The 72,089-nt window shown below is 41.4% G+C and overlaps 1 protein-coding gene across 1 annotated transcript; it reads left to right on the top strand.

The window, feature by feature from the left end:
* Positions 1-39,500: 39,500 nt before the first annotated feature.
* USP51 (ubiquitin specific peptidase 51) lies at positions 39,501-42,120 on the top strand. Its single transcript, XM_028093093.1, has one exon. It carries the CDS (start codon positions 39,501-39,503, stop codon positions 41,607-41,609), a length of 2,109 nt encoding a protein of 702 aa, XP_027948894.1. The 3' UTR covers positions 41,610-42,120.
* The last annotated feature ends 29,969 nt before the right edge of the window (positions 42,121-72,089 follow it).

Here is a 72,089-nt window from a genome sequence, read left to right as displayed (position 1 = left end):
ACTGGGTGTTATACGCAAACAATGAATCATGGAACACTACATCAAAAACTAATGATGTAATGTATGGTGATTAACATAACATAAGAAAATAAAATAAAATAAATTAATTAAAAAAAGAAAAAAAGGACTCAAACAAATGAAATCACAAATGAGAGAAGTAATAACCAACACAACAGAAATACAAACACCTGTAAGAGAATATTATGAAAAAATCATATGCCAACAAATTAGACAACCTAAATGAAATGGAGAAATTCCTAGAAACATGTAAACTACCAAAACTGAAAGAGGAAGAAATAGAAATTTTGAACAGACTGATAACCAGCAAACGAATTAAATCAGTAATTACAAAAAAAACCTCCCTGGGGTTCCTGGGTGGCTCAGTCAGTTAAACATCTGACTTCAGCTCAGGTCATGATCTCAGGGTCCTGGGATAGAGCCCCACGTCAGGCTCCATGCTCAGCAGGAGTCTGTTTCTCCCTCTCCCTCTGCCTCTCCCCCTGCTCATGCTCTCTCTCTCTCAAATAAATAAAATTTAAAAAAATAAAAACCTCCCTACAAACAAAACTCCAGGACCAGATAGCTTCACAGGTGAATTCTACCACACACTTAAAGAAGAGTTAATACTTATTGTTCTCAAACTATTCTAAAAATTACAAAACAATGAAAATATCCAAATTGGTTCTGTGAGACCAACATTGCCCTGATACCAAAACCAGATAAAGACACCACTAAAAAAGAACTTCAGGCCTATACTTATGATGGACATAGATGCAAAAATCCTCAACAAAATATTAATAAACAAAAACCAACTATACCTTGAAAAGAATATTCACCACGATCAAGTGGGATTTATTCCTGGGATTCAAGAATGGTTCAATATTCAAAAATCAATCAACGTGATATATCACATCAATAAGACAAAAGATAAGAACCATATGATCATTTAAATTGATGCATAAAATTTATTTGACAAAGTACAACATCCATTCATGATAAAAACTTTAAACAAAGTAAGTTTAGAGGGAATATACATACACATAAAAGGACATCTATGAAAAGCTCACAGCTAATATCATCCTAAGGTCAGAAACAAGACACAGGTTCCACTCTTACCACTTTTATTCAACATAGTACTAGAGTCTTAGCCACAGCAATCAGACAACAGAAAGAAATAAAAGGCATCCAAATCAGAAAGGAAGAAGTAAAACTTTCATTATTTGCAGATGACATGATACTATATACAGGAAACCTGAAAGACTCCACCAAAAAGTGCTAGAACTGATAAATTAATTCAGTACAGTTGCAGGATACAAAATCAATGTACAGAAACCTTTTGCATTTGTATAAACTTACAAAGAAGTGGCATAAAGAGAAATTAAAAAAAATTATCCCATTTACAATTGCACCCAAAATAATAAGAAACCTAAAAATAAACCTCACCAAAGAAGGGAAAGATATGTACTCTGGACACTATAAAACACTGATGGAAGAAACTGAAGATGACACAAAAAAATGGAAAGACATTCCATGCCCATGGATTGGAAGAACAAATATTGTTAAAATGTCTATATTACCCAAAGCAATCTACAAACTGAATGCAATCCCAATCAAAATATCAAAACCATTATTCAAAGAACTAGAACAAAAAAATCCTAAAATTTGTATGGAACCACAAAAGACCTCAAATAGACAAAGCAATCTGGAAAAAGAAAAGCAAAGCTGGAGGCATCACAATCCTGGACTTCAAGTTATATTAAAAACTATAGTAATCAAGAGTATGGTGCTGGCAAAAAATAGCCACATAGATCAAAGTAAGAGAATAGAAAACCCAGAAATAAACCCACAATTATATGGTCAATTAATCTTTGACAAAGCAGAAATGAACATCCAATGATAAAAGAACAGTCTCCTCAACAAATTGTTTTGGGAAAACTGGACAGCAACATGCAAAAGAAAGAAACTGGACCACTTTCTAACAATATATACAAAAATAAATTCAAAAGGTATTAAAGATGGGGCACCTGGCTGCCTCAGATGGTAGAGCATGTAACTCTTGATCTCAGGTTTGTAAGTTCAAGTCCCATATTGGATGTAGAGATAATGTAAAAATTCAATCTTAATAAAAGGATTAAAGACCTAAATGTGAGACCTGAAAATATAAATATGGTGGAAAAGAACACAGGCAGTAACCTTTTTGACATGGGACTTAGCAACTTTTTTCTATATATGTCTCATGAGGCAAGGAAATCAAAAGCAAAAATAAACTATTGGGACTACAATGAAGTAAAAAGATTGTGCATTGTGAAGGAAACAATCAACAAAACTAAAAGGTAACCTACTTAATGGAAGATGATATGTGCAAATGGCATATCCAATAAAGGGTTAGTATCCAAAATATATAAAGAAATTCTAAAACTCAACACCCAAAATCCAAATAATCCAATTAAAAATGGGCAGAGGAAATGAACACATATTTTCCCAAAGAAGACATCCACATAGCCAACATACACATGGAAATAGGTTCATTATCACTTACCATCAGGGAAATGCAAATCAAAACTACAATGAGAAATGACCTCACAGATGTCAGTATGGCTAAAAGCAGCAACACAAGAAACAACAGGTGTTAATAAGGATGTGGAAAAAAAGGAACCCTCCTGCATTGTTGGTAGGAATGCAAACTGGTACAACCACACTGGAAAACAGTATGGAGTTTTCTCAAAAAGTTAAAAATGAAATTACACTATGATCCAGCAATTGCACTACTGGGTATTTACCCAAAAAATACAAAAATGCTAATTCAAAGGGATATATGGGCCTCTAAGTTTATAGCTACATTATTTATAATATCTATAAAATGGAATATGGAAGTAATCCATCGACTGATGAATGGATGAAGAAGATGTGATATGTATATATAAGATGTGATATATAATTTTTTATTCAGCCATAAAAAAGAATAACATCTTTCCATTTGCAATGACATGGATGAAGCCAGAGAGAAGTATGCTGAATGAAATAAATCACTCAGAGAAAGTCAAATACCACGTAATTTGGCTTATATGTGAATTCAAGAAATAAAACAGATGAACATAGGGGAAGGGAAGTAAAAATAAGATAAAAAAAGAGAGGGAGGCAAGCCATTAGAGACTCCTAATTATAGGGAACAAACAGAGGGTTGCTGGAGGGGAGGTGGGTAGGGGGAAGGGGAAAATGGGTGATGGGCATTAGGGAGAACACTTATAATGAGCACAGGATGTTATATGCAACTAATGAATCACTAAACTCTACCCTTGAAACGAATGTTACACCATATCTTAACGAAATTGAATTCAAATAAAATCTGGAAAGAAAAAAAAAAGAAAGATTTTTCTTTAAATCAAGTTTGTAAGGCTAAAAATCTATAATCAGCATGTGAATTTTGATTAAATAATTTATGCCATTAAAAAAAGAAATAAAACAGATGAGCAAAGGGGGGGAAAAGAAGAGAAACAAATCAATAAACACTCCTAATTGTAGAGAACAAACCACTGGTCACCAGCAGGGTGGGGGAGGGGGATAAAGGATTGCAATTTGTCTTGGAGAGGATAAGGTGATATACGGAATTGTTGAACCATTATACTGTACACGTAAAATTAAAAAAAAACAACTGAATGTTAACAAATTAATATAAAACATCAAAAACTAAAGTAAACATTGCCAATGTAAATAAAGATATACAATTTAAAATTTTCATGAATTTACTTAGCCACTGCGCAATATAAGAAAAAAAATAAAAGCATAATGACAAGGACACCTTGTTCATTTATTGACCACCAATTATGTGTGAGGCATCAGTCTAGGTTCTGGGGATACTCCGTGGCACACAGCCCTCAGTTCTAAAGAATGTTCGAGATTACACAGGAGAGACAAATATGTAAACTGGCAGTGTGGTAAACGCTGTAATAGCGAGTGAGTATGGCGTGCCGTAAAAATGTAGAAACACTTATGTGACCTGTCTTGGGGGTGGGACGGGAAAGAAGGGACATCACAGGATTCTATGAGAACCCAAGAGATGCTTAAATAAGTTTGGGGGAATTTGAAAGGGGCAGCAAAGCATTCTGGGAAAATACTGTGTATTAGGTATTTTTGGATACCTAACCGAGCTTGGAGGGAGGGGGCATTGGCAAAGGGAAGGGGTTATCATGGGGTACTGTAGAAATAGAAAATACACTTAAATCGGCTTGAGAGGAGGGCCGGGGAGAGGGGTGGTTGCAGTAAAAAGAACGTTGTGGGGTACTACAGAAATTAAAAAGATGGGGACTGTCAGAAAATTCTTGGTGAGATGACAACCTGAGGTCTGAAAATAATATTGAAGATGGGGAAGGGAGTGATTATGGAGGCAGTAAAGGCAGCGTGGACATTAGGGAAACAACAAATTCTCCACTGAACGATTAAGGTTATGTCAAGGGGAAAGCGGAGAAATAAGGCAGAGAAGAGGTGAGCAGAAGCTAGAGCCTCAAAGGGTGGAAGCTATGGCTGATTTTAATGAGAACAAAGATGGTTAATAATAATGATAATCCTGGAATAATAATAATTTAAAAAAGCAAAAAAGCAGAGCCTCTTGGATGAGTCAGAGAGAAGACTTGACCTGTGGCATCTCTGGAAGGTAACCTGGCACTTCTCTCAGAAACTACAGTTTGTTAAGGTGTGCCAATTGTTTTAAAAGTGTGTGTGTGGGGGGGGAATGCATTTTGGGGTGGGAGGGGAGCAGAGCTAGCACTTTGACTCTCTCCTTCAGCCAGGGTAGGGAGTCCAGAGGGCTGCCTGGCATGGTGGCCCATGGTGCACAAGCATGTGGTATTATCAAGTTTCTGCCCACCTCCAGGAGCTTTCACACTTTCTCACCTCATTGTACCAAGGAGCTCAATGCCCTTCCAATCTACTCTATCACCAGGGAGTTCTGAATTCTCTATCTCACCCTACAGCAAATCTGGAGATGTAGGAGTCATCCTTCACATTCTTTTCAGCTATAGGCAAAGAACATGCATAAGATGTTCTGGCCACCCCCAAAGTCTACCACATCTACCCTTAAAACTAAACACTGTGTGAACTAAGTCCTCTAATAGGGAACCCCAAGGAGAGGTGCCTCACCTAGCTTTGTGCGGCTCAGAGGGAGCAGCTATCATACACAGGAGAGTGGCCAGGGTACCTTCTTTCTTTTGCCTCCGGTCAGTCTTATCCTGTCTCCAGCTGTGTGCAAGGTAAAGTCACTGGAGCCACGGTAGGCTAGCAAATGGCTTTCTGGCAAAGGCCCAGGGACCCATAGGCATCAGCCTGCAGACAAAGGAGGCTTCAAACAAAAGTGGGAAGTATGACACCTCAGCAGCTCCAAATTCATTCAGCAAACAAGAAAGGAGTGAGAACCTTCCATGATTCAGGCGGTGTGATAGAAACTGGGGCTGCAGAAAATGAAAAGGCATGTTTCTGGCCCCAGAGGAGCCCTATTTGTCAATGCCACTTCCAGAGGTAGATAAGGTATGAATCTGAGGTTCGGATTACTAAGTGACTTTCCTGTCTAGAGCCACAAGGGTGGCAAATGACAGATCCTAGGCAAGACCCCCACATCTGGTCCCTGCAAATCCAGAGTGGTTTTCCATAGGCCACCCTGCTGCCCATGTCTGCCTGCCGATGCACTCACAAGGTCTCTGTCTTCAAAAGAAACATGCAAAGTCCATGGGACAGGTCTCAGTAACCCCAAATGCATCCTCAAATCCTTTGCGGGACAAGGCTGACTTTAAATTCTCTCCCTTTTATAGAAAAGGGGCTCGTACAAATCAGTCAGCACCAAGTCAGTCAGCTAGTAAGTGGGAGAGCCTGCAGAGCAAAGATTTATTGAGCATCTCCTCTGTACCAGGGGCTTGCCACATATCTCTGCCAGGTCAGTAAGATTACCCCTGTTTTACAGGAAGCTCCAGCTAACTCAGGGGAAGAAATAATGTCCTTCCAAAACCTGTCTGAATCTATGTTTTCTTTGGCTCTGGTGAGGAATAATCATCCAATTGTCAAAAATGGTTATTTGCAAGTGTGGGCCAAGGAGCTTAATTCAGTCAGAGAACCAGTAGTACCCAGTATAAAGGGAGAAAGAGTGGGAGTATACTGCAAGCTGCACTGTAAAAGAGATGACTGCTGGAATCCTGAAGGCCTCAGGCAGGAGGCTCCACAGGGAGGCACAGAAGATTGGGTGACCTGCCTTAGTCCAGCAAGGAAGCAGTTAATGACCCAGACTCACTCATCCCTTGGCCTGGAGGTTTAGTGTATTTCCCACCCCTTTGCACGCCCCCCCCCCCACAACACACTACTTTGGTACTGCAAAGAGTTAATCCTCATTTGATTAGGTAAAAGCTGAGCAAGGGTGGGATTTCCGGTGGCTGTGAAATGAATGACAGGGCTGAGGGAGAGGCAGGGAAAGGAGCTTCTGGAAGGTGGTGAGAAAAAGAGAATATTCATTGTTTCATTTACATAAATTCTTTGAGCTTTGAGCAGTATCCAGAGGGGACACAAGCTGGGAACCTCTTGCTGTGTAAGTCAGCAACCTAAGCTGGCCCTGTCCCAGCAGAGTTTCCACACAGTGAGTGGAAAAGCTGCTGTTTTAGTTGCCAGAATGCCTCTGACGTGGATTGAGTTTCTGGGTCCTAGAATACTCCAGTTGTTTAGGGGGCTCAGGGATAGAGAGCTCAAAAGTCCCCAGTACATAGCAAGAGTGGCAGCTGCCATTTCCTGAGTGCCTAAATCGTGCCAGGCACTTTGACAGTTGTTTTCATACATTGTCTCTAATGTTTGCAGCAGACTAGCAAGGTAGACCAAGTTTACAGAGGAGGAAACTCAGGGTCAGCTATCAGAAGCAAGTTGCTAGGATCACCTGATTGGTCAGTGACAGCCTTGGACATGAACCCAGGGCCAGGGCCAAGCAAGTCTGAAGCCCACACTATTATAGTAAAACAACAGACTGCATCACCAGGGTACCTGGGGCTCCACCTGGCCTTGGGGAAGTCCTCTGCCTTCAAACTCCACCACAACCCAAGGGTAAAAGTGAGAAGGAGCATGCTGGGGTGGGGTGAGGAGGCATGGGAAAATAAGGTTAATAAGGCATTTGGGGATTAGCTGTGGGTGTACCCTCACTCTGAATTATTGTGGCCCCAATTGCTGGGCATCTTTCAGGGGCTGCTATGTATAGAATGAATATTTCCTTTCAAGACAAATGTATCTTCTCCATCACAGCACATTGCTCAGAAATGTCACCACCCTGAACATGCCATCAATCCTCAAATCCCAGGTCCTGGCTATCACACAGTGAACCAACCAAACAGCAACCTTTCTGGGCCTGCAACGTTGCTGGCTGATGCCGTTTCCAATCCGGAAGGTATGATGGGTCACCAGAACTCTACCTTGAGCAGAGTAGAGTATCTGAGATAAGACACAAGCAGCAAACAGTTGGCTATCTGCCCGTTCAAGAAGACAGGCTGAAGGGGGCGGGGTCTTCCTTGGGCCCAGTGTTGTGGCCATGGCCCCAGCAGTCAGGCGCAGAGCAGACCATGACCATGGTGAAAGAGAGATATGGATTCTGCCTGGGTTCACATTCACCCCGTGAGGTGGGTAGGGGCCGGGATCCCTCCGTCTCCTTCCTTTGGCAGAAGCAAAGAATTCCAGTGTTCTGAAGGAAATGATTTTGAAAGCAGTGGTGGTGGTGAAGAAGGGTGATTGCTATGAAGATGTACTGAGACCTATATACAGGTTACTCCAGGGCTTGTGAGCCATGAAACAGTTAAACATCAAGGAGTTAATGGAATTTCTTTGAAAATCTGTGTGAGGACGCTTGCACAGAGGAAGGTCTCAACTCAGTCAGAGTTATATTAGAAGAACAGCTCTGGAGCAATCCAGGGCTTGCAGAACAGATTTTGGGAGGGAAAGTGGACTCTAGGTTCATACTGCTCATCACTCAGCAGACATAAAGCTCACACAGGGTGGTTTGGAGGGGAAGGTAGAGCCCATAAACAGCTGGTGAAAATCAGGCCCACTTCTATCTCAGTTCCTTGTGACAAATGACACCCTTGCCAATGTTATCTCAAAGTGTGCAATGTATGAGAAGTGCCTGAAATCCCTCCTGTAACTATGACCAAGGAGGCCCTTGGATTCATTCTCGGCCTGTAAAGTTTCAAAAATAACCAGGCCTATGTTATTTTGGACGTTGTGATTATCTGACAATTCATCCATTCACTCGTTCGACACACATTTACAAAGGTCAGTTTGTGCTGGTCACTGTTCCAGTCACTTGGGGTACATGAACAAATCACAAGCTCCTTTGCAGGGAAAAAAAAAAAAAACCCAAACAAACAGAAAATAAAAGGTAAACCTTTTAAATAACAAATTAGGCAGTACCTTCGAAGGTGATACTTACTGTGGTCGGCAGGGGTGGAGGGGGCAGGGGTAAGCTCACACAGAACAGGGTAAAGGTGGATTGGAAATGCCAGGAAAGAAAGAGATCATTAAATTCTACTAAAGGGTAGGCTGGGTAGAAAGAAATGAAAAAGGTGAGGGTGTCCGCCTTGCTGATATATAAAGGAAGTATTGTTCCTGGCAGAAGGACCAGTTAGTGCAAAGGCTCCAAAGCCCAGGAGTGGCTAAGCACATTTGAGGAAGGGTGGACAGGCCAGTGTGGCTGCTGTGGAGTGAGCAAAAAGGACAAGAGTTGGAGACGAGGTCAGAGATTAACAGAAGCCCACATTACGTGGGGGCTAGTAGGCCATTTTAAGGAACTTGGCTCTTGTTTGCAGTAGAATGTGGGGGGGGGGGTGGAGAGGAAGGAGATAGTGAGGGACTGAGCAGAGGAGTGGCACCATCTGATTTATCTTTTGACTACTTACTATGTTAGGAATAGAGTGAAAACAGACAAGGATGGGAGCAGGAACACCTGGTAAGAAGTCAGGCTAGAGATGATGGTGGTTTGGATCATCTACAGGTAACAGTAGATATGGTGAGAACTGCTCAGTTTCTGGATACATTTTGAGGTTGATCTAACAGAATTCCCGATGGTTTGGATGTGGAGTGTCAGAGAGGAGTCAACACTGACTCCAGAGTTTGGGGGGGGGGTTGTTTGGTTTTGTTTTGTTTTGGGGAGGTTTTGTTTTGTTTTTGTTTGTTTGTTTCCCGAGCAAAGAGTAGGATGGAACGGCTGCCAACTGATATGGGAACTGGCTGTAGTTGGAACAGGTTTTATAGGTGGGGGAGGGGATCAGGAACTCAGTTCTGGAAGTATTGAAGGAAGGTGTCTCTTTGACACTCAATGTGAGTTGAGTAGGCAGTTGTATAGAATTCAGTTGTATAGAAGTCAGGAATTTGGCTGAAAAGTTGAGCCTAAGATGTATAGAAGGCATTTATTTTTTATTTTTCTAAGATTTTATTTATTTATTTGAAACAGAGAGAGAATGAGAGAGAGCACATGAGAGGGGGGAGGGTCAGAGGGAGAAGCAGACTCCCTGCCGAGCAGGGAGCCCGATGCGGGGCTCGATGCAGGGCTCGATCCCGGGACTCCAGGATCATGACCTGAGCCGGAGGCAGTCGCTTAACCAACTGAGCCACCCAGGCGCCCTTATAGAAGGCATTTAAAAGCCATGAGACTATATGGGATCTGTTAGGGAGTGAGTGCACATAAGGAAAAGCAGAAGATCATGGACAGAGACCTGTAGCATAAAGGGATCAGGGGGAAGAGGAGATGCCAACTGAGAAGACTGAGAAGTTTCACCAGTGCTGTAGACCAAGAATGTAGTGTCCCAGGAGCCATGTGAAGCAAAGTGTATGAAAGGAGACTCAGTGGTCAACTATGCTCAAAGTGCTGAGATAACCAGGTGAGATAAGAGGAGAAGTGAGAATTGGCCATTGGATTTAGCAATGCATAGGCTTCTGATGACCTTGATGAGAACAGCTTCATTGGAGGGTTGGGTGATAGGGCCTGCTTTGGACAAGTTTAAGAGAGAATGGGAGGTGAGGAGTCTGTTAGTATACACAAGCCTTAAAAGGAGTTATGCTGCAAGGGGGAGCAAAGAAATTGGCCAGCATCTGCTGGGGGAAGAGAGAATCAAGAAAAGATGTACTTCAGACGGAAGAAATAGCAATGTGCTGAAGGGAAGTATGCAGCAGGGAGGAATGGAATCAACAGCACAAGGGAAGCAGACAGAATTGCTGGAGCATTAACTTTGAGTAGGCAGGAGGGCACTTGGACCTTGCAAAAAGAGCAGGACTAGAGGATGCACAGGGAGTTGCAAATCATGTAGTTACCAGATTGGGTAGAGGTCAGCCAGGCTTTCTGTCCCCACTGAACTCCTCTAGCTGAGGTCAGGCACATGCTTATTTGTTGAGTCTCCATGTCTGCTGAGCATCTATTATGTACCACTTCAGAGCACCTTAGTAACATTTAATACTCCAAACAACTCAATAATGCGGGTTATATTGTGATCCCCATTTTATAAGTTAGAGATGTGCTGCACAAGCTGTTCAGATGGATTGGCCAAGGGTACTCAGCAAACAGTTGGAGGAGTAAAGTTTTGAACCCAAACAGTCTGACTCTCAAGGCAGTCTTATAACCATAGGCCCGAACCTGCTGGCAAGTCAGAGTGTGGAAGTACTTTTGCTTCCTCTTACATTGTTATGAAGCCTCCCCACTGAACGAACCACAGCTACTTGGAATGACCACATGAGAGCCACAGTCTGTAAGTGTGAGCACTTGCCCCAGTTTCCTATATGACACAGCTGGTGCTCTATTCAGTGCTGGCACTACATTCTAAGTCTGAGGCTGAGTAGCAGAGCCCCTGTGATCTTCACTTGCTTAAAACAGACCCCTCCTCTGAAGGCTGGCCCAGCTCCAAGTGGAACAGACATCCCAGAACCACAGAACTGACCTCTCCTTGACTTTTAGAACATCCTCACTACCTGAAGATCTGTTTTCCGACCAAGCCAGGAGAGTAGCTACCTGGGGACATTAACAACTCTGATCAAACTAAAAGGCCATTGTGCCATTCAGAACATTTGTGGGTATCCTTTAGGCTGTTGGTCACACACACACACACACACACACACACACACACACACACACACGTACCCACACACAATCTGTTTGTTCTTGGTTGGGCTTCCTTCAGTTGGCTTCATTCTGAAGTCTTCCTACACCCTGCTAAACTTGTCTAGTAAATAATCCCATCTGATATGACCCGAAGGAATGAGCTTCACAATGATGTGAAACCCTATCTGTAGAGTAAGCCTGAGACTAGAAAAAGCTTTCACAGGATTGGGTCTCAGGTCACAAGGTCTAAGCCTATCCCGGGAAAAGAATAATCATATGGCTAATCTAAGCCATTGAGAATGAATTCAGACTCCATGAGAAAAAAAGAACAGAGGAAGAAGAGAGGGCAATGGGACCATCAGAGACCCAGATTTGGAGAGCAGCTTATTTTATAGATGAGTTCCTTCAGGGCACACACACACACTCCAATAGCCCTGACCCAGAAATGGCAATCAAAGCCTTTAGGCACCCACCTCTCTGCAAATGAATATTTAGTATTGTTTTACTCTGTTTTCCCTTCAAACAGTGCTTCAGTTAACATGCTTGAAACTGTATCCTTCTTTTCCTCCAAGATGCTTCCCATCCCTGCTGCAGGGATTGCAATAAAAGCTGCCATTGAGTTGGTCCTCAGGCATCATTGGCCCATGTTGGTGGGTGGGGGGGTGGTGGAGAGCAGCCACCAGGGTTAGGTAATCAGCATTTCTGAAGTCCTAGTAAGATAAACAAGTGCTGGACACCAGTGGATCAACAGTTGAGGTAAACTATGCAAGGCGAGTGGAAACATGCTGGCCCCAAACCCAAGGCTTCTACTTGAGGACCTAGTTGAAGCTTTCTAACTTGAATCAGCCTCCATGTACACCACCAAAAACATGAACAATGCCTCTTGCTTTATAGACATGCTGTGGAAAATAAATCACCTGATCTTCACAAAGCCCCTAGACTGCTGCTTCTCAAATTGTCTGTGGTGAGGGATGAGTATTTTGTTTTACCCCGAGTCAGTCACTCACGGATCAATACATTTGTATAACACAAGGAAAATAAGTGAATAGAAAGAAGAAAAATAGCAAAGACACACAAAATACAAGACCTGATTTTTGTTAACATCATAGAAACTCTCGCCATCATAAAATACAATGATGCTATAAGAACTTTCTAAACATGTACTTTCAAATTATGTACTTACCGTAGATCGGTAACACACTTTTGCAAAGCAGCAAGCGTCCGCGGACTACACATTCATCCCTTCAGCTCTGGCACAGTGCCTGGCCCATCAGACACATTCAATCGGTGGTTGCTATTGCAAGGGAATTATTACAAAATATGGTCCTTATCATGAAGGAGATTAAATAAAAAGAAATCACAAGTAAAAAGAAGAAATGCCAAGTGATTCGATTGCTGACGGAGTGTCAAGAGAGTTGTGTGCCCAAGAAGGAGTACAGGAGTTCAAAAAGAAGATATCACAGTGGTCAAGACTTCCGCTGGGTCTTGACGGTCAGGGAAGGATGGAACTTACTTTGTAGCTTTTTGTATTTTATGATTGTAGGAAAGCTTCATGCTCGTTGCCCACATTTCTGCCAGTCCTGAAAGTATAAAGAGTTTGGGAAATATTTAGCCTTAACGCCACCATCCAGAAGTTAACTGTGCTAACATTTGTGGGTATACTTTCAGTGCATAGTCAGGAAGATGATACTGATGATAATAATAATAATAATGAATAGGATAAAAATTATAACTACAGATATAATATATATACATCTAATGCTATATACACATATTTATAAACATTTATACCAGTTTTCTGTATATCAGTACAAACAAGTACCATGACCCAGAGCCCTCTGTATTGTCACTGTTGACCCCATCATCCCTCTTGGCAAAGATTCCCACAGTTGTTGTGCCTGGGAGTCCCAGAAGGGTGACGTAAATTGCTATCAAGACCTGTCTGTTCACTATAGTCTCCAACAAGCAATCTTGAAGTCCTCTGAGAGAACTTCAGTATAGCCTCCGGGTAAGATGATTCCCCTCATGATGTTGACATTGCTCCCAGGCAGTTCGCACAGCTGCCAGGGCCCAGGTGCCGGAGCTGAGCTGCATTCTGTGTGGAGGTGCGTGATGTGGTCCTGTTCCCAACTCTGTATCAAATGTGGACTCTGAAGCAGCTCTGCCAAACCCACGCTGCCCTTCTCAGAATACCAGTCCCCCTCACCTCCTACCCTCCAATCAAGGTTATCTGAAACAGGTCCCCAATCTCCAACACAATGCACCTAGCAGTTGCAAACTCTAAAACCCTGATCTGGACAATTCATAGCATGCACACGCACACACACGCACGTGCATATACTCTTACACATACATAATTAATACATTGCTGAGGAGGAACTGCCTAGCTGGGGAGGGAACAGTTATCACAGCTGCCCCTCCCTTTGTGCACCCGAGGCATTTCAGAGGAGCTGGCTGTTCCAGAACTCTGGTCTCCCCACCCTTGTTGTGTAGGAATGAATCCCCTTGCTCCCCAGGTCATACAGGACACAATTAGTATTTTCCTTGAGGAATTGTACTAAGACCAAACAATAAGCAAAATAATACCCTCAAACATCAGGATAGAACTGCTCTTTGTCCCATGGCTGATCATCAGACTCAGTCCACATATCACCCTAGCCTGTCATCAGCCATCATCTGTGTCATCTCAGCCACACAGATCCGGGGCTTGGTTTGGTGCTAGTCCATGCAAGTGTGACCCTCAGGCTGAGGTAAGTGGAAAGAGGCACCACGGCCCAGCCTGCCAGGGGGTCTCCTTTCTCTGAGAACCTGTTTCCTTTTCTGCTGTCTGGCAGGGCCTACCCTCCCCCTATGCTCTTCTGCACCTTGCTACATACAGCACATCTTCCTGTTGTTTACTGCCCATGTCTGATCTTTCGTCTGGACTGAGCCCCTCACCCTCGTCCCTGAGACAGCTCACAGAAGCCGGGATACCATGGGCTGTTCTGCTACCCTCAAGTTTGCTCCTGACATGGTTGCTCTGTGCTCCCAGTCCTTGAAGTCTGTCTGACTACTCTTGTTTCTGTATGTTCCTCTGACCCTCCTGACCTTCCTGCTGTCCCCTCCCGTATTCAGCAGCCTCAGCTCTCATTCTCAGCTCATTGACTACTGACGAGTTCTGACAGACATGTCCTGGGTCTCAAAAGTGATAAAGTAAGCCTCCCTTCCCTCCAGCCGGTGACAACTCCACCTTCCCTCCCAAGTCATACGGAAACACAACAAACTCTCCCTAAAGGTACGCTCACATATTCCCATACCCACAGACAGCTGCCTCACACATGTTCAGACTCTCCTAGATGGGACATCATCCCAATCTTCACTTCTGAGTGTGTGCTTGTAGGCTTACATTCCCAGGCAGACAGACTCACACCCAGGTATACAGACATGATCAGGTGCCATACGTACACACTCGCCATATGCACAACCCATAAACACACCACATATACTTCCACACCCACAAACATATCTAAAAATGCACAGGAACCTTACAGTCACACATGCCACATGCAAGTACAGAAGCATATATATGTGCACATACAAGGAGAGAGAAAATCTCAGAGTGGGATATGACGCCCAGAAATACACATAAATGCGTGCACACACACACACACACACACACGCACCTAGAAACTAACACACATTACAAAAACAAGTATACTCACTGAGACAAACATACATGCACACATACATACACATGAGAAGAAGCAAGTTATGTCTACTAAAACTGTCCAAATTTCAAGAAAGAAAGTTAAAGATGTATTTCTAAGCCTCTGGTTCTTCCCTCATCCCAGGCCTAGAATGCATAGATGTGAAGCTAATGATCTGACAGTCTCTATCTCTCTCTGTTTCTCTCTTTCTCTCTGTCTCTCTGTCTGTCTTTCTCACACACACACACACACACACACACACAAGCACACACAGGAACATGCAAGCGTGCTCTCTCTCACATATACAAACACGCACACACATGCCCTCTCACATATTCTCTCTCTTACACATACACACACACGCAGCCATGCAAGTGGGCTCTCACACACACAAACACGTACACACACACACACATGCTCTCTCTTTTTCTCACACATACACACACACATACACACTCACACATCTTCCACAGAAATGGTAGGGGGGAAAGTTGAGGGTGGGCAGCATGGTTCCAGGTCCTGAGCAATGGTTACTGTGAGTAGGTGGCACCTACATCTTCCCTAGAGCCCGGTTCACCAAGCCTGGTCAGCTTCAAAGGGCAGAGACATGGCAGCCTGCTTCTCAGCTCTTTCTGTTCACTGTTCCCTGCTTCTTCTCCCTGCTATGAGGCCTCCCTCTCCGCTGGCACGACCCTCTTGGAATGTAGCTATGAAGAGAAAGCAGATATACTTGCTGTTCTCTCCAATCACTAGTCTCAAGAATCTTGCCTCAGAAAGAAGAAGACAGAGTGCACGTGTGCAGAGGGTGATGAAGGAGTGCAAACAACCTGCATGCCAGGTCAGGGAATAGGAGATCAGCAGGCAAAAGCAGCAGGCAGGTATTTGGGAGGAAAAAGAGGAGTGGGAGAGGCATGGCAGTGGAATCCTACCCTGTGACCCAGAGCTGCCAACACAGCAAAGATTTCCTCAGAACTCCCAAGCGGTCTCCCAGCACCCCCTTTTACCCTCCAGCTCTGTAAAATCAGACTGATTCCCTGAGAAAGCCTCAGCCCATGGCATGATGACCTTTGACATGAGGGCTTGGGACATGTAACTAACAGATACACAGACTGAAAACCCTTAGAGAATGTCAGCAGCAGAGGGCCTCAACACAGGGCCCTGGTCATTGAACTCATGCTGTGCCCCATTCCCCTCACCATGTGGCTGATGCCCCCAAAGCCTTCCAGTCTCAGTCAGTAGACTCCCACAGGGCAGGGTACAAGAGCTCCAGCAGCCAGGAGTGGGGATGCTCAGGCCAGGGCCTGAGTTCCAAGGACCAGGAAGACTGTGACTCTCAATATTCTCCAGCCAGGCTTGTAATCAGGAACCATGTGCCTCTCTAGCCCTGGCAAGAACTGTGTGGGATCAGTGATGAGATTATGTGAGAATAAAATCAGCAATTAGACTTTGAAGAAAAAAAAAAAGGCCTCTGAATAGTCAGTTTTAAGAAAATTGTCAGAAGTGGGCATGCCAGGAAAGTAGAAGAAGCTATGTACCTAGAGCAGGAACCCAGTTAGACCACTATGCTAGGGTCTTCCTTGAAGTAGCTCACAGTCTATCTACACCAGCACCCATGTTCCCACATGTATACTGAAAACAGTTCCGTGAGTGCAGTTGTCACCAAAGTGGATCTAGGAAAGCGATGCGGGAACTAGTGGGATGTGCCATATTTACCACTCCAAGAACCCATGGACTGCAGTAGCCTTCCTCTTCCACTGTACCTTACTATGTCCTGCTTTGTTGCAGGGAGGACTCACCAGCCAAAAGTCATGTTCATGGCTTTTGGACACCAATAGTGGTAGCAAACCCAAGGGCTGTTGTGTCTCTCTGCTAAGGCAGAGAAGTCAAGAGTGGACTGGTTGCTGTGAGCTCCTTCCTCATATCTACCTCCCAACCCCACCCCAATTCTGGCAGACTATAGAGGATACTTATCTCTTAATAAGGATATGGATAAGAAATGACTATCTGTCCCTATCCCAGGCGATCAAGAGTGCGGACCTTGCTGCCAGTGAGGTCTCACGCATAGCAAAATTAAGCCTTGGGCGGGTCAGACGCTGTGATGCTTGGGAAGGGAGGATGTGGGCCATTCACCCTTGGACTGGTGGAGTCAACCAGCAGGCCATCAGGCATGGTGCTAAGTCCTTGGTCATGGGTGGGGACCCCCAGGGCTGTGGAAATATGACTCATTGCACTGAGGCAACTGCTTTTCATTCTTTGATAAACACTCTCTCTTTTGGTGACACACCCCACCCCAACTCACACCTCCCCCACAACACACACCCTGCCCTGCACATCCCGGTGTGTGATCATCCATTTTCTCAATCCTCAAGGGTTGGGGCTGCTCGTACTACATAAGCCCCTGGGGAAAGAATGGGATTTGGAATCAGAAGGTTTGACTTCCTCACTTTCACTGGGTTGTGTGACAGTGGACAAAGACTCATTTCTTTGAGTCTCAGCATCCTCAGTAGTAAAGTGGCTATTACAATGATAATACCTACTCAACAGGATGGTTGGGAAAATTAAATGAGGTACAGGGTACGCAACTGCTTTGTATAGTGCAAGGAGGGACTAAGCAGATATTATGATTCTTATCATTGTTAAACACAATAACAGATAGCAAAGTGTACTTATGAAGCTGGTCAAATTCCCACTAAGGTGGAAAAAACAAAACAAAACAAAACAAAAAACCCAAAAAACAAAACTCTTCTGTCCTGTCTGATTTCTCTGGAAATTGCAGCAGTGTCTGTGGCCAGAGGTTTAGTCCAATTTCCCACTGTCATTTTACTGGAATGAAGAAAGCTCCATGGGATCAGGATTTTGTTTGTGTGTTTGCTCCATTTGCTGGTATATCCCAGGGGCTTGGAATGGTACCTTGTGCATATTAAGCATTCAAAAAAATATTAGGTGTACGAGTGAATTAACCTTTTTGAGAGTCTAGTGGAAAATAATGTCAACAATAGTGTGATGAACACTTTCAAGTCAGTGAGGTACTCCCACAAAGAAATCAGCTGACATCAGAATATTATTTCACTCATCTTTAAATAAAAGACAGAATTACTTTAAAATATGAAGACCACTGAAGCTCAGGGGGGCCCGTGCAATGAATCATTAAGTTAAAGGTAAATTGTGCAATAGCAAAGCCAGAAAAGTTGTTAGGAAACTCTGAAGATGGTACCGGATTCTCCCCCAGTTCCCGGGGCAGATTTCTGAATGAGGAAGGAATGTAATTCATAGTTATAGCTCATGCTAATTGAACATCTATTACATTCTGGGCATGTATTTATATTACCTATATCATATAATTTCCCCCTCACCACAACACTATGTGATAGGGTTTATAATCCTCCATTTTCCAAATGAGATATCTGGGATTCAGAGAGGTTAGGTAGCTTATACAGGGCCAAGCAAGGTTTCTACTAAGTGGCAGAATGAAGATTTGAAACCAGGTCTCTCCAAGTCCAAATTATGCACTTTGCTCTCAAATATTAAATGGCACTGCCCTCCATCATCTGTGAGCTGTTTCAAAATATTAATATGGGATATGCCAGTTTTTAGGTGATGTTTGAAACCCCTAGAGGGATATATAGGCACCATACATTGACAGGGAGGCACATTTACACAGACTGTCTGTTAACAGAATCTCAAATTTTAATACAGTATGCTCTGCTGTGCAGAGACAAAATGACTTATTTGTTTTCCATAACTAATCCTGCTTTTCCAGTACACACTCCAATGGATACTAAAGGTGGACAGGTAGACCACTTACATGTCATGATTAAAGATTCTCCAGGCTCTTCCAGTTGGGCTTCTTCATTTCAGGCAATTATTGAGTCAATTATAGCTTCTACTTACTTCTTCTCCTCTATAAAATGATGTTGTGGATTGAAGGACAGAGTATGGCTTAAGTGATGTCATGGTGGTGGCTGTACAGAGGTGCCCTCAGTCTGAGAGCTATTCTTTGGATTCTGATTATGTGGCAATGTGACTTGAATACTGCTTCCTTACTGGACTTTCCTCTTGCCAGACTTATGGATCCCCTTGCGATTTGGTTGCAACTCAAAAGTTGACTCCAGTGTGGGTGCTCAGTATGACATTCGCTACAACAATGGTCTCTGATCATTTTTTTTTCATTACACACCGTGTACTAGGTTGAATAGCGTGCCCCCAAGATTCATGTCTACCTCAGATTGTGACTTTATTTGGAAACAGAGTCTTTGCAGATGTAATTAGTTAAGATAAGGCCATACTGGATTAGGGTGGACCTTAAACCCAGTATGAATGTTGTTTTCATAAAAAAAAAAAAAAATAGAGAATACACAGAGACACAGACTCACATGGAGGAACCCACCATGCAAGGGTGGAGGCAGAGATTGGAGTGATGCATCTACAAGCCAAGGAAAAGCCAGGATTGCTGCAACCTTTCAGAGGCTAGGGAGAGGCAGGGAGGGATCCTTCCCTAGAGGCTTCAGAGGGAGCTTGGCCCTGCTGACACCTTGCCTGAGACTTGTACCTCCAGAACTGTGAGAGAATACATTTCTGTTGCTCTCAACTACACAATTTGTGGTAATTTGTTACAGCAGCTCCGAGAATCTAATACATGCACCAGTAATGAGATTTTGAGCACATACCTCCAACATGTGTGTTATTTATTAATTTACAGAGTATATACTGGCAACACTATATTAGTATGCAATGCTCATCATAAAACATATGTTAAAATTAGAAATTTAAAAAGATGTTATAAAAATAAATATGCGTAGAATTTCCAGTGTTTCCTTCCCATACCTCAATGCTCTTCTTACCCAACTCATGTGTACACACTCCACTTTGTAGACCAATGTGCTCCAAGATCCCTTCACCTCAGTTAGAGTCACTCTGATGTGTTCAACAACATTCAGCTGTCTTCTGTCCCCTTCCAGAAGGCTGGTGAAATAGTCTTAATCTCTTCCAAAGCAAATGGGAGCTGAGGAAGTTTTAGAAGTGTACACATGCGTCTGATCTCTCCATATCCACTCCGAGTGAAGTGTCTTCACAGACTACAATAAAGCTTTTGTCTTCCAACAGTCATACTGGCTCCAGTGTTGTTGGCACATGCTGCTTCTATATCCAGCTCTCCCACCCATCTAATACCACCACTTATGGGATTTTTCAGAAGATGATGTTAGGACACACATATCTAACTAATACTATTATATTCTCTCTCTCTCTCTCTCTCTCTCTCTCTATGTCACTCTCTCTTTCCCTCCCTCCCTCCCTCCTTCCCTCCATCCTTACTTCCCTCTCTCCTTCACTCACCTCTCCTTCCCTCACTTCTTCTGAGAAAGAAACACTTTCATTTGCTTCTTCTTTCTAAGAGTCAGTGACCTAATTCTCCTATATCATACCATCCTTCTTCTCAAGGGGATATACACACTTTCCCCCACCCCAGGGCCATTATGACTATTGGAAAGTGAAAGCTTTATTGCAAAAATAATGAAAAATACTTACATTTATTGTTTCAAACTAGTATTGCAATTATACAACTTTGCTTCTGGAATTTATTCAATTCTGTGAGCAAAAGATGGTGAGACCATCATGCACACTACCCCTGGCCTCTGTCATCTCTACTGATCCTACTTAGATGAGAATTGTCAAGGTGGGACTGCTCCTTTCTTGAATATAAAACAAGAGGAGGGCGCCTGGGTGGCTCAGTTGGTTAAGCGACTGCCTTCGGCTCAGGTCATGATCCTGGAGTCCCGGGATCGAGTCCCACATCGGGCTCCCTGCTCAGCAGGGAGTCTGCTTCTCCCTCTGACCCTCTTCCCTCTCATGCTCTCTATCTCTCATTCTCTCTCTCTCAAATAAATAAATAAATAAAATCTTTAAAAAAATGTAAAAAAAAATAAAATAAAACAAGAGGAAATGGCAGTTCACCCAGAGGTGAACATGATAGCTGATACACTAGTTTCCAATTTCTACTACTGTTCCTTGGAGAACCTAGTAAGAGCTGAATGGAGTGGGTCCAAGGGGCTTTTATTTCCTGGGAATATGCATGGACATGTTTAAGAATCTTCCCTTTTGGGTAGAGGAGAACAACCTTTCCAAGGGATCCTGCCAAGATTTACCACTCGTCTTCCAGTGTGCTAGTTGTAAGGACAGAAGGTAACTGACTGAGACAGTTCCCGGGACTGATGTGTATGTTTGCGGGTCGAAAATTGATGGGGAGAGATGAGCCCTAATTCCTATAAATGGAAGGTGGAATATGTACCCATTCCACAATGACAATAAAAACCAGGGCACGTGGTCTGACTAAGCGTCCTTTGTTTCTATTTACATCTCTATTTTTCCGCTATGAAAGTTATACATACTAAGCACATTAAAGCATTTTTTTAATAGAAAAAAGAAGAAAGGAATGACCCAAAACATGCCCAGACCTGACCCTCTGACCCAAGGACCAGAAAAACTATGACTGCCATTATGCCCCAGCTGGGCTTTTAAACCAGGACCCCTTTGTTTTCCCAGTCCTGGCAAGAAAGTGAGCAGATTATATTTTCTTCAACAAATAAATGGCATGAACAAGATGAGGGGGAAATGTAAAACATTAAAAGACTAAGCCACATATCAACCATATGCAAAGTGTGGGACGTTTCAGACCCTAATTTGAGCAAACAAATTGTATAAATGCATAAATCATGTATAAATACAAGTCTGATGAGGCAATTGGGGAAATGGAAAAGTTATTGGGTAAGAGATGATGCTAAGTCAGTCTTGGTCATTTTCTTGGGTATGATGTTGTGCTGTGGTTCTGTTGAAACTGGTCCTCATCTATTAAGGAATATTTCTGGATAAAATGAGTTGATGTCCACATTTTCCTTAACAGCATTCCAGAGAAGCAAAACAAAACAACATTTTTTAAAAGTATGATGGGAGATAGATGAAACAAGAATTGAAGAAAGTTAATGATTGTTGAAGTTGATGACTCTTGAACTTAATGGGTACATGGAGTGCATTCTTTCTGCTATTATGTGTTTGCAATTTTCCATAATAAAAAGTTAAAAATAAAAAATGAAATGCTTGGATTACTGAGGGTAATGTGTGTGGGGGGGTAAGAGATGAGGGACAGAAAAAAATAAGAAATAGTCACATTTGTGGGCAATGAAATATGAAAAATGCCCATGAAATATCAGTCACATATTTACAGACTTTGTGGCAATTGCAGATTCTGGCAGATATAAGCCATCCTTAAACAAATGGTGCTGGGAATAGCTCTGCAATTCTAAACAATGGTTATTTACTCAGAGAAAGAACTTTGAAAGGAGGGGATGTCTTCTTGATTCCTTAAACACATTTTAATTTAGAGAAATCACTATTTTTCTGTTCTTATTGAAGGACATGTAAAGAAATTTTGTATGCAATAATACGCACTGCTGGTAAGAATACTGAGGGTGGTGTGTTTGAAATTTTCTTACGTAAAAGAAACCAGGTGACAGGAATTATTAACTCTCTTATATGTAAGCTTGGTAGAGAAAATAATTGAGGTGCAGAGAGGTTTTTAGGGGTTAGAACCAAGGGCACATCTCTTAACCAAAGTCAGCACCACCTGCAATGCAACAGCAATATAGCAAGGGAATCTTGCACTCTTTAAAACTGCCTAGGGGATCCTCTGTCTCTGGAGACCCATTACCCTGGGACAGGGGGTGGCAATCTTTCCATAGTTCTCCACCAAGTATCATACCTCTGTTCATTGCTGTGCTAGTGGTAGAACAGGGTGCTAACTGAGACAAGTTCCCAAATGTGTGTGTGTGTGTGTGTGTGTGTGTGTACATGGGATGGGTCCTCGCTGGAAAGGGGAGGTGAGCAGCTGTCCCATTCTACAGAAACTATATTTTAAAAACAAAAATAGAGAAATGTGCTTCGAAAAAAGTGTGTTATTATTTTCTTATCTTTTATTGAACATATAACATAGGCACATGACAACAATTTGTGGAAACAAAGAAAGAGAAAAGAAAGTCAAAAGTTATCTCATCACCACAAACCTCCACTGTTTGTACTGCGATAGATTTGCTCCCTTCTTGTAGTCTGTGCATATGCATGTTTTAGATGGCTAAGATCACACCATAAATAGGATTTTATGTCCTGACTTTTTTTGACTTGACTTTGATTTGTGAACATAGGCATATGACTCCGCATAAAGGTATAAAAATTGAATCACATTTGCCCACACTCTAATCAGACTGCGGTTTTCAAAATGACAAAATTAGATGTAATCAGACCTGTCCCTGAAAATCCAGAACATTTGATCTCCATAGGTCTGGTTGTCTCTGAAGGCAGACAGAAGGAGCCTCAAGTCTCATCTCACTGGCAAACTGTGAGATGGGGGCTGGCAGGAGGAGAGGAAAAGAGGATGGTCTGGGGTCACCACTTAATGCTGGAGTTACTTGCCCTTTTTAACCACCCAGCTCATACAGTGGGCCAACCCCTGCTCCTGGGCACTCAAGATCACAAAGAATGGAGCTGCAATAGATAAATCCTAATGGAGAATCAGGGAAGTGACTGAGAGCTGAAGAGCATCTATCCTGATTTCCAGAACCCTTTTCACCTCTAAATGAAAGCCTGCATGAGAAAGAAACCGTGAGACCACATACATGCAAAGATGATATTCAAAAATAATTTACAAACGGTACAGTCATTCAAATCAATACATGCATCAGTATAGAAATGGAAATTTTAAACATATTCCTTTTTTGGCCCTTGAATAAACTATTGATGATAAAACTTTTCAACACACAATAGAAGTTGTAGCTTGACAGCCAACTTCTATTAAAGTGTATAGACATTGCTTGATATGATTTCTAAGCATTTTTTGCAGCTCTGTCACTATAGGGAGCCTGTCGAGGTCCACATATTCTTCCTATTTTCATTATTTCAATGTCTAGTTTTTCAGAATGCTAATTCTCTCTGTTGGTTATTTGAAGTAAGGTGGTAAACATAAAGTTTATTGGGAAAAGACTTTCACATATTTACTTTACATCATTTTGTGGACCAGCCAGAGATCATTGAACATGATGACTTAGCACCAAAGTAAAACATTTGGGAAATTATCTGACAGGCCGGCTAAAATCTCGGACTTTCTCCCTAGCTTTAGACTGATAACGTCTTTCCAAATTCCAGCACATTTTCATCTGAATATTTTCTCATTAACTCCACTCTCTCAAGCACAGATAATAAAGTTTGGTAAATCACTTCCTATGGTGTTCCTTCCAAATTTCATATTTTAAACAAAATTACAGAGCTTTTCTGGTTGAAACAGTGGAAGGGTATGGGCGCTGGTTGGCTCTGTCAGTAAAGCATGTGACTCTTGATCTCAGGGTCCTGAGGTCGAGTCCCACATTGGGTGTAGAGCTTACTTAAAGGGAGGAAGGATGGAAGGAAGGAAGGAAGGAAGGATGGAAGGAAGGAAGGAAGGAAGGACGGAAGGAAGGAAAGAAGGAATGAAGGAAGGAAGGAAAGAAAGATCGAAAAGAAAAGAAGTGAAGCAAAGCGAGGCTGCTGAGAAACAGTGGAAGGGTGACCAACTGACCGGTTGGCTCAGGACTATCCCAGTTTTAGCAGTAAAAACCCTGTGTCCTGGAAAACCTCTTCCTGGACATAAAAAGTCCTGTTTTTTTTTTTTTTTTTTTTTTTTTTTTACATTTGGATACAAAAGGTTGGGGGAGAGGAGCAAGATGGTGGAGGAGTAGGAGACCTAAATTTTCCTGGTCCCAGGAATTCAGCTAGATAGGGATCAAACCATTCTGAACACGTACGAACTCAACAGGAGATCAAAGGAATGATTAGCAGCAACTCTCTGAATAGAAAAGCAACCACTTTCCAGAAGGTAGGACGTGCAAAGAAGTGAATCCAAGGCGATATTTGGGAAGATAGATGTCGGGGGAGGGGGCCTCCATCAGCCACTACTGGCAAGTGATAGAGCAGCAGAGCACAAAATTGGAACTTTTAGAAGTCAGCTCTGCTGAGGGACGTCACTCCAGTCGCTAACAGGGGGCGGGTAGAACCCTCTCTGGGATGATTTGGTCTCAGGACCCTCAGGGTCACAGAAAGACCAGGGGTGCCTGAGTGCAGCAGAGCTCCCGGGTATTGGAGCGGGGAAGTTGGCTGCAGAGACAGTGCCAAGAAGTGGGCTCTCAGCTCAGGGTTGCCATAAACCATGATCCGAGGCACAGTCTGGCCACTGCTCTTCCAGCAGGGAACCAACGAGTGGCAGATCTGGGGAGACTCCCCTTCCTCTCCCAGGATGAGTGGCGTGGAATTGCACTGCAGGGATTTGTTGGGTTTGGAGACTCAAAAGAGGGTTGGGTGCCAGAGATAGAAATGCTCGGTCACAGGCCAGGTGAGCATGGAGTGTGGCCGGAGACTGGGGAGATGGGAGTGTTTGACTGCTTTTCTCTCGGGGCTCGCTGAGGAGTGGGGTCCCGAGTTCTTGGCATCTCCGGGGCAGAGATTGGGAGGCCGCCATTTTCACTCTTGTCCTCCAAAGTTATCCGGAAAGCTTGCAGGAAACAAAAGCTCTCGAGAGCAAACCTGAGCAAATCACTTAGCCCGGCCAAGGGGGGGGAAATTGGCCTCAGGCAAAGACATTTGAGAACCACCGCAACAGGCCCCTTCCCAGAATATCAGCAAGAACATCCAGCCAAGACCAAGTTTACCAATCAATGAAAACAGCAGAACTTCAGCACTAGGGGAATACTGCACATAGACTTCATGGCTTTTTTCCCATGATTCATTAGTCTTTCAAAGTGAATTTTTTTTAACTTTCTTTTTCTTTTTTCTTTTTTTTTTGAATTTTTCTTTTTCTCTTTTTCAACCAACATCTTATCAATCCCTTTTTTAAAAAAAATATTTTATTTCTCAGTTTTAGAGTCATATTCTATCCCTTCATAGTAGTAAACCTTATTTTTGGTATATATATATATATATATATATATATATATAAGTTGTACTCTCTTTAAAATTTTGGGATACAGTTTCTTCTAACAGACCAAAATATACCCTAAATCTCTACTGTATGGCCTTGTTCTAGTCTCCTGCCTTATCACATTCTCTCCCATTTTTCTTACATTATCTTCTTTCTTTTTTCAACCAACTTATCTTATCAATTCCTTTATAAAATCTTTTATAATTTTCATCTTTACAGTCATATTCCATCCCTTCATCATAATTACTCTTATTTTTGTACATATATAAGTGTATCTTTCTTCAAAATTTTGGGAGGCACTTTCTTCTAACAGACAAAATATGCCCAAATTCTAGTGTGTGGCACTGATCTATACACCAGCCTGATCATATTTGAACATATTCGGTTTTTTGTTTGTTTTTATCTTTTTCTTTTTTCTTTTTTTTCCCTTTTTCTTTCTTTCTCTTTCTTTTTGCCCAGTTTCAGGTCTCTTCTGATTTGTTTAGTGTATATTTTTCTGGGGTCATTGTTACCCTGTTAGCATTTTGTTCTCTCATTCATCTGTTCTCCTCTGGACAAAATGACAAGATGGAAAAAAATCACCTCAAAAAAAAAAAAAAAAAAAGAAGAACAAGGGGCAGTACCGACCGCCAGGGACCTAATCAATATGGACATTAGTAAGATGTCGGAACTAGAGTTCAGAATGATGATTTTAAAGATACAAGTTTGGCTTGAAAAAAGCTTGGAAGATATTAGAGAATCCCTCTCTGGAGAAATAAAAGAACTGAAATCTAACCAAGTCAAAATCAAAAAGGCTATTAATGAGGTGCAATCAAAAATGGAGGCTCTAACTGCTAGGATAAATGAGGCAGAAGAGAAAATTAGTGATATAGAAGACCAAATGATGGAAAATAAAGAAGCTGAGAAAAAGAGAGATAAACAACTACTGCATCACGAGGGCAGAATTCGAGACATAAGTGATACCATAAGATGAAACAATATTAGAATAATTGGGATCCCAGAAGAAGAAGAAAGAGAGAGAGAAGGGTAGAGAGTATACTGGAGCAAATTAGAGCAGAGAACTTGCCTAATTTGGGGAAGGAAATGCATCAAAATCCAGGAGGCCTAGAGGACCCCCCTCAAAATCAATAAAAATAGTCAATACCTAACTACAAGTCTCAGAGACAAAGAGAAAATCCTTTCTGAAAGCAGCTCAGGATAAGAGATCTGTAACCTAAATTGGTAAAAACATTAGACTGGCAACAGATCTATCCACAGAGACCTGGCAGGCCAGAAAGGACTGGCATGATATATTCAGAGCACTAAATGAGAAAAATATGCAGCCAAGAATACTATATCCAGCTAGGCTGTCACTGAAAATAGGAGAGATAAAAAGCTTTCAGGACAAACAAAAACTAAAGCAATTTGCAAACATGAAACCAGCCCTACAAGAAATATTGAAAGGGGTCCTCTAAGCAAAGAGAGAGACTAAAAGTAACATAGACCAGAAAGGAAAACAGACAATATACAGTAACAGTCACCTTATAGGCAATACAATGGCACTAAATTCATATCTTTCAATAGTTACCCTGAATGTAAATGGGCTAAATGCCCCACTCAAAAGACACAGGCTATCAGATTGGATAAAAAAAAACAAGACCCATCAATATGCTGTCTTCCAGAGACTCATTTTAGACCCAAAGACACCCCCAGATTGAAAGTGAGGGGGTGGAAAACCATTTACCATGCTAATGGACACCAAAAGAAAGCTGGGGTGGCAATTCTTAGATCAGACAAATTATATTTTAAACCAAAGACTATAATAAGAGATGAGGAAGGACACTATATCATACTTAAAGGGTCTATCCAACAAGAAGATCTAACAGTTGTAATTATCTATGCCCCTAACATGGGAGCAGCCAATTATATAACCCAATTAATAACAAAAGCAAAGAAACACATTGACAACAATACAATAATAGTGGGGGACTTTAATGCACCCCTCACTGAAATGGACAGATCATCTAAGCAAAAGATCAACAAGGAAATAAAGGCTTTAAATGACACACTGCACCAGGTGGACTTCACAGATATATTCAGAACATTCCATCCCAAAGCAATGGAAGACACATTCTTCTCTAGTGCCCATGGAACACTCTCCAGAATAGATCACATCCTATGTCACAAATCAGGTCTCAACTGGTACCAAAAGATTGGGATCATTCCCTGCATATTTTTGGACCACAATGCTTTGAAACTAGAACTCGATCACAAGAGGAAATTTGGAAAGAACTCAAATACATGGAGGCTAAAGAGCATCCGACTAAAGAATGAATGGGTCAAGCAGGAAATTAAAGAAGTATTTAAAAAATTCATGAAAACACAACTTTTCACAATTTTTGGGTTGCAGCAAAGGCAGTCCTAAGAGGAAAGTATATAGCAATACAAGCCTTTGTCAAGAAACAAGAAAGGTCTCAAATATACAACCTAACCCTACACGTAAAGGAGCTGGAGAAAGAACAGCAAATAAAGCCTAAACCCAGCAGGAGAAGAGAAATAATAAAGATCAGAGCAGAAATCAATGAAGCAGAAACCAAAAGAACAGTACAACAGATCAACGAAACTAGGAGGTGGTTCTTTGAAAGAATTAATAAGATTGATAAACCCCTGGCCAGACTTATCAAAAGGAAAAGAGAAATGACCCAAATAAATAAAATCATGAATGAAAGAGGAGAGATCACAACCAACACCAAAGAAATACAATTATAACAACATATTATGAGCAACTATATGCCAGCAAATTAGATAATCTGGATGAAACGGATGCATTCCTAGAGATGTATAAACTACCAAAACTGAACCAGGAAGAAATAGAAAACCTGAACAAACCTATAACCACTAAGGAAATTGAAGCAGTCATCAAAAATCTCCCAACAAACAAAAGTCCAGGGCCAGATGGCTTCCCAGGGGAATTCTACCAAACATTTAAAGAAGAATTAATACCTATTCTTCTGAAACTGTTCAAAAGAATAGAAATGGAAGGAAAACTTCTGAACTCATTTTATGAGGCCACCATTACCTTGATCCCCAAACGAGACAAAGACCCCATCAAAAAGGAGAATTACAGACCAATATCCTTGATGAAGATGGACGAAAAATTCTCACCAAAATACTAGCCAATAGGATCCAACAGTATATTAAAAGGATTATTCACCACCACCAAGTGGGATTTATCCCTGGGATGTAAGGTTGGTTCAATATCCTCAAATCAATCAATGTGATACAATACATTAATAAAAGAAAGAACAAGAACCATATGATCCTCTCAATAGATGCAGAAAAAGCATTTGACAAAGTACAGCATCTTTTCTTGATCAAAACTCTTCAGAGTATAGGGATAGAGGGTACATACCTCAATATCATAAAAGTCATCTACAAAAAACCCAGGCAAATATCATTCTCAATGGTTAAAACTGAGAGTTTTCCCCATAAGGTCAGGAACACAGCAGGGATGTCCACTGTCACCACTGCTATTAAACATAGTATTAGAAGTCCTAGCCACAGCAATCAGACAATAAAAGCATCCAAATCAGCAAAGAAGAAGTCAAACTCTCACTCTTTGCCGATGACATGATACTTTATGTGGAAAACCCAAAAGACTCCACCTCAAAACTGCTAGAACTCATACAGGAATTCAGTAAAGTGGCAGGATATAAAATCAATGCACAAAAATCAGTGGCATTCCTATACACCAACAACAAGATAAAAGAAAGAGAAATTAAGGAGTTGATCCCATTTACAATTGCACCCAATAACATAGGATAACTAGGAATAAATGTAACCAAAGAGGCAAAGCATCTGTTCTCAGAAAACTATAAAATATTCATGACGGAAATTGAGGAAGACACAAAGAAATGGAAAAACGTTCCATGCTCATGGATTGGAAGAACAAATATTGTGAAGATGTCAATGCTACCTAGAGCAATCTACACATTCAATGCAATCCCTATCAAAATAGAATCAACTTTTTTCAAAGAAATGGAACAAATAATCCTAAAATATGTATGGAACCAGAAAAGACCCCAACAGCCAGAGGAATGTTGAAAACAAAAGGCAAAGCTGGTGTCATCACAATTCTGGACTTCAAGCTCTATTACAAAGCTGCCATCATCAAGACAGTATGGTACTGGCATTAAAACAGTCACATAGATCAGTGGAAGAGAATAGAGAGCCCAGAAATGGACCCTCAACTCTATGGCCAACTAATCTTCGACAAAGCAGAAAAGAATGTCCAATGGAAAAAAGACAGTCTCTTCAACAAATGGTATTGGGAAAATGGACAGTTACATGCAGAAGAATGAAGCTAGACCATTTCCTTACACCACACACAAAAATAGACTCAAAATGGTTGAAAGACCTAAATGTGAGAGAGGAGTCCATCAAAATCCTAAAGGAGAACACAGGCAGCCACCTCTTCGACCTCAGCCACAGCCAACTTCTTCCTAGAAACATCGCCAAAGGCAAGGGAAGTAAGGGCAAAAATGAACTATTAGGACTTCATCAAGATAAAAAGCTTTTGTACAGCAAAAGAAACAGTCAACAAAACCAAAAGACAACCGACAGAATGGGAGAAGGTATTTGCAAATGACATGTTAGATAAAGGGCTAGTATCCAAAATCTATAAAGAACTTCTTAAACTCAACACCCAAAGAACCAATGATCCAATCAAGAAATGGGCAGAAGACATGAACAGATATTCCTGCAAAGAAGACATCCAAATGGCCAACAGACACATGAAAGTGTGCTCAATATTGTTCGGCATCAGGGAAATCCAAACCAAAACCTCAATGAGATACCACCTCACACCAGTCAGAATGGCTAAAATTAACAAGTCAGGAAATGACAGATGTTGGCGGGGATGTGGAGAAAGGGGAACCCTCCTACACTGTTGGTGGGAATGCAAGCTGGTGCAGCCACTCTGGAAAACAGTATGGAGGTTCCTCAGAAAGTTGAAAATAGAGCTACCCTATGACCCAGCAATTGTACTACTGGGTATTTACCCCAAAGATACAAATGTAGGGATCTGAATGGGTACGTGCACCCTGATGTTTATTGCAGCAATGTCCACAATAGCCAAACTATGGAAAGAGCCAAGATGTCCATCGACAGATGAATGGATAAAGAAGATGTGGTATATATATATGTGTATACACACACACACACACACACACACACACACACACACACACACACTGGAATATTATGCAGCCATCAAAAGGAATGAAATCTTGCCATTTGCAATGACGTGGATGGAACTGGAGGGTCTTATGCTGAGCGAAATAAGTCAATCAGAGAAAGACGTTTCACATGACCTCAGTGATATGAGGAATTCTTAATCTCAGGAAACAAACTGAGGGTTGCTGGAGTGGTGGGGTTTGGGAGGGATGGGGTGGCTGGGTGATAGACATTCTGGAGGGTATGTGCTATGGGTAAGCACTGTGAATTGTTGAAGACTGTTGAATCACAGACTTGTACCTTTGAAACAAATAATACATTATATGTTAAAAAAAAGAAAAGGAAGATAGCAGGAAGGGAATAATGAAGGGGGAGAAATCATAGGGGGAGATGAACCATGAGAGACTATGGACTCTCAGAACAAACTGAGGGTTCTAGAGGGGAGGGAGGTGGGGGGGGTGGGTTAGCCTGGTGATGGGTATTTAAGAGGGCATGTACTGCATGGAGCACTGGGTGTTATATGCAAATAATGAATCATGGAACACTACATCAAAAACTAATATAATGTATGGTGATTAACATAAGGTAATTATATATATATATATATATATATATATATATATATATATATATATATATATATATATATAAAAGAAACACTATGCAAAAGAAATTTAAAAAGGTTGGGGGAGAAAGGATAGAACTCTTACGGTGGCCCCCACAATTGGGGCTGAAGGTGTAGTGCTTTTAGAGTCAAATGGACATCACATGGATTACAGCTTTCCCTTTTTGCTGTGGCTCTTTTGTCCCCTGACTGTTGATATTGACGACCATAATTTGGGGTTCACAATAATGATCATGCGTTTTCCATCACCTTGTGCAATGTGACTTGAGAGTGCAACTTAAGCATGTTGTAATCCTGAGCGTTGAGTCCCTAGCCTGGCACTCAGGAAACAGCAAATGGCTACTGAATAAATCTCCAGGCATTTGTCCCACTGGTAGACACATAGATGTGTGAAATGATGCTGTACATGTGTATTCTCCACAGCATGATTGCAGTGATAGAAAGAAGGAAATAACCAATAACTGTAACATAAAGGAACTGGTTAAAGTTATCAAGGTCAGAAACTTTATGCAGCCATAGGAATATAAGTCATCTCTCTTTTTTTAATGATTTGATTAATTAATTACTTAATTAATTTATAGCAAGGGCTTGCAAGTGGGGGCGGGACAGAAAGAGAGGGAGAGGTAAAGAATTTCAAGCAGACTCCCAGCAGAGCACAGAGCTCCCAATGGGGTTTGATCACATGACCGTGAGATCATGACCTTACCCAAAATCAGGAGTGGAAGCTTAACTGGCTAATCTACCCAGGAGCCCAATAAGTCTTCTCTTGATGTTCTTATTTTTAAAAACTCTAATTTTCAGGGTGCCTGGGTTGGTCAGTTGGTTAGGCATCCAACTCTTAATTTCAGTCAGATCATGATTTCAGGGTGGTGGGATTGAGCCCTGTGTTGGACTCCATGCTGGGTGTGGAGCAGCTTAATATTCTCTCTGTCCCTCTCCCTCTGCCCCTACCCATCCCTTTCTAAAAAAAATAAAAATAAATGAACAATAACAACCCTAATTTTCATTCTGCAATAGTAAAATACATTGTTAAATATTGTATATATTTAATATGAAGGACATGATTATTTGATATACATATTCATATTGAGATGATTATTACAATGAAACTTATTAACACATTATTCCTTCACATTGTTACCATTTTTTGTGTGTGATGGGAACACTTAAATCTACTGTTAGCAATATTTTAGTATTTCATATGCTATTATTAACTATATTCTTCATGTACATTAGGTCTCAAGACTTACACATCCTATACAACTGCAAGTTTGTAAATCACTTTGCTCTGGTTTGGAATGCTTTCTAGGATATATTGTTAGTTTAAGGAACACTGGGAAGTACAATATTTATATTATTGCTGTCATTTGTGTTAAAAATGAACTAGACCATACCCATTTAGGTTTGTATTTCCACAGAATATTTCTCTAAGGATACACATGAATCTAGGAATAGTGGTTGCCTCTGGCAGGATGAAGGTTAAGGCTGAGGTCAGGAGAAGGAGGGAAACATTCATAATATAAAGTTTTATACTTTTTGAATTTTCTTCCTTGTGCATATTATCTATTCAAAATATCAATTAAATAAATCACTCCTCAAAATTATATAATTGGTGGATTTTAATGTCAGATACATAGTTTTATGTTTTACAGATTCTTATACTGTTCAGAGATGACATAGACTACTTTATCATTTCTTATAATTCTATGAGATGGGCCAGGTAGCAGTTCATTTTTTTAGCCATTCATTTTTATATCTCTTTTATCATCCCAGAGATTCAGAAGACTCACAACTCTTTTATTTAACAGCAAAGTTGGAATAGTATTAAAAAATGGTGGTCTCTTGATTCTGTATGTTTTTGATTTTTTAATTTAAAAATCTTAGCATTTTAGATATCAAAATACTGTACCCGTTGACCACTTCAAAAAGAACTAAGAAGTTAAAAGAAAAAAGAATCAACAGAAAAGCTAATGTATTCAGTACTAGTACCAATAATGTAATTTAAGGATAATGGGGGAGTAGTGACTTGTTCTAAAGCACTGAGTACTTCATAGAAAACAGAAAGCACAACTGCACTGGCTATCAGAAGACAGGTCAAATCTGTAGTCAATAAGCTCCATGAATGTTTCTTAGATACCACTGCAATAGGATGCCCATTTAGCAGGGTTTTGCATGACATCTAATCTGTGTATTGTTTGAATATCAACTCCACATTCATGCCCTTCTGCTGAGCCCCCAGGCAAACCCCTGTTTAAGAGTCTTTTCATAGTCAGACCTGAGGGGCTCTCCAGGTATAGCTCTAGAACCTTTGTCACTCCCCTACTGGAACATGCAGTCTGTTGGCTTCTTTAGTCAATGAGGTTTCTTTACTGCCTCACACAGATACTCAGTAATTTACTAAGAATTGTGTGGAAAGACAGTGAACTGAGCCACATGCTCCAGTTATATTCTACCATCCAAAGAGCAAATAACATATGATTTCACTCATATGTAGAATTTACAAAACAAAACAAATGATCATACGGTGAAAAAGAGGAGGCAAACCAAGAAACAGACTCTTAACTGATGGTTATTAGAGGGGAGGTGTGTGGTGGATGGGTTAAATGGGTCATGGGGATTAAGGAGTGCACTTGTGATGAGCACTGGTAGTTTTATGTTAAATCACTAAATTGTACATCTAAAACCAGTATTATACTGTATGTTAACTAACTGGAATTCAAATAAAAACTAAACAAACAAACAAACAAACAAAACAAAGAGCTGAAGCAAATAAATGATACAGAGAGAGAATATAGCCCTGTGTCAAAATTTCTGGAGGCTCCAGGGCTAGCAGTCCCTATTCTCATCTGTGTGATCTTGGGTCAATGTGAAATGATCCCTCAGTTTTCTTATCTGTAAGGTGTGGATAACAATACCTACTTTGTACCACAAGTGATAGGATACATTCTAATGGGTGTAGAGAGAAGAGCACATAATATGCACTTAATAACTGGCTTGTAACAAATTTGCCCACTAAACAAACAAAGTACTCAGGGCATTATGAAGCAAGAGCAGTCAGGATATGGAATTCAGAGAGGTCTGGGCATATGAACAGGGAAAAGACCTATGCCTTTATTTTCACTTACCTTTAACTTAATTTGAACATGTCCTTCAATTATTTAACCTAGGCAAAAAACCACAATAATATGATTAGTACAATGTCGACAATAAAGATTTTCATATCACATTACATTTGTTTCACATTTCTCCAAGTATCCTTTATGCTCATCACTATTTTGAAATTATGATAGTTATGTTTCTTCTACTAAGGCCAAATGGCCTTGACCTGTTGTTCTTTATACATTAACCCACAACAGTGGTTCTCAAAATCTGGTCCCTATACCAGCAGCATCAACATTCAGCACCAGCATTAGGTGGTTAATTGTCAGAAAAGAAACTATTGGGCCTCACCGTAGTTACACAGCTAGCAGTCAGCATTTCCATCTACGTCGGCTAACCCAGAAATAAGCAAGTCTTTTTTTAGCCATGGCTGAGCAAATGCCTTTACCTAGAGAAAAAAATTTCCTTCATAAATTAGTCAATAGTTCCAAAGAGGTTTCCCTCCAGGTACTTCTACATGATTGAGATTTGAACATGTTTTCCAACTATACTTCCACAGGACACCTTTCTTATCAGGTGGTGTCTTTATAACAAAGGGGCAGGGTTAGGAGAGGGTGAGGGGGGCTGGGTCAGGGTCCAAACTGAAGGACCCAAAAAGACCCTTCTTAAGAGAGTCTGGGTCCGGGCACCTGGGAGGCTCAGTCGGTTAAGTGTCTTCCTTCAGCTTAGGTCATGATCCCAGAGTCCCAGGATTGAGCCCACATTGGGGAGCCTGCTTCTCCCTCTGACCCTCCCCCATCTCATGCTCTCTCTCATTCTCTCTAATAAATAAATTAAATCTTTTAAAAAGAGAGAGAGAGAGAGAGGGTGCCTGGGTGGCTCAGTCGTTAAGCATCTGCCTTCGGCTCAGGTCATGATCTCAGGGTCCTGGGATTGAGCTCTGCATCGGGCTCCCTGCTCAGCGGGGGGGAGCCCGCTTCTCCCTCTCCCACTGCCTGCCGCTCCCCCTGCTTGTGCTCTCTCTGTCAAATAAATAAAATCTTAAAAAAAAAGAGAGGGAGAGAGAGGCTGGGTCCAGGGGCACCTGGGTGGCTCAGTTGGTTTAGCATCCAACTCTTGATTTCAGCTCAGGTCATGACCTCAGGGTCATGAGATCCAGCCTAGCATTGGGCTCTGAGCCCCACTTTGGGCTCCAAGCCCAGTGTGGAGCGCACTTAAGATTCTCTCTCCCTCTGCCCCTCCCCCCTTCTCTCCATGCTCTCTCATGCTCTCTCTCAATACATACATACATACATACATACATACATACATACATACATACATAAGAGGCTGGGTCCAGCAGGGCCCTGTCTGTATAGGGCTGCTGTATTCTGAGGGACACCCTCCAGATCTGGGGGATCAGAGAAGGCCTCCTGGAGGAGGGAACACTTGAGCTAGGTATAAAACAGGGGGAAATCAGTAGGGTGACCAGATCCTTGGAGATGGGTCCAGGCAAAAGTCAACTCTGGGGATGGAATTGGGGCAGAACCTCTGGGGTTACTTTCAGGGAATCCTGATAACCTGCCCCCTCTCCCTGTTGTATCCCTCAGGGCTATATTGTCAGGAAGTGGATTAGAATCACAAGGTTTGGTCTGGGTAGAACAGGCTAGTTTGTGGAGGCAATGACCGGCTGTTTTTCAGGTAAGGGTGGCACTGCTGGGACTTACAGGGCCACTAAGCTCTCTCCTTATCCCACTCCAGATTTTGGCCAAAGGAGGACACACAAAACAAAAGGTAATTCAGATGGAGGGAAGTGAGGGAGATAGGAGGGACTTCCTCTCAAGCCATGAGAGGCCTTCACCTTCCCCTGTGCCACTCAACCACTTACCAGCAAGAGGGCATGCCATTTCCTCTCTTTGACCCTGCCTTCCCTCAAAATCCTCCTGGGTATTCAGTGGTGACTCCATTTCTGCTTCTTTCAACTACTGCCTCCTTGTATGTGTGCTCTTCCATACTCTGGTACAATCTGTCTAAATCCCAAGTTAAAATCTCTAATATTACACAAAGCCAAGTTCCATGGTGTTGGAAAACTCTGCTATCCTTGCTATTATTATTACTTAATTAAAAGTCCTTTGGAAACTCTAGAGGAAGACAAACTAATCTGCCAAAAGGCATATTGGTTTAAATAGGTCATCCCAACTCCCGAGGCTCCTCTAATGAAAGCTTAGTCACATCCAGAGAAACTGAAAATTCTACCCTGAAAACAGTAAGCCTTCCCTCTCTGGTGTGAAGTTATGGCAGTTAAAGCCATGAGAGTAGCAGTGGCCTTTCCAGTCAGCCACATGGTCATTAGCTGACTTGGGGGTCAAGTATCTATGAACTGGAAACCTCATTAGGATTTCTGCTAAGTTCATGGTAAGAACTGCTAACAGGTCAAACCAAACCTTTTCTTACTTAGGGAAACTGAACTGTAAAAATGATATGTAGCTTGCTTAAATTTACAAACACAACTAATAATGGTGGGAAAGTATAAGAGCATTGCTGTCTTGTCTCCCAGGCAAATATTCCTGCAAACATTCATCTGAAGACTAACTCTCATTTAATTGTCTCAACCTATAGTCACTCTGGGCTACAGGACAGTTATGGTGGTTTTTCTCTCCAAGATCATGATAATCTGTGCTTGCTCTGAAAATTCATATAGATTATTGAATCTCTTTGATGTCCTAAAATCGCTGACATTCATTTTGGGAAGGAACCTATGATACCACCCCTGAGCCTGAGAGAACTGAATCTTAATCCTGAGGTTTAGAAAGGAGGTGCCTGACTGTTCCAGAGAGATTAAATGTAGCATTAAACATCTTCACTGATGAGCAGGAATATCCTTGGGATTGGACAGGAAGGGCAAGAAGCCCTAGAGATAGCAGCTTTTACAGGGGTTGTGGCCTTGGATGCTGTGTCTGTTAAAGAGAAGGAAAAATCTCCTGGGCTATGAACTCCTGGAGGACACAAATAAATTTATTCTGTATTTCTCACAGCACAACCTAGCACAGTAAGACAGTTATGGGATCCATGTACACTTGTTGAGTGGGTGTTCCCAAACATGAACTGTTTAGGAGGGATAATCTGGTGAACTGAGCAATAACTCAGAATTTGGAAAGACACAAGTGTTCTCTTTTTCTCTACTGTAAGTATCAGGCATTGTGCTACAGGCAGATTTTAAGATGGGAACTGAGAAACAGATGTGAAACAGGTGCCACAAAGATCCTTTATATATACTATGATTTAGTGTTCATAACAGGTTAGGATTATTATCCCTACTTTTGTTTAATAGACGACACAGCTAAGGCTCAAGGAGGTTAGGTGTTTGATCTGAGCTCACACAGCTAGTGAGTGCCTGGGCTCTCCTATCTGAGTCTGAAGCCCTTACTAATGCTTCCTCTCACCACACTTCAGAATAATATTCCTCTCTCAACTCCCAGAGATCAGATTTTGATGGGTCCGAGGGATTTGTGCCAGAGAGTTGCCATCCTTGCAACCACCCAACCCCCACTCTAATGAATCTCCCCCCCCCCCCCCCCCCCCCCCCGCGCTGCGGAGTGCTGGCCTGGAGCCAGGTGAGACCAGAACCTCCATTTCAGGGGCTTTCTCTAGAATCTGTCGCTGTGGTTACCTCCAGTAGAATCTGTTTCAGGAAGAGGTCTGACCAAACAGGACAGCGGTGACATTCATGACTGCAGGAGAGAAGAATCCGGGGCTGGGGGCCACACGTCGAGAGGGGAGGGGCCAGGGGGCGGCCCCCTTGTGACCAGCCCTGAGGAGAGGTCAGGAAAGAACGTTGGCTGAGGAGCGCCTGTACAGCAGCAGCTGCTGACGTTCTGTATCACGAGCCTGTGGCCCAAGGTAACCCAGACCTTTAAACAAACAGCGGGGCCGGGACCGTTGCGGGGACGGAGGCGGGAAAGGGCAGAGACTTTGGGGGTCGCACACTTAAGACAGGGGCGGTGAACGCGTGGAGGGCATGAGAAGGAGTCCGAATTCTCTGAGAAATAGGGAATGAAGGAAACAAGAAACGAAGTGTGAGAAGGAACACAAGCGCGAAAAGAGCATGAGAGGGCGCAAGAGCTTGGCTGACCAAAAGTGCGCTTGGAGGTAGGGGCAAGGGTGGAACACACCCAGCCCCAGCAGCATAGGTAAGGTGGGAGCAGAAGGACACTTTCTTTCCCTGAGCCCATTTTCCATAGGTGGTCCCCTTAGCCATTTTTAAGGTAAAATGTTGGCCCCAGTTATTTTTGCTTGTTTGTTTTGGGGTTTTGTTTTGTGTGTTTCTTTTTGTTTTTGTTTTTTTGTTTTGTTTTTTTTTAGAATATAAGGAAAGAACGTCAGAGGAAGCTGTACTAAAGCGAGGCTGCGCAGGGCGCAGGAAAGGCAGAGGGTGGCGCCTTTTTTAAAGAAGATTCTATCTTCACCCTAAAGCTCAGGCCGTACCACACACACACACATACACACACGTTTTCCTCCCTCTGTCCGCCTATTCCCCCACCCCAGCCCCCCTCCTGGCACGGTCGGATCGCCTTTAAACCAGGTAACCGCCTTGGTCTCCACAGCAGCTCCGGGAGCTCCAGAGTGGAGGGGGTGGAGCACGCAGCGGCCTCTGGCTGAGCTCAAGGTGGGAGGGGTCCCGGGGGCGCTAATGGCGCACCGCGGCCATGACGCTGGCCAGATCATTCACAGAAATCCCTGTCTCATTCCATCTACAGTCGCAGCTCCATTCCAGACGCCCTTCTTCTCAGGCCGGGCGGTGAGCTGATGGCCCAAGTTCGGGACTCGCCCTCCGGCTCTTTGGTCCGCTGGAGCTCGGGAGGTGGGGGAGGAGCCTCTCCCGAGGAGGCGGCTGAAAAGGCGGGGGAAATGGAGGAGGAGGCGGTGGGGGCGGCAAAGGCGTGTTCAGGCCAGGGAGCTGAGGAGATGAAGCTGGAGCCGTTACAAGAGCGTAAGCCTGCTCCTGAGAACTTGACGTGGAGTGACAGCGGCGACGATAAGAAGGTGCTCCCCTCAACCCCCCCTCGCTGTTACAGCAGCTCCTCGCCCCTCTGCCCGCGCCGCAAGCCCCGCCCTCGGCCCCCGCCCCGGGCCCGCTCCCGAGGCCCTCCTGGCCTCTTGGCCCCGCCCCAGCCTCCATCCCATCCTCCCCCTCCGCCTCTGACCCGACCCCAGCCCTGGCGCAGACCGCGGCGTAGATCCAGGCCGAGGTCTAGGCCCCAGATGCTGCACAGCTGTTTTAGTGACCTAGGTGGCTCTGGGGATCGAGGTGGTTTAGCGGACTGGTTGCTGGAGGTGGAATTTGATCAGGGACCTACAGGCTGCTCTCATGTGGAGAGCTTTAAAGTGGCTAAGAACTGGCGGAAGAACCTGAGGTTGATTTACCAGCGTTTCATATGGAGTGGGACCCCAGAAACTAGGAAACATAAGGCAAAGTCGTGCATCTGTCATGTATGTAGTACCCATATGAACAGACTCCACTCTTGTCTCTCCTGTGTCTTTTTTGGCTGCTTTACTGAGAAACATATTCACAAACATGCAGAAACAAAACAGCACAATTTAGCTGTAGACCTCTATCATGGGGTTATATATTGCTTTATGTGTAAGGATTATGTATATGACAAAGACATGGAACGAATTGCCAAAGAAACAAAAGAGAAAAATTTGAAATTACTAACTTCCACCTCAACAGATGTTTCTCAACAGCAGTGTATGGCATCAGGTGTTGAAGAGAAGCATTCAACCTGTGAGTCAAAGGAACAGGAGCCAAAATTGGTGAAACCCAAGAAAAAGAGGAGAAAAAAGTCAGTCTATACTGTAGGCCTGAGAGGGCTTATCAATCTTGGGAACACATGCTTTATGAATTGTATTGTCCAGGCACTTACCCATATTCCTCTATTGAAAGATTTCTTTCTCTCTGACAAGCATAAATGTATAATGACAAGCCCCAGCTTGTGTCTTGTCTGTGAAATGTCTTCTCTTTTTCATGCTATGTACTCTGGGAGCCGAACTCCTCACATTCCCTATAAGTTATTGCATCTAATATGGATTCATGCAGAACACTTAGCAGGGTACCGGCAGCAGGATGCCCATGAGTTCCTCATTGCAATATTAGATGTGCTGCATAGACACAGCAAAGATGATAGTGTTGCACAGGAGGCCAGTAACCCCAACTGCTGTAACTGCATCATAGACCAAATCTTTACAGGTGGCTTGCAGTCAGATGTCACATGTCAAGCTTGCCATAGTGTCTCTACCACAATAGACCCATGCTGGGACATCAGTTTGGACTTGCCTGGCTCTTGTGCCACATTCAGTTCCCAGAGTCCAGAAAGAGCTGACAGCACAGTGAGTAGGGATGACCACATACCAGGAATTCCCTCACTCACAGACTGCCTACAGTGGTTTACAAGGCCAGAGTACCTAGGAAGCAGTTCCAAAATCAAATGTAGTAGTTGCCAAAGCTATCAGGAATCTACCAAACAACTCACAATGAAGAAATTACCTATTGTGGCCTGTTTTCATCTCAAGCGATTTGAACATGTAGGTAAACAGAGGCGAAAGATTAATACTTTTATCTCCTTTCCCTTGGAGCTGGACATGACTCCATTTTTGGCCTCCACTAAGGAGAGCAGAATGAAAGAAGGCCAGCCACCAACAGACTGTACATCCAATGAGAATAAGTATTCCTTGTTTGCAGTGATTAATCACCATGGAACTTTGGAAAGTGGACACTACACCAGCTTTATCCGACAACAAAAAGACCAGTGGTTTAGCTGTGATGATGCCATCATCACCAAGGCTACCATTGAGGACTTACTCTACAGTGAAGGGTATTTACTATTCTATCACAAGCAGGGTCTAGAGAAAGATTAGTCTTGCAAGACCACTTACCAGAAAAAAAGTGAAAGAAATGAATATACAAGGATCCAGAAGTGACACAAACTTCCCTGGAATGGACGATGATAATACCCAAACAACAATAAGCACCTCTTGAAATTTCACAAAAACCTACCTGGCATGTACAATGACAACAGCACCTATATGACAAGTAGCACCTTGATATGAAGAACCTATTTTACATGGCTTGTGGGTCTGTAAGAGGAAAAGAAAATACTAACTAGTGACCATTCAGCCTTAAGAAATGGGAGGAGGGAGAAGAGGTTGAAAATGGTCACATAAAGCATAATTAAATGAACAGAATGCTTTAGGTGGGAAGAGTGGGAATGGAGATGTTCTGCGAGTGCTATATGTCATTTGTTTCTACAAAAATACCATGGGAAATCAGGGAGTATTCCTACATTACCAAAAAACTTCACAATTAGTGTTCTAGCTGTGACTGATTAGTCAAATATTTTGAAAAAAGAATATTGTAAAAGAGATTTTAAAAAGCCTTAAAACATTTAAAAAGAAAAAAACGTTTTTTTAATTTTAAAATAAAATGTTTTAAATGTTGAAAAAAATTAAGTTAAATATTTTTAAAAGAAATGTTTCAAAATTTAAGTTTTTTAATTTAAAATTCCAAAATGATTAATAAAATAAGGCTTAAAATAAATTTTAGAAATTCTTAGTTTACAAAAGGTAAAATGAATAAAAGAAGGACAAAGATAAAAAATGAAAGTTCACAAAAAAGTTAAAAGTGAAAGAAAGTTTTAAAAGGGGAGGGGAGCTCTTAAAAGTTTAAATAAAATGTTAATATAAATAACTCTTTAAATTAGACCGTAAAATGTATGTATTGAAAAATGAGAGGTTAGCAAAATTCATGAACAGTTTAAGAAAATTTCCAAAAATACAGAATGGAATGAAAATTCAAATTTAAGTTTACAGAAAAGTTTTAAAGGAAAAAAAATTTAGCACAATTCAAGACAGACACAATTTGTTTAATTTTTTTAATTTAAAAAAATTAAAAAGGAAAAGTTAAGAGAAAAATAGAGAATTTTAAGATATATAAATAACTTTAAGGAAATCCAATTTGTGAGATTTAAATAAAAACTAAATATTTAAACAAGAAGGATAAAAATAAAAATTTTTAAAGAAAAACATTTAAATAAAAATTAAAAAATTAAATTAAAAACAAGTAGAAAAAATATTAATATTTTAAAAAACAAAGTTTTATTTTTAAATTTAAGCATATTAAAATTCATACAGGTATGAAAACTAAAAGGAGATAGGAATAACAAGACAAAAAGGCTTGTTAATATTTGTTTGAGTTTTATTTTGATACATAAATAGAATTTGAAAAAAATAGTCAACCATCATTTTACTACTCAATTGTGAGATCAGTGCAAGGCCTGAACTCTAGCCTACCTTCCCTTTTCAAGTTCCACACCCCATCTGATTTCCTAAAGAGCTGTTTCTTAGGAAGAATCAACTGCATCCGAGAAAGATGAAAATAGTAGGGACTCTCTCCCATTTAGAACTGCATTATTCATATAAATTCTTTGCTACTGAAAAGCGGTTCTTAACAATTTAGTGGCTTAGGGGTATTAGATTACAACTTAAGTTCTGGCTTTGATGTTCAAGCCCCATGGCCTGATTGAAGGAAGTGGCAGGGACCCATATCTGAGGACATCCCACCCTCTCTTCCACTTCCCTCTCCATGGAGAAACAAGACCTTTATATAGTAAAACTTTGGGTTTGTGCTTGACAGTCTCACTCATTCCTTTACTCCCTCTTTTTTCCTTATTCCATCATTCATGCCTGGTTCCCTGAACCGCTTACATACCTCCATCTCTGATCCCATCCTGTAGAGCTCCTTTGACTGTTTACCTGGTAGCTTCTATTCCTCCTTCAAGACCCAACTCACAGATAACTTCCCTGGAGACTTTTCTGAATGCTCTAGGCAGGTATAAGTTGGAAAATTGTTTCTTCCTCACACCTATATCCCTGTCACTGTGCCTCAAAGTACTTTGTACCTCAGTAATATTCTACTGTGATTCTACTGGAGCTTTGTGATTGTCTGCCCCTCTGCACCAAGCATTCTGAGAACAGGGGGCCAAGCCTTATTCATTTCTGTGTTAATAAATGTTTGTTGAATGAGGATGAGTTCAGTTATTTGCTCTATTAATATGATCTCACTTATTTTATCCATCAAGCCCTCAATAAGTGTCCTGTGCTATAATACAGTGTGATCAGGGTTGAATCTTCCCCAAAGGAAGTGTATGAAATGCTACTCAGCTGCAGGGGATGGCTTAAGAAGGGAGGTGCTCAGTGAGGAAATAGCCAGGTTGTGTGGAGAGAGTACAAGGTACAACACAAGGAAAAGAGCAAAGCGTGAGAGTTGGTAGTCATGAAAGACTGGGTGGTGAGGGGGAGCAGAAGCTGAAGATGAGGCTGGGCTTTCTGGTATGTGTGCAGCAACGCTGTTCCTCACCAGTGTCCCTGAGCTCCCCACAGTGTCTCTCATCTTATGACTGTGTACCACACCTCCCCATGGTGTACTGTACTAGTTTGCCTTCCCAGGAGACTGTGTGCCTCACCATTCCACACTGTTTTATATCATATGGCACACCATGACTGACAGGGGAATGATGTCCGGTGACTGTATTTAGTGGGGGAGCTGTAGTTGTCTGCTTAGCACTCTAGCCCTTCCCCCATTCCTTGTGGTTCTGCTGGGGCTATTGACCACCTTGCAGTGCTCCTCTCACTCTTCCCCAGAGTGACCATGTCCCACAGCCTAGGCCAGATAAGAGTTCTCAATTCCTCCACTCCTTCACCCACACCCACCCCACAAGAGCAATTCTGAGGATGGCTATAGAACCCAAGCAGGCCCAATCAGAGTCCATTGCTAGATTGAATATATGTAGACAGTGGGAGAAAGAAGTGTCTTGCTCCCCCTCCATGCTGAAGTCTCTAGATTAGGATGACATTAATCTGAGAATCTTAGGGGTTTGATATTCTTACCATGAGGAGAAAAGTAGAATTAGAGATAGGGAGAAAGAGCCTGGAGAACATAATTTGAAACTTGTGGATCCAGATATGCCTGAAGTCCCAAAGTTCCTAGCTATCCGAGCCAATAAAGTCCTTTGTTTTGCTTAAGCTAGTTTGAGTTGGGATCCTGTCACTTGTAGCCAAGTGTTTTGAACACATTAGATATGCTATATGGTTAGTTGGGGGCATCCTGTTCCTAGGGCCACAAACGGAGAGAAGGAAGAAGGAAGAGAATGGTAACCTTCAATGAACTCTGTCATAGAAGATTGAGAAACCAGAGAGGGTACCTCCATGTCTTTAGCTCAGCTACTGACCTGTGCTAGGCTTCAAACCTTACTCACAGCAATGATGTGAGTATTCCCAATTAAAGAGAATAAGGCAATCATGTTTCATGAGTACCATGAATAGGTAGGCCAGGCACTATGGTGACTGCTTTACCTCTATTATCTCACTGAATTGGCACAGCAATCCTGGAAGACAATCATTCCTGAACATATTTCACAGATTGGGAAAGTAAGACTCAGAATGGAAAAGTGGTTTGCTTAAGTTCACTTTACTGTTTTAAGCAGTGGGGCCAGTATTCAAACCCAGGTCCCCAAAGCTTGTGTGTATTCTATTATAATTCAGTACAGGTAATTCAAAGATGTTTTTGTTTTGCTTTTCCTGATGTTGCTATGGAAGTCACAATAGACCAAAATGGCACAGAAGGCAGACAGCCTTTGACAAACCTGGATGCAGATAACCTGGAACTTGGAGAGTAATCTATCAACTGATAACACAAAATTACCCATGCTCCAGGTGAATATGTCTCTGTGGCAATAGCTGGTTAGGATAGTCACATCAGGCTAAATGACTTTCTTAAGGATACCCAGAATGGATGAGGCCAAAATCCTACTCCATTACCAGACATATAGCTTCACTCAATGCCATATGCTTGCCTTTTTACAGTCTGTGAAACCATCAGCTCTCTCTAGTTACACCAGGTTTCCTTTCTAGCTTCAATACTGTGACCAATACTTTGTTAATCACCTTCACCACTGACCTTCCCCCTGGTCTTTCCAGAGTGCCCACAATGCCAGCTCCTCAACCATAGATCCTTCCCACCTGCCTATTGCAGAGGGACTTGCCTATTAGGATCTATTTCCTAGGTGGTCTGATACCGACTTGCAATGTCCAATTCTGTTGTTTCTACACTATTTTCAGTTCCTTATCTTTATTCCTTCCAAACATACAATTATATCTACTCTGGGCCAGGGCCGGAACTATGTGTCTGTAAACCCCTCAGGCCAATCACACTATATGGTAGATTCTTAATAGGCTAGCTGAATGAATGCACAAATGAATAAACAAAATGAATTCCATCCTACACTCAGCTTTAGTAGTTAACTTCCTATCTTATTTCTTCTGAAGTCAAAATACTTGTAAGAGTGCCTGATTTACCTATACCACCCACATCAACAGACTTCTATCTCCATCTATCCTCCACACCTTCACTCTACTTTTAGAGAAGGAATCCTGCTTTCTTTTGGATGCTGTACCACTAGCCTTCTCTGACCCATTCCTGAAAGCCAAGAGGGCTTACTCCCACACTTTCCCCAGTATTCCAGCAACTGCCATGTTTTCTCTAGACATAATATTCAGCAATTAGATATCCTAGGTTTTCTACAATGGTTCTTCAAAAACTTTCCCCATCATTCCTATAAGATATAAGGAGTGTTCCTCAATTCCCAATGCTTCCTCCTAGAGTGTATATTGTCACAGAAGAGACCAGTCTTTTGTAAGGTCCTGACTTGGGGTTCATGTTTAAAACAAAAATTCATAACCTTCACATGATAACTGCTGTCTGTGGTATTATTTATGTCCTTCCTTTCACTGTCAAGCTCTTCTACATGTGTTTATCTTACATCATTCCCACTTACCTCCTACATCACTTTTAGTTCCCCACATAACTTCTGCCTATATGACTCTATTAAAACTACTCTTGGTTAAGTACAAAGTGACTTATTTTTACTAAGTTCTTTATTTTGCTATTTTATCCCATTTGTTAAAGAGATATATGATAATTAAAGACAGTGGAACAACAAACGGAATATTTGATGTTAAAACTTTCCCTGCAAATCCAGGTCATGATTTTGTCATGTTGGCAACCACTCAGGGTAAGTTCCCTTTTTCTTACACCAGGAGGGTATAGCAAATCTGAAAAAGGGACTCAGGCTAGGGGTAGAGCCAGTGAAGCTGAGGTAGAGAAAATACAATTTTAGAAATCTGTATTGTATTTTAAATGTACCAGAGGAGTTGGTGTTTTTAAGGACAGGTGTAAAGAATCCTTTTTGTATGCCTTATTAAGAATCTAATCGTGCCCTAATTGATCTGTTTTTAGAATGCTATACTTAAAAAGAGACACACCTGTAGTCTACTTGCAAACATCATTTAAAGCTTTTTTTTTTTCATGCCATACCTCTGATACAGAATTAAACTGACTGACCTGCAATTTCCATTTCTCTGTGATGGGGGAGGTATGATGAGGTAGGCCTAGGCATGAAGAGAAAATAACTTTGGAACCAGACAGACTTAAACTGAAATCACATCCCAAATCTACCACTTACTAACAGGTAACAGTGAGCCAGTAACAGAACCTGGTACTCAGCCCTCTGTGGGGAGGCCTAAATGTAACATTGTTATAAGGCATTTAGTACAAAGCAGGGCACACAGTTGGATAAAAATATTTTTAGCCCCACTTTTCAGTGTCCAAATAGTCCCTTTGTCCCCAAGGTATTTTTAGAAAAGGATAACTGCTATCTCTCTGGAAGTCCATTTTCACACATATAAAAAGGACATCACCTAAGTAGACTTCTTTATATAAATCCTCCTTGGTCAGATCTCTCCTTACATCACTGAGTTTTTCTTCTGTGCTATAGTCACTCCAATGGGGTCTGTCTTATTGTCAGCTCTACTTGACAATGGAATATGAGAATTCAGATGTCTTTCCCAAAATCACATAGTAATTAAGAAGGAGAACTGGGACACAGAGTACTGAGTCTAGGCCCTTAACCATCAAGTTTTGCTGCAACCCAGGAACTAATTTGATTCCTCTACTTATACTGGAATAACAGCCAGGTAATACTCTGAATCCATGAAATTTATGGACTTCTAGAATCTGAGAGTTGGGAGGATCCCTAAAGTGCCTTTAGCTGTCAGGTTTCTCACTGTTTTAAGGATACACTGGCTTGGAGAGAGATGGAATGACTTGCTCAAGGTCATACAGGGGATTGGTGGCAGAACCAGGAGCAGAACTGAGGTCCTGGGATTTTCTTATTGCATACCAGGCCTTCTGACTGTCAAGTTTCTCTGTAAATATTCTATCTCCATTGCCTATCCCATCTCAGAATCTACATTCTCCTATGCTGGGTTAGGTCCCTAAAGACAACAGTGCCCAGAGAGATCAGTAAATAGGCGACTCTAGCTGTTGCCAACAGAATTGTTTTCAAAGACAAAAGTGTAACAAGGGCACTGGAAACCTGTCCATAATTCTGGTCTCAGGGAGGCAGCAGGCAGCAGAGAAATTGTGACTGGACCTGGCAATGAGTGGAGGTATATGGTTGGTATTGGGTGAATGACCTGATATACAGGGCAACATCCAGTCCTAAATAGGTTGATGGAACAGGGGAAGTTGAGTAATTCTTAATAATTGCCTTATTTGCGATATGAGAAATCTGTTAATTTACCTGTTTGGGGGGGGTCTTGATTCTTTATCCATAATGAAATACAGCTTTTGGGGAAGCTGCTTGTCTTTCAGGGCTCTTCTTATGCTAGTAATCTGGAGAAACCCTCCAGCTCATCCCCACACTGAAGACCCAGGCCTTCAAAGGATGATATTTAGCCCCAAAGCCTTGGATCACACTCCCCACTGAAGAATTGCATCAGTGCCTGGATCAAACAAGCAAATTTATTTGTGAAAGAGGCACAGTTTGCTGAAAAGTATGAGAAAAAAAGCCTCTCAAATGCAGCCAAAGTCTCACCTATATGTTTACCTGCTCCCCTATTACCAACGCTTCCTGGTCCTCAAAATATAGGGCATATTATGACTGCCTGGGAGTCCAAAGAGGTGTTCTTATGCAAATTATACATCATCTTTGACTCACTTTGCCCAAGTAAGAAAAGAGGTGGTTTGTTTGGATTGTCCCCAAAGTTCCTTATAAGCTTTAAAACACTATGAGCTATTAGCAGTTCTTAACTATAATCTCATGGCAACTTAGCGGGAATTATAAGAAAAAATAAAATATAGCATAATAATTATTTAAAAATAAAAATTGTCTTATATTTTAATGACTGCATAAAATTTCTGGCCTTGATAGTTTTAACCGGTTCCTTAAATATTTCAGTTATTTCTTATTTTTTGTCATTGTGATCAATGATGCAAAGAATATATTGTATATCATTTCACACATCTATACGTCTATCAGTGGAACAAATACCTGGTAATTTATTCAAAAGCTGTTCCCTTTATGTCTACTAGATGCTAGGCTGAGGACTGACTGAGACAATCCTGCTCCCTACCATCAAGGAGCTCACAGTTCAGCAGGGGAGACAGATATGTCACCAGACAGAGATGGCCAGGAAAAGACAAGAATAGTATGGGGAAAGACAGGGCATAGCAGGGGAGAGACACTAACCGCAAAAATTAGAGTAATGCTGCATAAGTTACATTTCTGACATGATATCAGGGAATTCTTCTCTCTGGGTCGCCCTTATTCATCTGTCCCTGGTGCCTGGCATAGGATTTGGCATAACAGGAGGCTCAGTGAGCATTTTGGGAAGGAATGACTAGGCCTTCAGTTCTAGCACTGAGATTGGATGCTGGTCCCAACATCTGTCCTGACTTGCTGTGTGAATGTGGGCACATCACACAAATGTGGGCCCCTTTCTGGACCTTTCTTCCTTCATCAGTTACACGGAAGCTGCCATAGGCATAAAAGAGTAGCTTGGTAGGTCACACTACAGGCTCTGGATTCAAACCTGGGTTTTTATCCTGACTTTCCATCACTGGCTGTGTGACATCAACAGGTTACTTAAACACATTCTGTCTTGAATTCCTTGTCTATAAAATGAGGCTGATAATCACAGTAGCACCTCACTTTTAGAGTTATGGAGAAAATTCAATGAATAATAAATATTAAGTGCTCAGAACAGAGCCTGCTACATAGTAAAGGCGAAATATATGTAAGCTCTGTTCTCCTTTCAAAACATAAGCTTATTTTTATCTCAGGGTCTTTGTACATGTTACTCTCCCTGGAGCAGTCTTCCCCCGTATTTTGCCTTTTCTTCATTCATATTTCTGCTCAGATATCACCCAGAAGGGGCTTCCGTAAGCATCCATCTAAGGTAGCAAAACCCTTTCAATCTAATTTCCTTTTCCTGGATTTTTTTGTATTCTATTTTTCTTTATTACCCACTTTATAATATGCATTTATGTCATGCATCCTTCAGTAGAATCGAAGTGGCCCAAGGGAAGGGAGGTTTTCCTTTTGCTTACTGCCATATCTTTGGTGTCTAGAAGAAAGCCTTACACATATCAAACCTTCAAAATCATCTGTTAACTAAATGAAAAAGTAGCTTGATGAAGTGGTTACTGTTATCTTCCCCATTTTACAAGCGAGGTGAAGTCATTTGTTAATGTCACAGGCTAATAGATAATGGAGCCATGTGACAGAAAAACCCACTCTCAAGCCAGAATTATTTTCTTTTTGCATATGATGTAAATGTTAGATGCAAATGGTCCTCAGAAATTATAGCTAAAAGTTGAAATTGCTAAACACACACATTTCATATTTGACAGTCATGCACTGTTATGTTAGTGGATCAGATAAGTAAAATTTACAGTCATCAATCATGAACAAATTAAATAATCATCATGTATGAGATCTGTACAATCATGCATTTGAAATAATAGAAATTTCAAAAAATACTTCATCTGAGTGTTCAAAGAATAGATGAAAAAGTACTCAGAAAATATCAGAATTTTGAAGAATATTATAAAAAAATCATAATTGTTATCCATGAAATATTAATGGAACTTCATTATCTTTTGCATATCTTTACAATATAGACTCATAGTCTTTCTTGTAAAATTGTCTTCTGAAATGAAAAGGCAACTTTAAAAAAATCTTACAAATCATAAAATAAACTTTTGGGTGACCAGTTTTCCTAGGTTGCTAACCTTGGACATGACCATAGGAGCTATAAAAGCACAATTTAATAAATAATGATACATATGTATGTTATTACCTTTTTTAAATTTTATTTTTTTATTATGTTAGTCACCATAAAATACGTCATTAGTTTTTAATGTAGTGATCCATGGTTCATTGTTTTCGTATAACACCCAGTGCTCCATGCAGTACGTGCCCTCCTTAATACCCATCAGGGGACTAACCCATCCCCCTACCCGCTTCCCCTCTAAAACCCTCAGTTTGTTTCTTGGAGTCCAGAGTCTCTCATGTTTCATCTCCCTGTCCCATTTCCCCCTCTTCCTTTTTTACCTTCCTTCTCCTAATGTCCTACATGCTATTCCTTATGTTCCACAAATAAGTGAAACCATAAGATAATTGACTTTCTCTGCTTGACTTATTTTGCTTAGCATAATCGCCTCCACTCCCATCCATGTGGATGTAAAAGTTGGATATTCATTCATTCTGATGGCTGAGTAATATTTCATTGTATATATGGACCACATCTTCCTTATCCATTCATCTGTTGAAGGGCATCTCAGCTCTTTCCACAGTTTGGCTATTGCGGACATTGCTGCTATGAACATTGGGGTGCATTTGGCCCTTCTTTTCACTATATCTGTGTCTTTGGGGTAAATACCCAGAAGTGCAATTGCTGGGTCATAAGGGTAGCTCTATTTTTAATTTTTTGAGGAACATGCACATTGTTTTCAAAATTGGCTGTACCAACTTGCATTCCCACCAATAGTATAAGAGGGTTCCCTTTTCTCCACAACCTCTCCAACATTTGTTGTTTCTTGCCTTGTCCATTTTTGCCATTCTAACTGGTGTAAGATGGTATCTCATTATGGTTTTGATTTGAATTTCCCTGATGGCTAATGATGATGAACATTTTTTCGTATGTCTGTTAGGCATTTGTATGTATTCTTTGGAGAAGTGTCTGTTCATGTCTTCTGCCATTTTGTGACTTGATTAGTTATTTTTTGGGTGTTGAGTTTTAGAAGTTCTTTATAGATCTTGGAAATCAGCACTTTGTCCATTGTGTCATTTGCAAAGATCTTCTTCCATTCTATGGGTTGCCTCTTTGTTTTGTTGACTGTTTCCTTTGCTGTGCAGAAGTTTTTATCTTGATAAAGTCCCAAAAGTTCATTTTTGCTTTTGTTTCATTAGCCTTTGGAGATGAATCTTGAAAGAAGTTGCTGCGGCCGATGTCAAAGAGGTTACTGCCTATGTTCTCCTCTAGGATTTTGATGGATTCCTGTCTCACATTGTGGTCTTTCATCCATTTTGAGTTTATCTTTGCGTATGGTGTTAGAGAATGGTCAAATTTCATTCTTCTGCATGTGGCTGTCTAAATTTCCTAGCACCATTTATTGAAGAGACTGTCTTTTTTCCATTGCATATTTTTTTCCTGCTTTATCGAAGATTATTTGACCATAGAGTTGAGGGTCATTATCTGGGCTCTCTTTTCTGTTCCATTGGTCTATGTGTCTGTTTTTGTGCCAGTACCATGCTGTCTTGGTGATCACTGCTTTGTAATATAGCTTGAAATCCGGCAACGTGATGCCCCAGCTTTGTTTTTCTTTTTCAACATTTCCTTGGCGATTCGGGGTCTTTTCTGATTCCATACAAATTTTAGGATTGTTTGTTCCAGCACATTGAAAAATGTCATTAGAATTTTGATCAGGATGGTGTTGAAGGTATAGATTGCTCTGGGTAGTATAGACATTTTAACAATGTTTATTCTTCTGATCCATGAGCGTGGAATGTCTTTCCATCTTTTTGTGTCTTCTTCCATTTCTTTCATGAGTGTTCTGTAGTTTCTAGAGTATAGATCCTTTACCTCTTTGGTTAGGTTTGTTCTGAGGTATCTCATGGTTTTTGGTGCTATTGTAAATGGATCATTTTTCTAATTTCTCTTTCTACAGTTGCATTGTTAGTGTATAAGAAAGCAACTGATTTCTGTGCATTGATTTTGTATCTTGCCACATTACTGAATTGCTGTATGAGTTCTAGTAATTTGGGGGTGGAGTCTTTTCGGTTTTCCACATGTCATCTGTGAAAAGAAAGAGTTTAACTTCTTCTTTGCCAATTTGAATACCTTTTATTTCTTTTTGTTGTCTGATTGCTGTTGCTAGAACTTCTAGTACTATGCTGAACAGTGGCGAGAGTGGGAAACCTTGACGTGTTCCTGATCTTAAGGGAAAGGCTCTCAGCTTTTCCCCATTGAGGATGATATTCGCTGTGGGTTTTTCATAGGTGGATTTTATGAACTTGAGAATTGTACCCTCTATCCCTATACTCTGAAGAGTTTTAATCAGGAAAGGATGCTGTATTTTGTCAAATGCTTTTTCTGCATTAATTGAGAGGGCCATATGGTTCTTCTTTCTCCTCCTCTTAACGTGTTCTATCACACTGATTGATTTGCGAATGTTGAACCACCCTTATATCCCGGGGATAAATCCCACATGGTCGTGGTAGATGATCCTTTTAATGTACTGCTGGATCCTATTAGCTAGGATGTTGTTGAGAATTTTGGAATCTATATTCATCAGGGATATCGGTCTGAAATTCTCCCTTTTGGTGGGGTCTTTGCCTGGTTTGGGGATTAAAGTAATGCTGGCCTCATAGAATGGATACTTTCCTTCTGTTTCTATTTTTTGGAACACCTTCAGGAGACTAGGTATTATTTCTTCTTTGAATGTTTGGTAGAATTCCCCAAGAATCCATCAGGCCCTGGACTCGTTTTTTGGGAGGTTTTTGATCACTGCTTCAATCTCGTTACTGTTACTGGCCTATTCAGGTTGTCAATTTCTTCCTGTTTCAGTCTTGGCAGTTTATAGCTTGCTAGGAAGGCATCCATTTCATCCAGATTGCTCAGTTTATTGGCATATAGTTGTTGATAATAACTTCTAATAATTGTTTTTATTTCCTTGGTGTTAGTCGTGATCTCTCCCCTTTCATTCATAATTTTATTAATTTGGGTCCTTTCTCTTTTCTTTTGGATAAGTCTGGCCAGTGGTTTATCGATCTTATTAATTCTTTCAAAGAACCAACTTCTAGTTTTGTTGATCTGATCTACTGTGTTTTTAGTTTCTAATTCATTGATTTCTGCTCTAATCGTAATTATTTCTCTTCTAATGTGTGGCTTAGGCATCATTTCTTTCTTTTTCTCCAGTTCTTTAAGGTATAAAGTTAGTTGGTGAATTCAGGATTTTTCTATTTTTTTGAGTGTGGCTTAGATGGCTATGTATTTCCCCCTTAGGACCGCCTTTGCAGTAACCCATAGGTTTTGGACCGATGTGTTTTCATTCTCATTGGTTACCATGAATTGTTTAAGTTCTTCTTTGATTTCCTGGTTGATCCAAACATTCTTGAGCAGAGTGGTCTTTAGCTTCCAAGTGTTTGAATTTCTTCCAAATTTTTCTTGTGATTGAGTTCCAGTTTTAAAGCATTCTATCTGAGAATATGCAGGGAATAATCTCAACCTTTGGTATTGGTTGAGACCTGATTTGTGACCCAGTAGGTGGTCTATTTTGGAGAAAGATCTGTGTGCACTCGAGAAGAATGAGTATTCTGTTGTTTTAGGGCAGAATGTTCTGTATATATCTATGAGGTCCATCTGGTCCAGTGTGTCTTTCAAAGCTCTTGTTTCTTTGTTGATTTTCTGCTTAGATGATCTGTCTATTGCTGAGAGCGGAGTATTGAGGTCTCCTACAATTAATGTATTGTTATCAATATGACTCTTTATTTTGGTGAACAGTTGGCTTATGTAGATGGCTGCTCCCATGTTGGTGGCATAGATATTTACAATTGTTAGGTCTTCTTGTTGGATAGCCCTTTTAAGAATAATATAGTGTCCTTCTGTGTCTCTAACTATAGGCTTTAGCTTAAAATCTAATTTGTCTGATATAAGAATTGCTACCCCATCTTTCTTTTGAGGTCTGTTGGCATGGAAGATGGATCTCCATCCCTTCATTTTCAGTCTGGATATATCTTTAGGCTCAAAATGAGTCTCCCATAGACAGCATATGGATGGGTCCTGTTGTTTTATCCCATCTGCAGCCCTGGGGCATTTTATGGGAGCATTGAGGCCATTCACGTTGAGAGTGATTATTGAAAGATATGAATTTATTGTCATCATGTTGCCTGTGACGACTTTGTTTCTATAGGTTGTCTCTGTAAATTTCTGTTCTGTATCACTCTTGGGATCTTTCTCCTTTTATAGGACCCCCCTTAATATTTCTTGCAGAGCCAGCTTAGTGGTCACATATTCTTTCAGTTTCTGCCATTCTTGGAAGCTCTGCATCTCTCCATCCATTCTAAATGACAGCCTTGCCAGATAAAGTATTCTTGAATGCATGTTCTTCTCATTTAGTACCCTGAATATGTCTTCTCAGCCCTTTCTGACTTGCCGGGTCTCTGTGGATAGGTCTGACTTTATTCTCATGTTCCTCTCTCTGTATATAAGGACTCTCTTCTCCCTAACTGCCCTTAAGATGGTTTCCTTGGTTCTAAGATCCGTGAGTTTTACTATTACATGCCGGGGCATTGGCCTATTTTCTTTGTTCTTGAGAGGGGTCCTCTCTGCCTCTAAGACACAAATGTTTGTTTCATTCCCCAGATTAGGGAAGTTCTCAGCTATGATTTGCTCAAATATATCTCCTAGTCCTCTCTCTCCACCCCCTCAGGGATCCCAATAATTCTGACATCGGAATGTTTCATGGTGTCACTTATTTTTCTGATTCTTTTTCATGGATTTTGAGTTGTTTCTCCCTGGCCTCCACTTTATCCTTTTTTTTCTATTAATTGGTTTTCTAGATCACTAATTCGTTCTTCTGCCTTGCTTACCCAGCTGTTAGATTATCTAGATTAGACTGGTTCTCACTGATAGCATTTTTAAGTTCTGCCAGTTCAGCATTCATTTCTGCCCTTAGAGACTCTATGTTGCCATTAATCGATTTCTCCATTCTAGCTATTGTCTTCACAACTGCTACCCTGAATTCCCTTTCTGACATCTTGGTTTTATCTGTATCCATTTGAAAATCTGTGGCAGAAGTCACAGTCTCTGAGTCTTTCCTATTTTGGGGGTTCCTCCTCCTAGTCATTCTGTTCAGGGGTTGTTGAGGGAATGTACAGAGTCCAAATTATTGACTACAACCCAAGCAAGATGCACTTTTTTAATAGGAACCTTAAGGTTGTCCACCTCTTGTTCTCACAGCTTGTCTTCTGTGGAAGGGGCCTGCAGCAATGTTACTCAGGCAACCCTGTTTGGGCACAGTTGCCCTGTCCCCTGTGGGGGGGATGGGCTCAGTGAAAACTGGATTTTGGGGGCTTTTGTTCTCTGGTGGCTTTCCCTGTTGTCTTTCCTTGGCTTCCCATGTCTCTTCCCAGAGTCAGAGCTGAAGAAATAATTTCCAACCCTCTGCCTCAGAGCAGAGAGATCGCAGTCTGTTCTTCAGTGAGCTCTCCAGGCCACACTATCTCTGTTTCTGTCTGTGCTGCTATAAACTGTTGCATTCTGGGTTTTGGGCCCCTCAGCAGGGCTCCTAGTCCTCACCTCCTGTTTGGGGCACGGGGGCTCCTCTCTGCCCTCTGTGCTTCTAAAACCACCAGTTGCCCCCAGTTCTCATGCATAGCCCTGCAGCTCCAGGTTTCAGTCCGGGGGACTGCCCTAAAGTCCTTTCCCCACTGCTACTAGTATGTGAGTCTCTGCCCTGTCCCCAGCATGGGAGGCTATCGCTCAGTGGTGGTGCAGGATCCACATGGCTCCCTCCCCCTTCTGTTTATCTTTGAATATGTGCTCGGGGAATCAGGGCTCCCCACTTCATACTTCAAGACCAACCGCCTGTGATATCCTGTTTGTAGAGATCCAGATATATCTTCTTACATCTCAGGCTGATTTCGTGGGTGTTCAGAGTGGTCTGGTAGATATCCAGCTCAATTCTGGGGACCAGAATTGGAGTTGGAATAGGGTCCCCTACTCCTCTGCCATCTTTTCTTCCCCCAGTATGTTATTACTTTAACACAAGGTATGAAAGATAGATGTTAACTTTCAGTGGCATATTATTCTGTTTGTTTTTTTCTGTTTCAGAAATGCTATTGTTTAAACCAAGCAACAATAGTACTAGTTAACAAAGGCAAGTATTAATAATTAATACTAGGGAAAATTACATAATATGTATAAAAAATGTAATGATACTTTTATAATGGTTCTTTCCTCTAAAATAGCAATTTATTTTAACTCTTAAAAAAAAAAAACTTTATTGCAAACTGGTGCAGCCACTCTGTAAAATAGTATGGAGGTTCCTCAAAAACTTAAAAATAGAACTACCCAATGATTCAGCAATTGCACTGCTAGGTATTTACCCAAATGATACAAAAATACTGATTCAAAGGGGCACATGCACCCTGATGTTTATATGTTCATAGCAGCATTATCAACAGTAGCCAAATTATGGAAAGAGCCCAAATGTCCATCGACTGATGAATGGTTAAAGAACGTGTGAGCCATCAAAAAGAATTAAATCTTGGCATATGCAGTGATGTGGATGGAGCTAGAGTGTATTATGCTAAGCAAATTAAGTCAAACACAGATAACATATGATTTCACTCATATGTGGAATTTAAGAAACAATACAGATGAACATAGGGGAAGGGGAAAAAAAAGAGAGAGAAGCAAACCATAACAGACTCTTAATTATAGAGAACAAACTGAGGGTTGATGGAGGGGTGGTAGGTGGCGGATGGACTAAATGGGTGATGAGTATTAAGGAGGGCACTTGTGATGAGCACTGGGTGTTGTATGTAAGTGATGAATCACTAAATTCTACTCTTAAAACCAGTATTATACTATATGTTAAGTAACTAGAATTTAAATAAAAATTTGAAACAAACAAAAATAAATAAAAACTTCATTGAATATTTTATATTTGTTGGCTATACTGTTTATTCTTAACATGCATAAGTATTAGATTGTATTTTTAAAAAATATTATATTTATTTATTTGACAGAGAGAGACACAGCGAGAGCAGGAACACAAGCAGGGGGAGCAGGAGAGGGAGAAGCAGGATTCCTGCGGAGCAGGGAACCCGATGCGGGGCTCGATCCCAGGACCTGGGATCATGACCTGAGCCAAAGGCAGATGCTTAACGACTGAGCCACCCAGACACCCCAAGTGTTAGATTGTATTGAAAGAGAATGCAAACAAAGCAGGACTAATTATACAGATATTACCTAAATTTGTGAAAACAAATAATTAACTTGCTTCTTTCTGTCCCACAATATGGTATTTTTATTCTGTTTCCTTTTCATTTGATTTTTCCCTAAACTGCCTACAACCTTCAGGACATACTTTTCTTTGTCCCTCTTTTATGTAGTGGTTAAACAACATACAATGAAACTTAAAATTTACTTTGACTTGCAACTCTGCTCTTACCAAGCCCCCATTAAACTGATTCCTAGTGTGTCAGTCCAGTGTGATGGCATCAATATCCTCTCAACAAAACCATTTAAACAAGGATTCTACTTACTAGTAAGAGCAGATTTTTAATTTGTAGAAATTGGTTTCTGTATCCAAAAATGTCTATTCACTTTATATTTTAGGCTTGTTTTGTCTGTCAATCATGTTTTTCACATAAATAAGTTTATCCTGTAGGATGCCCATGTCTGAAATGTCCAGAATTTCCAAACACTCTGACATCCATTAAATGTCTTCATAAGTAAAATTATTTTTGCTCAGAAAAGATGTTTTAAAGCTCTGAAGATATTTTGAACTTTTAGATTTGAAGTTGGATTCCATATAAATTACATTTTCAGTAAAGAAGTCAAGAAATTTCTGTTAAACTTGGCTGCCCTTTGCTGGTGTCTTTTTAAAAATTTCTTGACTTCTTAAGCAGTCTTATTCTGGGGGAAAAAAGTCATTTTTATAGTTAATTGAGTTTTTGTTGCAAACTACACATAACATTGAACAAATCAGGTACAGTAAGTCAATACTTTTTTAGGCTCCTCATGACCTCTTCAAATTTTTTTTGAAGAAAGAGCATATTTCTGCTTTATTGCAATCCTTTCTCCATTCTCATCTTCAGTGTATTTCCAAATATGAGAAGGATGTTCTTCTTATTCCAAACTTTGAAAATATGATTTTATGGGCAGGTAGACATTTTAGCATCTTTCCTATGGTTGGCATCAATGACAGTCATCTTATAGAACTGTGTCTCATTAAAATCTCATTACATGCTTCTGCATGATTTGAGAAAATTAAAAATTTACCACAAATTTTATTTTGTAAGTTTCAAAGTTGCAGGTAAGCAAATCACACTTTTTTTTTTATCAGTGTTGTGAACAAATTGTGCAGAACATTTTAGCAAGTAAGATCATTTTACCTTCTTTGGTAAGAATTTAGGAGACTGAATAGAACTGTGAAATTTTACATTCTCCCTATCTTTGTAATATGCAGATATATAAGCAAAATCTAGTTTGTATTTTGACAATATATCAATAATCATTGTACATCTGTCTGTGATTTTACTAAAATCTTCATAGGATTCAAGGAGACTATGTGAAACTCCATTATTCAAATCAAAGTAAATAAGAGCTAAGGGGAACATTTTATTAGTTGTTGCTGTAAATTGAGACATATTAAGAAAGTATGGGAAGATCTGACAGAATTAGCTCTCCACTATAAGGACTCAAAACATCTATGATCAAACGTTCCTCTTTTGTTCACCGATCTTTTCGTTACAGTCTCTGAATCTGAATATGTAACTTTACTCAGTTTTATAGAGAGATCATGGAAAGGAAACAATAGTGTGTGTTGATTAAGAATAGTATGCTCAGGCTAGCTCAGCAACCTCTGTTTACAAGTGGACATTGTTGTCTTTTGGGAGAGTCTTTATATTGAAAAATAATTGACATAATATTGTATTAGTTTCATGTGTACAACACAGTGATTATACAAACACACACACACATATTATATCAAATGGTTACAACAATAACTCTAGTTACCATCTGTCACTGTCACCATACCAAAGTTGTTACAATATTATTGACTATATTTTGGGGAGTATTTTAATTTCTTCCACATCCCCTTGTCCACCATGGATGACATAAAATTCCTTTCTCCATATGTGTAATATGTTCTGTTTTAGTCATTCTTTCTCTAGTCTAATGGTGAGCAATCTTCAATCTGACATTAAAATAATACAAAAGGCCTTATTTCAGGTCATTCTGGCATTGGTATTGTAATCATTCTCATTTTCATTATCTGCATTCTTAGACAACATGATCACAGCATTCACAACGTTGAAAGTTAAACTAACACTATCTCAATAAAAATAACAACAATTAGTGAACAAACTAAATAAACACAGATTGTAAACACTCATAATTTTAAAAAATGTGTAAGTTGTGAATTTTCTTTATGGTACTTTGGTTATTTCCATCTTTCTGTCACTGCAATCATGCTGCGGAGAATACACTTGTACAGCACCATTTCACACATCTATGTGTCTATCAGTGGGACAAATGCCTGGAAATTTATTCACTAGCCATTCCCTAAGTGTTCCTGAGTGCCAGGCTAGGGACTCAACGCTCAGGATTACAAAATGCTTAAGCTGCACTCTCAAGTCACATTGCACAAGGTGATGCAAAACGCATGATCATTGTTGTGAACCCTAAATTATGGTGGTCAGTATCAACAGTCAGGGGACAAAAGAACCACAGCAAATAAGGAAGGCTGTAATCCATGTGATGTCCATTTGACACTAAAAACACTGTCACCTTCAGCCCCAATTGTGGGGGCCACCGTAAGAGTTCTATACTTTCTCCCCCAACCTTTTGCATCCAAATGTGGAAAACAGGACTTTTTATGTCCTGGAGAGAGGTTTTCCAGGACCCAGGTTTTTAGTGCTAAAACTGGGATAGTCCTGAACCAACCGGTCAGTTGGTCACCCTTCCACTGTTTCTCAGCAGCCTCGTTTTGCTTTGCTTCTTTTCTTTCGTTCTTTCTTTCCTTCCTTCCTTCCTTCCTTCCATCCTTCCTTCCATCCTTCCATCCGTCCTTCTTCCCTTTAAGTAAGCTCTACACCCAATGTGGGACTCGATCTCAGGACCCTGAGATCAAGAGTCACATGCTTTACTGACAGAGCCAACCAGGCGCCCCTATCCTTCCACTGTTTCAACCAGAAAAGCTCTGTAATTTTGTTTAAAATATGAAATTTGGAAGGAACACCATAGGAAGTGATTTACCAAACTTTATTATCTGTGCTTGAGAGAGTGGAGTTAATGAGAAAATATTCAGATGAAAATGTGCTGGAATTTGGAAAGACGTTATCAGTCTAAAGCTAGGGAGAAAGTCCGAGATTTTAGCCGGCCTGTCAGATAATTTCCCAAATGTTTTACTTTGGTGCTAAGTCATCATGTTCAATGATCTCTGGCTGGTCCACAAAATGATGTAAAGTAAATATGTGAAAGTCTTTTCCCAATAAACTTTATGTTTACCACCTTACTTCAAATAACCAACAGAGAGAATTAGCATTCTGAAAAACTAGACATTGAAATAATGAAAATAGGAAGAATATGTGGACCTCGACAGGCTCCCTATAGTGACAGAGCTGCAAAAAATGCTTAGAAATCATATCAAGCAATGTCTATACACTTTAATAGAAGTTGGCTGTCAAGCTACAACTTCTATTGTGTGTTGAAAAGTTTTATCATCAATAGTTTATTCAAGGGCCAAAAAAGGAATATGTTTAAAATTTCCATTTCTATACTGATGCATGTATTGATTTGAATGACTGTACCGTTTGTAAATTATTTTTGAATATCATCTTTGCATGTATGTGGTCTCACGGTTTCTTTCTCATGCAGGCTTTCATTTAGAGGTGAAAAGGGTTCTGGAAATCAGGATAGATGCTCTTCAGCTCTCAGTCACTTCCCTGATTCTCCATTAGGATTTATCTATTGCAGCTCCATTCTTTGTGATCTTGAGTGCCCAGGAGCAGGGGTTGGCCCACTGTATGAGCTGGGTGGTTAAAAAGGGCAAGTAACTCCAGCATTAAGTGGTGACCCCAGACCATCCTCTTTTCCTCTCCTCCTGCCAGCCCCCATCTCACAGTTTGCCAGTGAGATGAGACTTGAGGCTCCTTCTGTCTGCCTTCAGAGACAACCAGACCTATGGAGATCAAATGTTCTGGATTTTCAGGGACAGGTCTGATTACATCTAATTTTGTCATTTTGAAAACCGCAGTCTGATTAGAGTGTGGGCAAATGTGATTCAATTTTTATACCTTTATGCGGAGTCATATGCCTATGTTCACAAATCAAAGTCAAGTCAAAAAAAGTCAGGACATAAAATCCTATTTATGGTGTGATCTTAGCCATCTAAAACATGCATATGCACAGACTACAAGAAGGGAGCAAATCTATCGCAGTACAAACAGTGGAGGTTTGTGGTGATGAGATAACTTTTGACTTTCTTTTCTCTTTCTTTGTTTCCACAAATTGTTGTCATGTGCCTATGTTATATGTTCAATAAAAGATAAGAAAATAATAACACACTTTTTTCGAAGCACATTTCTCTATTTTTGTTTTTAAAATATAGTTTCTGTAGAATGGGACAGCTGCTCACCTCCCCTTTCCAGCGAGGACCCATCCCATGTACACACACACACACACACACACACACACATTTGGGAACTTGTCTCAGTTAGCACCCTGTTCTACCACTAGCACAGCAATGAACAGAGGTATGATACTTGGTGGAGAACTATGGAAAGATTGCCACCCCCTGTCCCAGGGTAATGGGTCTCCAGAGACAGAGGATCCCCTAGGCAGTTTTAAAGAGTGCAAGATTCCCTTGCTATATTGCTGTTGCATTGCAGGTGGTGCTGACTTTGGTTAAGAGATGTGCCCTTGGTTCTAACCCCTAAAAACCTCTCTGCACCTCAATTATTTTCTCTACCAAGCTTACATATAAGAGAGTTAATAATTCCTGTCACCTGGTTTCTTTTACGTAAGAAAATTTCAAACACACCACCCTCAGTATTCTTACCAGCAGTGCGTATTATTGCATACAAAATTTCTTTACATGTCCTTCAATAAGAACAGAAAAATAGTGATTTCTCTAAATTAAAATGTGTTTAAGGAATCAAGAAGACATCCCCTCCTTTCAAAGTTCTTTCTCTGAGTAAATAACCATTGTTTAGAATTGCAGAGCTATTCCCAGCACCATTTGTTTAAGGATGGCTTATATCTGCCAGAATCTGCAATTGCCACAAAGTCTGTAAATATGTGACTGATATTTCATGGGCATTTTTCATATTTCATTGCCCACAAATGTGACTATTTCTTATTTTTTTCTGTCCCTCATCTCTTACCCCCCCACACACATTACCCTCAGTAATCCAAGCATTTCATTTTTTATTTTTAACTTTTTATTATGGAAAATTGCAAACACATAATAGCAGAAAGAATGCACTCCATGTACCCATTAAGTTCAAGAGTCATCAACTTCAACAATCATTAACTTTCTTCAATTCTTGTTTCATCTATCTCCCATCATACTTTTAAAAAATGTTGTTTTGTTTTGCTTCTCTGGAATGCTGTTAAGGAAAATGTGGACATCAACTCATTTTATCCAGAAATATTCCTTAATAGATGAGGACCAGTTTCAACAGAACCACAGCACAACATCATACCCAAGAAAATGACCAAGACTGACTTAGCATCATCTCTTACCCAATAACTTTTCCATTTCCCCAATTGCCTCATCAGACTTGTATTTATACATGATTTATGCATTTATACAATTTGTTTGCTCAAATTAGGGTCTGAAACGTCCCACACTTTGCATATGGTTGATATGTGGCTTAGTCTTTTAATGTTTTACATTTCCCCCTCATCTTGTTCATGCCATTTATTTGTTGAAGAAAATATAATCTGCTCACTTTCTTGCCAGGACTGGGAAAACAAAGGGGTCCTGGTTTAAAAGCCCAGCTGGGGCATAATGGCAGTCATAGTTTTTCTGGTCCTTGGGTCAGAGGGTCAGGTCTGGGCATGTTTTGGGTCATTCCTTTCTTCTTTTTTCTATTAAAAAAATGCTTTAATGTGCTTAGTATGTATAACTTTCATAGCGGAAAAATAGAGATGTAAATAGAAACAAAGGACGCTTAGTCAGACCACGTGCCCTGGTTTTTATTGTCATTGTGGAATGGGTACATATTCCACCTTCCATTTATAGGAATTAGGGCTCATCTCTCCCCATCAATTTTCGACCCGCAAACATACACATCAGTCCCGGGAACTGTCTCAGTCAGTTACCTTCTGTCCTTACAACTAGCACACTGGAAGACGAGTGGTAAATCTTGGCAGGATCCCTTGGAAAGGTTGTTCTCCTCTACCCAAAAGGGAAGATTCTTAAACATGTCCATGCATATTCCCAGGAAATAAAAGCCCCTTGGACCCACTCCATTCAGCTCTTACTAGGTTCTCCAAGGAACAGTAGTAGAAATTGGAAACTAGTGTATCAGCTATCATGTTCACCTCTGGGTGAACTGCCATTTCCTCTTGTTTTATTTTATTTTTTTTTACATTTTTTTAAAGATTTTATTTATTTATTTATTTGAGAGAGAGAGAATGAGAGATAGAGAGCATGAGAGGGAAGAGGGTCAGAGGGAGAAGCAGACTCCCTGCTGAGCAGGGAGCCCGATGTGGGACTCGATCCCGGGACTCCAGGATCATGACCTGAGCCGAAGGCAGTCGCTTAACCAACTGAGCCACCCAGGCGCCCTCCTCTTGTTTTATATTCAAGAAAGGAGCAGTCCCACCTTGACAATTCTCATCTAAGTAGGATCAGTAGAGATGACAGAGGCCAGGGGTAGTGTGCATGATGGTCTCACCATCTTTTGCTCACAGAATTGAATAAATTCCAGAAGCAAAGTTGTATAATTGCAATACTAGTTTGAAACAATAAATGTAAGTATTTTTCATTATTTTTGCAATAAAGCTTTCACTTTCCAATAGTCATAATGGCCCTGGGGTGGGGGAAAGTGTGTATATCCCCTTGAGAAGAAGGATGGTATGATATAGGAGAATTAGGTCACTGACTCTTAGAAAGAAGAAGCAAATGAAAGTGTTTCTTTCTCAGAAGAAGTGAGGGAAGGAGAGGTGAGTGAAGGAGAGAGGGAAGTAAGGATGGAGGGAAGGAGGGAGGGAGGGAGGGAAAGAGAGAGTGACATAGAGAGAGAGAGAGAGAGAGAGAGAGAGAATATAATAGTATTAGTTAGATATGTGTGTCCTAACATCATCTTCTGAAAAATCCCATAAGTGGTGGTATTAGATGGGTGGGAGAGCTGGATATAGAAGCAGCATGTGCCAACAACACTGGAGCCAGTATGACTGTTGGAAGACAAAAGCTTTATTGTAGTCTGTGAAGACACTTCACTCGGAGTGGATATGGAGAGATCAGACGCATGTGTACACTTCTAAAACTTCCTCAGCTCCCATTTGCTTTGGAAGAGATTAAGACTATTTCACCAGCCTTCTGGAAGGGGACAGAAGACAGCTGAATGTTGTTGAACACATCAGAGTGACTCTAACTGAGGTGAAGGGATCTTGGAGCACATTGGTCTACAAAGTGGAGTGTGTACACATGAGTTGGGTAAGAAGAGCATTGAGGTATGGGAAGGAAACACTGGAAATTCTACGCATATTTATTTTTATAACATCTTTTTAAATTTCTAATTTTAACATATGTTTTATGATGAGCATTGCATACTAATATAGTGTTGCCAGTATATACTCTGTAAATTAATAAATAACACACATGTTGGAGGTATGTGCTCAAAATCTCATTACTGGTGCATGTATTAGATTCTCGGAGCTGCTGTAACAAATTACCACAAATTGTGTAGTTGAGAGCAACAGAAATGTATTCTCTCACAGTTCTGGAGGTACAAGTCTCAGGCAAGGTGTCAGCAGGGCCAAGCTCCCTCTGAAGCCTCTAGGGAAGGATCCCTCCCTGCCTCTCCCTAGCCTCTGAAAGGTTGCAGCAATCCTGGCTTTTCCTTGGCTTGTAGATGCATCACTCCAATCTCTGCCTCCACCCTTGCATGGTGGGTTCCTCCATGTGAGTCTGTGTCTCTGTGTATTCTCTATTTTTTTTTTTTTTTATGAAAACAACATTCATACTGGGTTTAAGGTCCACCCTAATCCAGTATGGCCTTATCTTAACTAATTACATCTGCAAAGACTCTGTTTCCAAATAAAGTCACAATCTGAGGTAGACATGAATCTTGGGGGCACGCTATTCAACCTAGTACACGGTGTGTAATGAAAAAAAAATGATCAGAGACCATTGTTGTAGCGAATGTCATACTGAGCACCCACACTGGAGTCAACTTTTGAGTTGCAACCAAATCGCAAGGGGATCCATAAGTCTGGCAAGAGGAAAGTCCAGTAAGGAAGCAGTATTCAAGTCACATTGCCACATAATCAGAATCCAAAGAATAGCTCTCAGACTGAGGGCACCTCTGTACAGCCACCACCATGACATCACTTAAGCCATACTCTGTCCTTCAATCCACAACATCATTTTATAGAGGAGAAGAAGTAAGTAGAAGCTATAATTGACTCAATAATTGCCTGAAATGAAGAAGCCCAACTGGAAGAGCCTGGAGAATCTTTAATCATGACATGTAAGTGGTCTACCTGTCCACCTTTAGTATCCATTGGAGTGTGTACTGGAAAAGCAGGATTAGTTATGGAAAACAAATAAGTCATTTTGTCTCTGCACAGCAGAGCATACTGTATTAAAATTTGAGATTCTGTTAACAGACAGTCTGTGTAAATGTGCCTCCCTGTCAATGTATGGTGCCTATATATCCCTCTAGGGGTTTCAAACATCACCTAAAAACTGGCATATCCCATATTAATATTTTGAAACAGCTCACAGATGATGGAGGGCAGTGCCATTTAATATTTGAGAGCAAAGTGCATAATTTGGACTTGGAGAGACCTGGTTTCAAATCTTCATTCTGCCACTTAGTAGAAACCTTGCTTGGCCCTGTATAAGCTACCTAACCTCTCTGAATCCCAGATATCTCATTTGGAAAATGGAGGATTATAAACCCTATCACATAGTGTTGTGGTGAGGGGGAAATTATATGATATAGGTAATATAAATACATGCCCAGAATGTAATAGATGTTCAATTAGCATGAGCTATAACTATGAATTACATTCCTTCCTCATTCAGAAATCTGCCCCGGGAACTGGGGGAGAATCCGGTACCATCTTCAGAGTTTCCTAACAACTTTTCTGGCTTTGCTATTGCACAATTTACCTTTAACTTAATGATTCATTGCACGGGCCCCCCTGAGCTTCAGTGGTCTTCATATTTTAAAGTAATTCTGTCTTTTATTTAAAGATGAGTGAAATAATATTCTGATGTCAGCTGATTTCTTTGTGGGAGTACCTCACTGACTTGAAAGTGTTCATCACACTATTGTTGACATTATTTTCCACTAGACTCTCAAAAAGGTTAATTCACTCGTACACCTAATATTTTTTTGAATGCTTAATATGCACAAGGTACCATTCCAAGCCCCTGGGATATACCAGCAAATGGAGCAAACACACAAACAAAATCCTGATCCCATGGAGCTTTCTTCATTCCAGTAAAATGACAGTGGGAAATTGGACTAAACCTCTGGCCACAGACACTGCTGCAATTTCCAGAGAAATCAGACAGGACAGAAGAGTTTTGTTTTTTGGGTTTTTTGTTTTGTTTTGTTTTGTTTTTTCCACCTTAGTGGGAATTTGACCAGCTTCATAAGTACACTTTGCTATCTGTTATTGTGTTTAACAATGATAAGAATCATAATATCTGCTTAGTCCCTCCTTGCACTATACAAAGCAGTTGCGTACCCTGTACCTCATTTAATTTTCCCAACCATCCTGTTGAGTAGGTATTATCATTGTAATAGCCACTTTACTACTGAGGATGCTGAGACTCAAAGAAATGAGTCTTTGTCCACTGTCACACAACCCAGTGAAAGTGAGGAAGTCAAACCTTCTGATTCCAAATCCCATTCTTTCCCCAGGGGCTTATGTAGTACGAGCAGCCCCAACCCTTGAGGATTGAGAAAATGGATGATCACACACCGGGATGTGCAGGGCAGGGTGTGTGTTGTGGGGGAGGTGTGAGTTGGGGTGGGGTGTGTCACCAAAAGAGAGAGTGTTTATCAAAGAATGAAAAGCAGTTGCCTCAGTGCAATGAGTCATATTTCCACAGCCCTGGGGGTCCCCACCCATGACCAAGGACTTAGCACCATGCCTGATGGCCTGCTGGTTGACTCCACCAGTCCAAGGGTGAATGGCCCACATCCTCCCTTCCCAAGCATCACAGCGTCTGACCCGCCCAAGGCTTAATTTTGCTATGCGTGAGACCTCACTGGCAGCAAGGTCCGCACTCTTGATCGCCTGGGATAGGGACAGATAGTCATTTCTTATCCATATCCTTATTAAGAGATAAGTATCCTCTATAGTCTGCCAGAATTGGGGTGGGGTTGGGAGGTAGATATGAGGAAGGAGCTCACAGCAACCAGTCCACTCTTGACTTCTCTGCCTTAGCAGAGAGACACAACAGCCCTTGGGTTTGCTACCACTATTGGTGTCCAAAAGCCATGAACATGACTTTTGGCTGGTGAGTCCTCCCTGCAACAAAGCAGGACATAGTAAGGTACAGTGGAAGAGGAAGGCTACTGCAGTCCATGGGTTCTTGGAGTGGTAAATATGGCACATCCCACTAGTTCCCGCATCGCTTTCCTAGATCCACTTTGGTGACAACTGCACTCACGGAACTGTTTTCAGTATACATGTGGGAACATGGGTGCTGGTGTAGATAGACTGTGAGCTACTTCAAGGAAGACCCTAGCATAGTGGTCTAACTGGGTTCCTGCTCTAGGTACATAGCTTCTTCTACTTTCCTGGCATGCCCACTTCTGACAATTTTCTTAAAACTGACTATTCAGAGGCCTTTTTTTTTTTCTTCAAAGTCTAATTGCTGATTTTATTCTCACATAATCTCATCACTGATCCCACACAGTTCTTGCCAGGGCTAGAGAGGCACATGGTTCCTGATTACAAGCCTGGCTGGAGAATATTGAGAGTCACAGTCTTCCTGGTCCTTGGAACTCAGGCCCTGGCCTGAGCATCCCCACTCCTGGCTGCTGGAGCTCTTGTACCCTGCCCTGTGGGAGTCTACTGACTGAGACTGGAAGGCTTTGGGGGCATCAGCCACATGGTGAGGGGAATGGGGCACAGCATGAGTTCAATGACCAGGGCCCTGTGTTGAGGCCCTCTGCTGCTGACATTCTCTAAGGGTTTTCAGTCTGTGTATCTGTTAGTTACATGTCCCAAGCCCTCATGTCAAAGGTCATCATGCCATGGGCTGAGGCTTTCTCAGGGAATCAGTCTGATTTTACAGAGCTGGAGGGTAAAAGGGGGTGCTGGGAGACCGCTTGGGAGTTCTGAGGAAATCTTTGCTGTGTTGGCAGCTCTGGGTCACAGGGTAGGATTCCACTGCCATGCCTCTCCCACTCCTCTTTTTCCTCCCAAATACCTGCCTGCTGCTTTTGCCTGCTGATCTCCTATTCCCTGACCTGGCATGCAGGTTGTTTGCACTCCTTCATCACCCTCTGCACACGTGCACTCTGTCTTCTTCTTTCTGAGGCAAGATTCTTGAGACTAGTGATTGGAGAGAACAGCAAGTATATCTGCTTTCTCTTCATAGCTACATTCCAAGAGGGTCGTGCCAGCGGAGAGGGAGGCCTCATAGCAGGGAGAAGAAGCAGGGAACAGTGAACAGAAAGAGCTGAGAAGCAGGCTGCCATGTCTCTGCCCTTTGAAGCTGACCAGGCTTGGTGAACCGGGCTCTAGGGAAGATGTAGGTGCCACCTACTCACAGTAACCATTGCTCAGGACCTGGAACCATGCTGCCCACCCTCAACTTTCCCCCCTACCATTTCTGTGGAAGATGTGTGAGTGTGTATGTGTGTGTGTATGTGTGAGAAAAAGAGAGAGCATGTGTGTGTGTGTGTACGTGTTTGTGTGTGTGAGAGCCCACTTGCATGGCTGCGTGTGTGTGTATGTGTAAGAGAGAGAATATGTGAGAGGGCATGTGTGTGCGTGTTTGTATATGTGAGAGAGAGCACGCTTGCATGTTCCTGTGTGTGCTTGTGTGTGTGTGTGTGTGTGTGTGTGTGAGAAAGACAGACAGAGAGACAGAGAGAAAGAGAGAAACAGAGAGAGATAGAGACTGTCAGATCATTAGCTTCACATCTATGCATTCTAGGCCTGGGATGAGGGAAGAACCAGAGGCTTAGAAATACATCTTTAACTTTCTTTCTTGAAATTTGGACAGTTTTAGTAGACATAACTTGCTTCTTCTCATGTGTATGTATGTGTGCATGTATGTTTGTCTCAGTGAGTATACTTGTTTTTGTAATGTGTGTTAGTTTCTAGGTGCGTGTGTGTGTGTGTGTGTGTGTGCACGCATTTATGTGTATTTCTGGGCGTCATATCCCACTCTGAGATTTTCTCTCTCCTTGTATGTGCACATATATATGCTTCTGTACTTGCATGTGGCATGTGTGACTGTAAGGTTCCTGTGCATTTTTAGATATGTTTGTGGGTGTGGAAGTATATGTGGTGTGTTTATGGGTTGTGCATATGGCGAGTGTGTACGTATGGCACCTGATCATGTCTGTATACCTGGGTGTGAGTCTGTCTGCCTGGGAATGTAAGCCTACAAGCACACACTCAGAAGTGAAGATTGGGATGATGTCCCATCTAGGAGAGTCTGAACATGTGTGAGGCAGCTGTCTGTGGGTATGGGAATATGTGAGCGTACCTTTAGGGAGAGTTTGTTGTGTTTCCGTATGACTTGGGAGGGAAGGTGGAGTTGTCACCGGCTGGAGGGAAGGGAGGCTTACTTTATCACTTTTGAGACCCAGGACATGTCTGTCAGAACTCGTCAGTAGTCAATGAGCTGAGAATGAGAGCTGAGGCTGCTGAATACGGGAGGGGACAGCAGGAAGGTCAGGAGGGTCAGAGGAACATACAGAAACAAGAGTAGTCAGACAGACTTCAAGGACTGGGAGCACAGAGCAACCATGTCAGGAGCAAACTTGAGGGTAGCAGAACAGCCCATGGTATCCCGGCTTCTGTGAGCTGTCTCAGGGACGAGGGTGAGGGGCTCAGTCCAGACGAAAGATCAGACATGGGCAGTAAACAACAGGAAGATGTGCTGTATGTAGCAAGGTGCAGAAGAGCATAGGGGGAGGGTAGGCCCTGCCAGACAGCAGAAAAGGAAACAGGTTCTCAGAGAAAGGAGACCCCCTGGCAGGCTGGGCCGTGGTGCCTCTTTCCACTTACCTCAGCCTGAGGGTCACACTTGCATGGACTAGCACCAAACCAAGCCCCGGATCTGTGTGGCTGAGATGACACAGATGATGGCTGATGACAGGCTAGGGTGATATGTGGACTGAGTCTGATGATCAGCCATGGGACAAAGAGCAGTTCTATCCTGATGTTTGAGGGTATTATTTTGCTTATTGTTTGGTCTTAGTACAATTCCTCAAGGAAAATACTAATTGTGTCCTGTATGACCTGGGGAGCAAGGGGATTCATTCCTACACAACAAGGGTGGGGAGACCAGAGTTCTGGAACAGCCAGCTCCTCTGAAATGCCTCGGGTGCACAAAGGGAGGGGCAGCTGTGATAACTGTTCCCTCCCCAGCTAGGCAGTTCCTCCTCAGCAATGTATTAATTATGTATGTGTAAGAGTATATGCACGTGCGTGTGTGTGCGTGTGCATGCTATGAATTGTCCAGATCAGGGTTTTAGAGTTTGCAACTGCTAGGTGCATTGTGTTGGAGATTGGGGACCTGTTTCAGATAACCTTGATTGGAGGGTAGGAGGTGAGGGGGACTGGTATTCTGAGAAGGGCAGCGTGGGTTTGGCAGAGCTGCTTCAGAGTCCACATTTGATACAGAGTTGGGAACAGGACCACATCACGCACCTCCACACAGAATGCAGCTCAGCTCCGGCACCTGGGCCCTGGCAGCTGTGCGAACTGCCTGGGAGCAATGTCAACATCATGAGGGGAATCATCTTACCCGGAGGCTATACTGAA

Source organism: Eumetopias jubatus, unplaced genomic scaffold, assembly GCF_037043125.1.
Source record: "Eumetopias jubatus isolate StellerSeaLion01/CBP00866 unplaced genomic scaffold, mEumJub1_p1.0 scaffold_11, whole genome shotgun sequence".
Classification (NCBI taxonomy): Eukaryota; Metazoa; Chordata; class Mammalia; order Carnivora; family Otariidae; genus Eumetopias; species Eumetopias jubatus.
Note: the sequence above shows the minus strand (reverse complement) of the source record. Positions and strands in the feature narration are given on the sequence as shown.

Excerpts from the sequence above, each read along its gene's own strand:
- USP51 (XM_028093093.1), top strand. The coding sequence starts at position 39,501 with ATGGCCCAAGTTCGGGACTCGCCCTCCGGCTCTTTGGTCCGCTGGAGC.